The 60,948-nt window shown below is 38.5% G+C and overlaps 1 protein-coding gene across 1 annotated transcript; it reads right to left on the reverse strand.

Annotated features, from left to right (window-relative positions):
- Positions 1-39,244: 39,244 nt before the first annotated feature.
- CRLF2 (cytokine receptor like factor 2) lies at positions 39,245-57,334 on the reverse strand. The gene is made up of 9 exons (XM_009565969.2): positions 57,277-57,334; positions 51,023-51,121; positions 48,979-49,090; positions 48,064-48,236; positions 46,369-46,508; positions 45,472-45,634; positions 43,404-43,518; positions 42,301-42,385; positions 39,245-41,108 (listed from the first exon to the last, which is right to left on the reverse strand). Exons 1-9 carry the CDS (start codon positions 57,302-57,304, stop codon positions 40,836-40,838), a joined length of 1,188 nt encoding a protein of 395 aa, XP_009564264.2. The 5' UTR covers positions 57,305-57,334; the 3' UTR covers positions 39,245-40,835.
- Positions 57,335-60,948: the final 3,614 nt, after the last annotated feature.

The raw sequence follows: 60,948 nt of genomic DNA on the forward strand, positions 1-60,948 counted from the left end.
CATCTTAATTTAAATCAACTTGGAAACTGTTGTTTACTCTCACATTTTATTCTTTTTAAAAATATATAAATTTAAATTCCTATTCAAGTGTGAAATGTGTTTTCCAGGGTCCTGTAGTTGAAAGAGCTGAGGAATAAATGCTATAGAAATTGGAAATATTTTTATAGAAGATTTCAGAAAATGATAACCCTACCTGCAACTGACATATATCTTTCAAGGTTTTGGTTTCACTAACAGTAATGTTGGCAAAAGCACAGCTGCATGTTCTGATAGAAGAACATCAGCTTTAACCATTACTTGAGCTGCAAATAATTGTACAGCTCTTCCAAAGGTTTATGTTAAAACTTTATTTCCTGAGTTTTTGTAAAGAATTTGATTATTGTTATGTGAGTTTATTGTTATAGCCTTTATTACTGCGCTGTTTCTAATTTTTTTTCTTAAATATACTACAAGCAAAATTGAAACTTAACCTGTCACCAAGGATTTCAGCGTTATATATGGCATTTTAAAGTGGTAGTATTTCTGTAGACAAAGAACTGATGAATAAGAAGACTCCAGATTTACGGTAACCATTTTTAAGGTAGGTAAAGAAGCCACCAGCTTGCAATCATGTGCATGATTCATTCAACTGCAAGCAGTGTTTACTTGCACTTACCTTATTAAACACAGCCTTAAAATTAAGAGTAATCATAAGTGTTGAAGAATCAGGGCCTCCACAGATAAAAGGAAAAGTGAGACATGTAAATTATTTGCATTCAGCTGAAGCATTCAATATGGAGTCTCATGAAAATTGGACTAAAAAATTAATTCAGTTTGGTTTGAATATACATGCTCTTCTGTGGTTTGAAGAGTGTTCAAAGGAGCTTGGTAAACAGTTAAGTAGCAAGTATCAAACTAGGTTAAGGTGTCTAGTGAGGTACCACAGGGATCTCTATTAGGTTTATTTATTTAAGTGTCATTAAGAACTAGAAGAGGGATTCTGTTAGAGAGGCATATAAAATGAATGTTAATGACTACAGTTTAATTAAATTCACAGTTAATGCTAAATTGGAAAGAAGTTGCAAACAATAGAGAAATAATAAGAAAGGAGATAAGCATCTGGACAGCACAAAATAAAGTGAGAAACAGTGTGAGTAAGCTGATATAAGCAGGGAAAAATATTGTAATGCAGAAGCAGATATTCCATAGGAGGAAGAAAGAAATGATGCAGAGAGAGACTTAGGAATGACAGTGAATAATAAAAAGCTCCACACAACTTTTTCTTCTTGGTGTGTCTGTATTCAGGAAGTGTGATGTCATGGAGCTGCTTTCTCTGCTAATTTTGTTCGTCACCCTATGACTTTTTATTCTTATGTGGAAGTTGTTTTTATTGAAAGGATATTGATTGTTTCATTTAGTGGATTACAAGGTAAAACAGCACTGTCACAAAATGCAGGAAGAAATAAGATTTGGAGGTGTGATGCCATAAGCACCTGAACACAGAATGGGTTTTATTTTGGATAGTAAAGAGCACCTTATCTATTGGTAAAAAGAGGGAATTTAAAAAAATATCTTATGTGGGTTCCTTTATGTAGTGGGAATATGTATGCATATCAGACTGGGGAACTATGAGACACTGCCTGGACTTCTTAAAAATGTATCTTTAGAATTTGGAATGATTCTACCTGACAGAGATATTATCATATTAAAAAAAAAAAAAAAAAAGAAAAAGTGAGAAAGCCATACCTCTTCACCTCTTCTGAGGCAACCTCTAAGTTTCTGTGATACAAATTGTTTGTACAAAATGCTAGTGAGGAGCCTGTGGTGTCTGGTTTATGTTCTCCCATACTCTGCTAGGAGACAAGATTTTCTACATTTTATTACTTCGTTAGTTAACCATGTGTTCTACAGCTCTTTTAGCTACATCTCTGGCTAGGAGTACACAAAGCTACACCTTGCAAACTTTGTAAGGTCTGGTAGAGGTGTGCTTTCTGTCCTGATTCTGTAGCTCTGAGGAACAGGGCAGTGCAGATTTCAACATGGGCATTAAAAGGAGAGCTCATTCATTATTTTCTGCATCTTACTGATGTCCATTCCTTCCATACACCCCTCTGATTTATCAACCTAAAGCTACAGAATGGCTGTAGTTGATGTTCTGTCAAAGCTGCAATAGCTAACAGCTGTTCATGGAGTACTGAAAAAAACCCCAACATCCTATGCTTTCACTTGTTCCTTTCTAGTTGCAGTTGGAAATGATACTAACAGATGCAGTTTAGCAATCTGTAATTTGTGACTTTTTGCCTCAAACATAACATATCCAAAAGAGCATTTAAACTTGATGGTTAATACAAGATGTTTAAGCCACAACTTATGAACTGAAATGCCTCTAATGCTATTTAATTAGCTTTGCATTTATTACTAATACATTCTTATTTTCTTTCTCCATTTGCTTCTCAAACTCATGAATATTGTGAGTGTGTGGAGATACCTCGACATGACTTCCTTACCCTTTTTCCAAAAGTTAGGGGACACAACACTCCAGACCACATTCCAAAATGAGGCATTAACCACTTAAAGTGAATTGAAAAATGATTGAAAATACTAATGCAATTTCTCCTAGCTGTGAAGAAATCACATTTTTTTCTTACTGAAGACTTCCAGGAAACCAAACTTCTCTGCATGCCAAGAAGCATATTTTAACTGAATCTTATCTCACAGTGAAGTCTGAGGGGGATTCGTAGAGTGGTCTTCCTCTACTGAAGCAGCCAAGCAAGCCTGTGTTCTAAGAGCATACCAAAAGCACTTGAATGGGAGAAAAACCTCATCAAGGAGCGACCATAGCGGAGACAGCTTGAGTACAAACTTTTTAAAATAAGGTGATAGCAAGAGAGCATTTGGCCAGCACGTGGGATTCCCACATTCAATTTTTGCCTGTCTGACACCTACAGCTTTAGGTTTCCGTTTTGTAACTTGCTTTCTGATGTCTATGATAAGTGATGAAAAAAATGTGTTCTTTTTTTTTTTTTTTCCTCATTATCCTTCTTCTTTCCTTTCCCTGGCTCAAGGACCGCACCCGAGGTACAATCTATACCTCACTGGTATTTGTTCTTTTTTCTATGAACATTGGCCTTCACTTTAAGAGGAGAGGTTTACCCTCAGTAAGACGCAATTAAGTAATCAGGGGCAAGAGCAGTCTGTTCTCAATAGGCTGATTAAGGTCTGTTAAAGTCAGCATCTTATTTTCCCTCCACATATCAAGGCCTTATCTACTGCACAAGTTTGGACTGCTGCAATGAGATGAAGATAAAGTGTCTTTATCCTAGGGTAACAGTCCACTGGGACTTATACTCATAATAGTTTAACTATTTCATTAGAAAACCACATGCCCGCCACCATAGCTGTGCTGATGTGAATGCAGACAGGGCCTGTATAAAAATTCTGTGGGCTTTGACAAATATACAAGAAGGGTAAGTTCAACAACAAAAAAAAAATCCAAATAATTAAAAGGAAATGCTGATGGTCATTTTTTAATTGAAAAGAGTAACATTCTATATAATTGTTACTCATAGGAAAGGTGATAAGGGATTTGCCATAGCTGTGATTCAGTTCTAGCTTTCAGAAAGGCTTCTTATGAAAAATAAAGCTGATGTGCCTGACATTTTTTGTTTTAAGCAACTTTATAAAGAAGGAATTATTTATATTTTTCTTGATTCTACTGCTGTTCCACTGAAAATGCTTTAAAAATTTGTTCTTTTGAGTTTTCAGCTGCCACGTTCACTCGACTCTCTGCCACCAGTTTATGCCAGGCATGGCACACTGAGCAAACAAGTACTGTATTACTTAACTTTAAGCCCATTGCAATAAAAATGAGGCCAGTTCCAACTGCTCACCTGGGTTAGTGAGATTTTCACTGATATCAGGGCATCTTCTTTTTCAACCAAAGGACTAAGAACTTTGGGCTGCAGTAGCTTTTACATTCACCTATGAACTGTTCATCCTCCTGAGACCCTGTATTTAAAAAATATATTGAGACTGTCAGACAAGAAAAAATCAGTGGCTGCCAGTGGCTTTCTTGAGATGGTGTTGCTTGATGTGAGGCTGCAGAGTAATTCCTGTATTCAGATTTTCTTTAACAAGAACACACTCACACCTCCTTCTGGAAAAACACGTGCTATAATGAAACATTTTACCAGGTTTCTCTTGTGGGATTTCCCTTAAATTCTTCTTGCAGGAACGAAAAAAAGTAATGTCAATGGCATTTAACAGAAGTGAGGAGCTGGAGAAGATTGCCTACTAAGTCTACAAGGCACAGCTAGAGACAGATGGTAAGGTGGATTCCCTTTACTTTCTTTTGTTCTTTCTGATTACATAGACAAACAGCATTGCCAGTACCTCGTCAGTCCTTAGTTGTCACACAGTTCTGTCTTAGAAGAGTTTCTCAAAGTAGCGTGAATGTCACAACAAATTCATCACAGCTTCCTTGTCAGTGAGCTTCTGTGGGCTAAAAGAGATGAGTTAAGTTTCCCACATTGACATACTTCCTCCTGGCCATCTGAAAGCACAGAGATTCATATCTAGAAAGTCTCCAGGGGAATGACAGCACACAGAAGTGGTGGATGGCCCTCTCATAGACCTACTTGTCTTTGAATTGAATGTGTCTGTAAAAATAATCAGTTAATATAAACTTCCTGGGAAGCAACAAATACACAAACAGGAATAAGTATAAAATTAAATCAGTCTTTTAGATCTCATTTGAACATTCCATATTAAAAAAGGTGGGAAAAGAGGGGAGAGCAATGGAACATTTCAAACTTCAATTTAAACCATTGTTTTTCAAAGGAAATATAACTTGAAATAACCATGTATTTCTTACTAAGTGGAAGCAAATGTTATGCAAATAGAGAGTCATGTGTGAAAGTGATTCTTATCTTGCTGCCTGGACTAGTTGGAGAATGAAATAAAATAAATCCAAGTCACATTCAAAGAGAAAATGGAACTCAAACCTCTGGAGCATATGAAGCAGGGACTGAAAATGCTCTAAATTGGGGAAAGTCAATTGGCAGGAGTAGGAAACATGCTCTCTTTGTACACACCTGTAGGTCAGGACTAGCAAATGCACTGTTAAAAGCAATATCCCTACTTAATTTTTAAGGACTGTTTACAGATCAAAGTGCACTCATTATGAATATAGACGTCACGTTTAAGTAGTCCCTGCTTTACTGCTATATAATATACTCTTAAAATATTTCCTTTTTACTGGGTTGTAAAACATTCTTGGCACCACCAGTCCTCCTCTGCTCTAAACATTGCTTCTACCAGCAAATGATAGCTATACAAACTAGCATATTTAACAGTTTTGCATTGTAGATCACATCATCTAAATTGGACGTCATAAACATTTCAATCTACGTCTTCTATAGGATTCAGGAGAAGTTCTGTTTGTTTAGGTTACTTCTGAACCTGCTCCAATAAGGGGATGACACCGTACTCTGTAGATGGTCCCATGGATTTAGCAAGAGTTTATACGAGGAAAGCTACTGAACACTATGAGTATGAAAACTAGTTCTCAGTAGCTTGCGGTTGCATCTTCTCTGTGCTTGAGGCTGTTATCCCCATTTTACTGAAACCAGGTTGTGCACCTACCATATCCTTCTGCTCTCAAGCCCTTTACTAAGTCCTCGGCCATCCTTTTTCCTAAATGCCTGTTTGTTCCTTCCTCCACAGGCTGTGCACCTTTCTTTTCATCTAAGTGCAAAGATGTTACCTGCAAAGCAGAACTTGATTCATAGATCAAGAGACTGGGAATGTGTTTCACAAAAGTATTATTATTAATTTTGTCCTTTTTTTTTTTTTTTTTTGTGCTCTCTTAGATGATATCAGTCTGAATGGACCTTTGATCTGACATTCTTAGTTTCTTGTAATTTTCCTCATGTTTCCAGCCTTCCCTGCACTGGTGTACAGCCTACTTTTACAAGGCCAACTGAGTTTTGCATCATGCTGTGTCACCAGTGATTCACTTCTAAACAGCCTGGTCCTGAAATACAAACAACAGCAACTGAAAAGAAATAGCAGAGTTCTTCCTGCCATGTTCTTCCAGACGGCTTCTCTTCTCTAAAAATGTATTTCAGAAAAAATGGGCTTTACATTGCGTTTTGAAAGTGAGTGCATTCCAATCAGGATGACCAAAGGTAGGAAACAGATTCCTCAGTAGGACCCTGTGGTGAAATCAGTCATCGTCTGTCAGTTAACAGCACAGTGTGGGGTTGGAGCTCAAGCATCATAGCTTGGAAGAGGTCATCAAGACTTTATAGCACTTTTACAGTTTCCAGGTAGATAACTTTTGAACTTCTGATGGGCCATGAGCATTTTAAAAAAAGGATTACATTAATTCATCCTATTCAGAGAGGATATTTGATAAGAATACTTTCCTAATATTTAAAGGCTCAGAACTTGTATTCTTCAGTGTCTAGGTCTAACAGCTCTACCTTTAGTCTACAATGCTTCAGATAGATAGCGTTGATAATATTCTGTGCATTTTGGAATTTTTGTACTGCTTCTTACTTTCTAAATACACCAGAGACAGTGATCTTCTCTGAGGATGATACACTGGAGAGTTTGATAGTTTTTGTGACTACATTTATTCTCTACAAGTCTAAATCAGGAAAAAATGCGACTGGAGTCAGTGCAGCTATGCATGTGTAAGGACAACATGATGTGAATGGAAAAGACTAACCTACAAGTTGTTTCCACCAGGTGTAAAGTTTAATATAATTTTTTTATTCCTAATTTGAACTTTGTCTTGTACTTTGTGCCTTGTGTTTATATTGGTTACTTTATGGTGCTATGAGTGTAATAATACATCTCTTGCCACTTGTACAAAGCACGGTGGGAATTTCTTTTTTGTGCAACCTGGAATTACAAAAGAAGCCAAGCAGAGTTTAGCCAAACCTAGAAAGCAAATATTTAAGTGTGACTAAGTCTATAAATAATAGTAGCAATCAGCTCAGGTAGTTACTCATTCAGAAATAAGGGGTTTTTTTGGAAAAGCTTTCATGTCATAATTATAATTAAGAGAAATCAACATCCTTCAATTTTATAAAATAGCTTGGAAAAAAGACACTAGGAAAGAAATGGCCTTTATTCTTACCTCAAGTTTAATCTCCAGAGGGGTAAATTATCTTCAATTCACATCAGTTTCAGTTTGAGTTGATAGAGGTGCACTCAATGTCCCACAGAGTCTTCCCTTCACACCTGCTTGAGGTTCCTTTCATCCTATAATGCATGTATGGCCAGCTTTCATATCATAAAAGCTATTTTTGTTCCCAGCCAGGTGCTGTGGGGCCAAACAGATATAGACATATTTCTACAGTGCTGCTCCAATCAACCAAACCAAACCCAGATCTGCACTTTCTCCCTCCTAAGACATTATAAGGGAACAGGACAATTGCTTATTGGCCAATGTTTCCCACACCAGAAAAATGTCCTCACCGAGTCCTGGACCTCAGCCATCTGTTGACTAGTTTGGCACAAAGCTATTTGAAATCTCTTCCCTTTATCCTTCCTACCTCAAGGGTCTGAGTGATTAGATTCCAACCTCCTCTCTCAAACCATCTTTTTTACAATACTGGCACCGTTTCTGCTAGTGACTGCCCCTTCCTAAAAAAGAGATTCTTCCTGTGAGTTATTCTGAAAGATTGTGTAATACTAATCTGGTGTAGCCCCACCAAACAGCATTATGCTTTGAAACCTTTATTAAGAACTGCCTGTCTCATTATTTTCCTGGGTGGGGGTTCTACCAGGGGTTGAGGGGATTTTGTGTTTTCATTTGTTTCAACTGAGATGATGTTTTAAATGGATCTACTAGAAAAAGTCTCTCTGAATTCACTTCTCCTACAAAGGAAGGAAAACATTTTTTATAGTAATTGCTAAAGATATATTTTATTTTTAATTATACTCACAGTAAATTTAAATAATCATCAGAAAAATATAACATTGTAATTAAATGGAATGAAAATACTTGAAAGCTAAATTTAGTGTCTGCTTTCGGTTTTATAAATAGAGAGTCGTGTGGCATAACTTCACTAACAGCACCAGTGGTGAGCTCGACGGTATCCACTGAAAATCAGAGGAGATGAGGGGAGGTGACAGAGGTCCTTAGGATGAGAAACTGGTCAAGGAAAAGACAACTATTATCTCGCTAATGTGCAAGATAATAATTTGTTATGATTTATTTCTTTAATATTGTCCAGTGAAAATTATTGATATCAATAACAAAGTTCTGAATATTGACAAAACGAGGACTCAAGAATTTCCTGATGGTGGATTCATTTCTGCAGAAAGCAATTAGCAGACTCAGAAGAAAACTGTGGCATGCATGATGCACAATAATGGACAACATCTTAATGGATGGGCAAGATTTTCCCTTTCCTATTTCAGATATCTCATGCTTTCTTGATCAAGTCACTGTTAGTATATTACCTATCCTCATGACTCTGCTGCTTTTCCTGTATCAGTTTGGAATATTCAAACTGAAAATACAGTTCAACTTTTAACAGTTCTGGTAACTAATCATTAGGACTACTTCACTACTTCACATGGAGTCCTCAAGTCAAACCTGATTATTTTCCTAACAAATTTATTACAACTTAATCACCCATGTCACTGGGCTTGATGCAGTGAAAGAGTGTGGGTTATGTTGTGCCCCAGGTCAGAGCAGATGCTCTCATTGGTCCCTGAATCCCTGAATCAAACTAGTGCTTTGGTTTATTTCCAAAGAAACTAAGTAAAACAATCAGAGACAGTCTCCGAACAAACAAAAATGACTGCCTTGCATCCGTGGAAGTAAATTAATTTAAAATGTGTTCTGACACCTAAGCAAAAAGAAAGCTTCCCTTTCATTGGTAAGCTCCACCTCACCTGCTTAAAAACATTACCACAGATGAAGTTTCCCTTTTTAACAATAAACTATTTAGTAAATGTTGGGCTCAGCCTTTCACCTTTACAAATCATTAATTATGACCTTTTTTTAGTGCTGTTATTAAGCAGTTCCCCCCCTTCCCCTTCAAATACTTTTCTAACAGTGGACCTTCTGTGTCAGTGGCTCATAGACTGGAACAGTTGTAATGTGTAAGTAGCATCCACAGATCAAAGGGGAGGAAAAAGGTTTCCTGGAATGGGGCAATGCAGCAAAGACAGAATGAGGCAGTGCATGGGCAGGCAAAGCAATGACACCTCTTTTTCATCCATGTTTTTAGCCTATGTTAGGCCAGTGTGGCTCTGCAGGGACAGACACCGTGATTCACAGAATGCAGAATTTTAAGTCATGCACATCTCTGCCTTCTTAGGGAGATGAGAAGACTGTAGGCATCTCTCCAGTAGGTAGGCATCCAAAGCAAGCAAGATGGGCTGCCACAGACACCTGCTCACATCAGGGCTGCCTCCGGCACAGGTGCTGCTATGGCCTGGGCAGTGTCTGGGTAGTCCGGCATAGAGGCAAGTCTTCATCTGAGGAGGACCCACTGTGGCCACTATGGAGGCTTCCCTGATGCAGTTCGCAAGAAGAAAGAGTAACTTAGATTTGGATGAAGAGGCCATCGCTTTACATCTGCACAGGAATTGCTCCCAGAGAGGATAGGAAAGCACGAGGGCATCTGGTCTTGGGAGAGATTGAGAGCTATATTACCCAACACATTGGCTCAACTAGAGATGCACCAAGCTTAAAAAAAGTATTTCATTTGTTCAGCGTGAGTAAAGACTACAATGCTGATGTGTTAGCTGTGAGAGCTGAGGCCACTGTTGTCCTTGCTCATGCATTCATTGAGGCTAACCACCAACTGGCTGCTATCCAGGTTGCTTTCACACAGCACTCTTAGCCTGATGGGGATGCTTTCCATTTTCTGCTGAATCTTCAAGACATTTTCTGCAGGACCTGCTTTTAAATTTGTGGAATGTGATCAGCAGAGGCGAGAGGCAGTCCTCTCATAGCTACTTATGGGATTAGAACTGAGGTACCTGTTTTTCATCAGTAATTTAATTTTAAACTTTTAGTTTATTTTTAAATCCTTTCTTCTTTTTCTTTCTGAGTTGCTGGAGGTTGAGCTCACAAAATAAATGAAGCAGAGGTCTGCTGCCACCTTCTGATCACTTGGAAATCCTTCCCCCTCACCAGCACAGAAACAGCACTGTGTAATGGTAGTGGCTACATTTCACTAAATGGTGAAAATATCCTTCTGTCATCTGTACGTTATATTAATTCTCATGAAAAATAAACTGATAAATTTGGAATGAACACAATATTGAGTGAAATATTTAGGTAAGGGGTTCCACTCTTGTGCATACAATACAGAAAATAATTTTGAACATGCCCAGCTCCTGTGTAAGTACCCAAAGTATTCCAGTGAGCTCAGCCACTGTTAGAGGTCGAAATATCTTTGTGTGTTGTGTTCAAAACTGTAAACAGGCTCAGAATCCAGCTTATTCTGAATAATCACTACAACTTAAGCCTGTCTCTACTTTCATTCATTAAGAATCTCTTAAGTTTGTAGTTTGCAATATTTGGCACAGCAAGAATGGAAAAGGATGTGTGTGAACATCCTGTTCCTGTTGATGGAGTTTTTAAAACAGTCAGAAGGCAATCCCTTGGCTTGTATGTAATGATTTACTTCAGTCCGTGAATTACTGTGGTATGTAAACACTGATAATAGATAAATATAAAATAAAGTGGCCATATACATATGTGTATACCATATTCATCCACCAGGATACTTTCCTGGACCTTCAGCACCAAACCCCTGACCTTTACCACTTGAAATAAAGGCTCTTTTGTCTATGAACAAAGTATCAGGCTGAACTGTAATTTTCATCAGCAGCGGGAAAGACAGTATTAAGCATTCACTTCTCAGAGGCATCAATATTGCTAATGATTTCAAACCCCTGACTCAGGCCTCCTGAAACCATTAGACAGGCCTTACAACCATCAGTGCTTAAGACAACAGTGAATATGTAAGGGTTTTTTTAACTTTTCAGCTGGTTTTTGAATCTTTACAATTCTGTGGTTTAAATATTTGTCAGTCATCCATGCAGACAATTTTTAGGAAAAAATCAATGTCTCCTGTGATTACTTGGCTGCAGAAGCTGGGTTTTTAAGACAGGGAAAACCACGCACACACACACACTCTAAACCTCAGTGAATATGTTAATATTGGATGGTTATGAAATCAGGAAAGTCAGCAGCATGAGTGTAAGCTTTTTGCAGCCCACAAAAATGCTCAGAACATCAGAACCCCATTTTAAGCTGTTATTTAATCATGAGTATTGTCCCGTTATGGAGGTGACAGCAGCCCCGGCTCAGACTGAATGTTCAGGCTCACGGGAGCTCTGCCATTCCAACCCAGCCACCAGACAAAGCAAGGCACTACACGTAAGAGTCCTTTTGCAAAGGAAAAAATCCTGGCATCTGGGATGAATATAGCTTGTACCACCCCTCCCTAATCATTGTAGGTCCTCACATCTTCTGGCCACAGCCATCACTGTGCCTCCAAGGTGAGTTTTACCCCTTGCCCAAAGGCAGAACTGTTGTAGCTGGGTCATATGCTGGGCCTGATTTCATCATGGGAAAAACCTCACCTGAAGAGCCAAATCCTCCTGCATGAGATCAGCAGCCTGGATCACAGAGATAACACTGCATTTATCTGACAGGCAACATCAAAAGTAAAAGTCTTTGGCAAGTTAGAGAGAGGGACCAAGGACCCTCAGTCTTTGTTGCAGAGCTTAATCAAGGCTGTTAATCAGAAAACGCTCAGCATCCACTCTCAGAAAATCAAGAATGGTGATGATCCCTTAAAGTAAAGCTCTGACAACATTAGCCTCTCCTGAAAATCTCAGCAGGAGTTTTTAATCAGCCAGCCTTGTAAGAAGGAGACAAGTAATGATTTCTTATAGTCTGTAAAATTCTGATGAGGGTAAAGTAAACATTGCTATTACAGGTTTACAGAGTCAATTTCCTATCACTTTTCACTAGGACTATTGTAGGGAAACATTTGGGTAACCACATGTTGTGCTAAAACCCCCTAAACACTAGCAACATTTCCTTTTTAGTGAAAGAGACTTGGGATGATTTAAAGCCTGATTCAATAAATTGGGCCCTCTTTTACTCTGTAAAGGAATGGGGGAGAAGGAGGAGGGTGCCAAAATTATATTGCACATTACCAGATTTCCAGGATTCTGCATTTTCTTGCTCATTAAACTTCACATTGAATATGCATCACTTCTCTGCACACAGTTCCAGCCCTAGGGACTGCACAGTCCAAATGTATTTTAATTACATTATTTATTATTTAAATTAATTTAATTACATAAAATAACAGACTCTGCACATGTTCGAAAATGCCATGCTGTACAACTAAATCTTGAGTAATTGTTAAATTTCTTGCAGGCGTCCTGCTAGGAAGTACTGTTTTTCTTTAAAAGTGAGAACACTATTATATCCGTCAGTGGAAAGTTTACACATTGTATTTCTTCTTTCATATGCCATTAAACATGAGGCTCTCTCATTTCCCCCTTTCTTCAGAAGGCAGGAGACCCATCTGGTAATATTCTGCAGCTCAGCATTTCTTAAGGAGAGTTTGATTTAAGTGGTGGTTTTGTTGAAGGCAACGAAAAAGAAACTTATGACCCTGGGTTACAGTACTACGTCTTCTTCTGTTATTAAACTTACTCCATGCTTGTTCCATGCCAAAGATAGAACTGTCTTTAAGCTGTGGAGAAAAGAGGTTTTCTCTTAGTTCTTGTCCCACTGCATTTTGGACTTGCGGCAAAGAAAAAAATGTCCAGGGTATGCATAGATCTTGACTTGCCAGCTAATTTTGTTTCAAGAGGTGAAAATTGGTGTGGATAGAACAAGAGTTCCCTCATAAGTACATATATTGTTAAAGTTTAAGAAAAAAAAAAAAGAAAAGAACCATTTTCAAGACTGGAAACTGCTTTTCTTTTCGCTTCTGCTTTCTGGCTGGCACTGGGCACACGGGTGTTGAGGTACCGCAAGATAGATATTGCCATTTGTATTCCTAGAACTGAATTTAGTGGTTGAGCCTCTTTTCCTTTCTCTCTTTGAGCAGGGAATCCATAGAAAAATGTGTGAAAATTGTGAATAGGGCTTTCATGAATGAGAGAATGAATCTAAGGGATTAGAAAAATTTTCAAAAGTTTGATCTCGGGGAAAAAAACTCTTGGCAAGAAGTCAGATTCATGATACAACCGTAGTCTTTCTTCTCAGATCCTAAATACCCATAGTTACCCCAGAATTCTGTCTGCCATTTAGCAGGACATTCAGTCTATTGAGAAAGTAATCTGCTAAATCCACTAGAGAATTTTTGGCTACTGTTGTTGGTGTTTTGCAAGCATTTTATTCAATAGCGATAAAAGCTTAGAATAGTCATCAGGCAGGGAGAATGCTGTACAGAAAATGCCAAGTCAGATCAGTGTTCTACATAGTTCATATTTTGTTTCTAAGAAAGGCTAGTGGCATATAATTCTGTCCTGGTCATTTAAGTAATTGCATCATCTGCAAGTATTACTGTCTTGGTACTCTGCATCCTATCCAAATGACTAGCAATTATGTTAAACAGTTCTACTCAAACACACTGAGGCAGCAAAATGCTAAGATATGCAGTGGTGAAAACTGCACTTTTAATTTTAGCCTGGATTCAGCCAACCTAGCTTTAGGAAATTAGCTGAGGTCCAAAAATATAGCTGAATTCTAGGCTGTCTTCGTAGTTGTCATAGAAAGAAAAGCACTTGTAGAAAGTGCTAAGACACACCTAAGAGTCTGTCTTGCAATCTGTAAATAGTCTGTCATGGAAGAGTCTAACTGACTCCCTCTCTTTGTTAAAGACAGGCCAGCAGGACTATTCTTTTAGTGACAAAACCAGACAAATTAGGAGTTACTTTTTTTTTAATTCTATGCCATAAGACTTCTTAGTCGATGGATTGACTTCCATCAGTGACATAGGCAGAGGCTTTCTGAGAGTCTTTTCTCTCCCTTTGGTAGTGAAAGTCGAAAGTGGTGGATATGGTTTACCTTGACTTCAGTAAGACTTTCCACATTGTTTCCCATAACATCTTCATAAAGAAGGTGATGAAGTGTAGGCAGGAAGAGCAGTGATGTGGGTTGGAAACTATCTGAATGGCCAAGCCCTGAGTATGGTGATTGGCGACATGAAGTCTAGTTCAAGCCAGTAATTAGAGGTGTACCTCAGGGATCAGTACTGGGTTCAGTCGTGTTTAATGTCTTCATTAATGATCTGGATGACAGAGCAGCATGCCATGCCCTCAGAGAGTTTACTGATGACACAAAACAAGGAGGAGTGTCTCATATGCCAGACAGTCATGGTACCAACGTGAGGGACCAAAACAGAGTGGAGAAACGGGCTAACAGCAACTTCCTGAAATTCAACAAATGGAACAGTGAAGTCCTGCACCTCAGGAAGAACAACCCCATGGACCATCGACATGAGCCGGCAATGTGCGCTCACAGCCCAGAAGGCCAACTGTATCCTGGGCTGCATCAAAAGAAGCGTGGCCAGCAGGGTGAGGGTGGTGTTTCTGCCCCTCTATTCCTCTCCTGTGAGACCTCATCTGGAGTATTATGTCCAGTTCTGGAATCCTCAACATAAGAAGGATATGGAACTGTTGGAACAGGTCCAGAGAATGGCTATAAGGATGGTCTGAGGTCTGGCGTAGCTCTGCTATGAGGACAGGCTGAGACAGTTGGAGTTGTTCAGCCTAGAGAAGAGAAGGCTCAGAGGAGACCTTATAGCGACATTCCAGTACCTGAAGGGGGCATACAGGAGGGCTGGAGAGGGGCTAGTCATAAAGGCTTGTGGGGATAGGGCCAGGGGGAATGGGTATAAACTGGAGAGGGGCAGATTTAGACTGGACATTAGGAAGAATTTCCTCACCATGAGAGTGGTGAGACACCGAAACAGGTTGCCCAAGGAGGTTGTGGCTGCCCCATCCCTGGAAGTGTTCAAGGCCAGGTTGGATGGGGCCTTGGGCAGCCTGATCCAGTGGGATGTCCCTGCCCATGGCAGGGGGGTTGAAACTAGATGATCTTTAAGGTTCCTTCCAGCCCTAACTATACTATGATACTATGACACTATGACCAATGTATGTCAGGGGCTGCCCAGCTGGAAAGAAGCTCTGCAGAAAAGGTCCTGGGGGTCCTGGTGGACACTAAGTGGAGATAAGCCAGCAGCATGCTCTTGCTGCAGAGGCTGATGATCTGACACAATACTCATTGATCAGCACCAGCATGTAGACAAGATGGCACACACATCATCTGAAATGATATGTAGGGCATGCTACAGCCATGTGAAGTATGACTCTCTGAAATCACTTTACCATTGGTGGAGCCAAGGGGTAGCGTGGCTCTTACCCATATTCAAAAAGCATTTACTTGATTAACTGTTGCTGTCAGATGACCTGGACATTAAGTGTCCCTGACAGCCTGTCAGAGCCATAGCATTGTTTATGATCCTGTGTTTGGTATTGGCAATCATATGAGTCACTATGTGGGCGTGTCATTGCTCAGCCTTCTTTCTGCCTCAATAAGTTTGGTATACAACATACTGTGAGACTCCGTTACTGATCAAACCGCCTAGAAACCTAGGCTATATTAGAAGGATTGTTGCCAACAGGTCGAGGGAGGTGGTCCTTCACCTTTACTCAGCACTGGTGAGGCAGAGAGTGACTGGCCAAGAAGCAATAGGCACAAACTGAAACACAGGGGGTTCTATTTGAACATTGGGAAAAACTTATTCACTGTGAGGGTGGCTGAGAAATGGCACAGGCTGACTAGAGCAGTTATGGAGTCTCCATCCTTGAAGATACCCAAAAAGCATCTGGACATGGTCCTGGAAAACTGGTTCTAAATGCCCCGCTTGCACACAGGGGTTGGATCAGATGACCTCCAGAGGTGTCTTCCAACCTCAACTATTCTCTGATTCTTTGGTGTTGTCAGAGAATTTTAGCTTAGAAATTATAGATACGTGTTTTTTTCTTATCGGATAGATTTCCTTCCCACTTAAGCTATTCCAGTGTTATTGGTGTAGGCTGAAAATCAGTTTTGTTTTTACACTGATGACAATGATGACTGATGGGCCAAAGCACACTATTTGCCTTCTGTAATGGACTTGAACTTTCACTTCCCCTACTTCTGTTTCTGTGGTTCTTTTTTGCACAGTCTTTAAAAGCCCATATCAGGATTTCTAATCTCTGATTTTTGTCATTGTCTTTTATTTGCCCTTCAGTATGTGTTATTTGAAAGTAGACTAATAGCATCGAACTGACTTCAGCTTTCATCCAGAATGATATCATGGAGCCATATATACCCCATGCTGCCAGGGCCAAAGCAGAGTTTCCCTGTTTCTGAAAGTTTCTTCTTCACTTTAAAAAGCTGTGTCCTTAGTGACCACAACAGAGCTCAGAATTTATAGGCCCAGAGGTGAACTTGGGACTTCAGTTAAAAGCTTCAAGGCAGGAACCTGAAAAGTTCTCCTCCCCCATGAAAACTCTTAAAAGATTTGTCGTTCAGTGAGACTTTCCGTCCCTTAACACAATTTACATATAAGAAATTAGTCCTTCACTGCTAGATTAAACACTCTCAGACCTTCCCCAAGTCTAGCTTTACTATCTAGGGGAGTCATGAAAGCAGTGATGAAATACTTCAAATTCTGGATGTATATTTTTGGCACTTTTGAACCTAATATAAAATTCCAACTGTGGACCTTCATGCACCTTGCATAGTCCTATTTCCTAGAGACAAGGTACATGCAGATGAGATACCTGACACCTTTGGCTTCTGAGGAGGGTGGCATCAGGCAAGTTACAATGCAGACTAAACCTACAAGAAGGAGCCATGCTTTAGTAAGCTGTTCATTTGGCCTTTCTCAATGAGAGAGAAAATGCTGGAGAAAGGGCAGGGAGAATGAATAGGGAGGAAAAAGTGATGACTCCGCAAAAAATGAGTGGGCTTTGCTGAAAATGAGGTGAGCCTTGGGGCAAAGCAATAATAGAATAGTAACTTAAATTGATAAAATACCTTTCAACAATGGTCTCAAAGCACTGCACTGTTATTAAAACCTAATGCCAAATTTAGCGCTACAATAAAAAGACAAAACAAAAGCAGTTCCACAATATAGAGAAGTATATATAAAATTCCAAAAATAGAGTAACTCTGAACCCTGAACAATCTTACTTACCCCCTAAGCTTGGAAATATGAAGTGATTTTCAGGGCATTGAGTACTGGGCTACATTGATTTACAAAGACAACACTAAAGAAAGTAGACCACACCTGTTTTGGGGTAGAGAACAACTGTGGGCAGCAAGTAAACCTATTGGAAAGGCTGTAGACTCTAGGAAACAGGTTTCTAACATTGTTCATAGTCTTTAAATATAAGATTGTAAATATTAGATCTTGGATAGAGAGGAAGGCTGGCAAGAGAAAGGTGGTCAAGTCATTTGGCTCATTAAAAGTAAATTGTCTAAAATTGTCTAAAATACCAGGTGTGAGTTATGCAAGAAATAAGAAATCAGATTGTGATTTTAATGATCCTTTTTTACTTCAGGGATGCGTGCATCTACCAATAATTAATTTCGTTTATTGTGGATATAGCTGAGAAATGTGGGGGATTCTTCTTGAAGCTTGTGTCTGGTGTGAACATCCTGTTCTTTCCTCACAATTAATATAGAGAAATGGACTTCTTCACGCATCATTCACCTTCTTTACTATAGGTATCCCCATTAGGAAGGAGATGATGAATTTTGCCCTAGAATTTCTGTTTCCCTTCATCAGCTTTACAAAGAGTTTGGTAGGACAGGCAAAGAGGTCTTCATTCAGTCAGATTAATTCTGCCTTGGGCTGGGACCTAAGAGAGAAAGAGAAATATTTTCCACTTGTTCAGAAAAATAGGAGAGGCAGAAAATGCCACGTGGGCTCAAACTTCAAATAGCCAACTTGAAAAATATGGAATGAGACTGTTATAGGTATTTTTCATATGCCACCAACCAATTTTGGAGTAGTTAATGAACGCATCCATTTCCAAGGCATTTGTGTACAACATTTTTCCTTTTTCACTGTAATGAATGCAGTTGGTCAAACCAGAACAGCATTCAGTTATTAAAACATTCATTTATGTGTCTGGCAATCTATAAACCAATCTGTGTTCTCTCTCTTGTGCTTTCTTTCCACCCCTTCTCTCTCTGATTGTTGCTGAGGAGTTAACAAAATTGTGGGGAAAGTAATGAATATGATAAACTGTTTTTAAAAACTTTACTTACTGTGTACCCACAATGAAAAATACTGTCAGAGTTATACAAAACAGAGCTTCTTTGATTTCATATCACTTGAGCAAATATATTGTGACTGAAAGCCGAAGAAAAATGCAAAACCAGCAACAACTTGAAATTAATATCCCAGAGAAAATGCACTATCCCTTCCTCTCTGGCTTCACTTCAGTAATATGATATCTAAATTGGCAGTGTAATAATGATTTGATAAGTTGGAACTCAGTTAGAAGGAACTGGAAATAGGATCAATAATCTACAGATACTGACTAAAAACTACAAAGCTATAATTAGGTACGGATCTTGAAAATACAGTCAAGTGGATTTAGAACATAAAGGAAGAAATAATCTAAAATTAGCTGTTTCCCACGAGGCACAGAGGAGAGAGATTCTATTAACTGCTTTAAGGAATGATCTGCTGTCTTCTGCAACTGGAAACAAAACCAACAGTAAGGACGGTGCTCAGAGGGCATTTCCAAACTTCCTCTTTCCACAGTTGTTTTCAAACAAACCCAAGACTACGACAGTAAGTTTGCTCAAAATAGTGAATTCTCAAAAGGTGTAGAAAGTCAGTCTGGGAGGACATGAAACACAGGTGCCTCGTGACCATAGCCTGCTATGAGGAAAACAAAGGAAAAGAATGAGACTACAGCTCACATTAAAATAAGTGAAAGACAACATTTTCATTTTGATACGGTTCACATTTTAATGTATTTTGCATATCAAGAACTGAAACACATCAAAAATGAGAGAAAAGCCAACCTGGAAAATTATGAGCCAAATTTGTCAGAAGTAGAATTTTTGCCAATCTAAAACAAAGAAGACATCATAGAGTAAGGAAAGAAAAAGTGGTAAATAAAAAGAATGAACCTGTGGTTGGTTGAGTGAATTAAGGTATAGCTGAACAATAATACATAGAATAGTAAAAGCATTGCTATTGGTGACAGAGATATGAAGAAAGTGGATGTTTGAAAGCACAATTCTAAACCCAGGAAGAAAAGAAGGAGAGATGAGTATATATTAACACAGGGAATGAGGAGGAGGATGACCTGAAACATGAAATAATCCCCCTCCCACTTCTGCCCAAACACTGATATCTCATTAAACCGCATGATGCTGCTTCTTCACCCCGTTGGTGGGTAATATCCCGCCAGGTAGGACTTCACCTTGAAAGTGAAGAGAGGATGAGTTTTCGTGTTTAGATGTAAAGTAAAATGGGATTGTGGAAGACTTATTTGGGGATCCACATGGGTGGACATCTAAACTGAGGAAAAGCAAGGGCAGAGGAATAATGTGATGAGATGTATTTATCTGTTTGTGACTGGTTAAGAAAGTTAATTTTAGAGGTAGGTTGTATAAAATGGTGAAAGAAGATAAAAGAGTAACCCACATATATGAGAAATAGCCAGGACATTTATTATCTCTTCACTGTGAAAAAAGAAAGCCAGCTTTACGCTACATACTTGGTATTGCACCTTAACAGTGAATTGAAAGGTCTTAGCCTGGCAGGGTTGGAATAAAATTGTAGAAACAAAAAGTAACATAATGCAGGCTGATAAACTGTGCATTTGTAAGTCAATAAAAATCATATTTATAAATGGTAAAAGTTCAAATGGCCTTGTCAAGAAAAAGAGATTTACAAGCAATGCAGGTAGATATATCGGGTAATATACTGTTAGAGAAACCCACATGCAAACTAGAGATAAAAAATAACTAGGAACAACATAGAACATAGAACATAGAACATAGAACATGGAACACAGAACATAGAACAACACAGCACATTGTTCTCTACAAGAACTGAGAAATTGAAAGTCACTTATCAGCTAAAAGTCACTTATTAGCTAAAAGTCACTTTTGTTTCCAGAGAGAGTCTGAAGAATGAAGAGGAAGATTAAAGGTCATCTAAAGAGGAATGAAAACTAATAGTTTTCCTACAAGCCACAGGCAGAATCAATTCTTTTTTTTTAATTGTGTTTATGGTATCTAAATATATTCAGGGAGCAAGAGATTGCTGAAATGCAATAAACTTCCTCTTGTAGGTTGAGGGAGTTGAGTACTGGACAAAGGAAATGACACAAAGAGATAACAACGTGTTAGAAACACTAGGCCTGAATGGTGTTTGGAAAACGAGGAACTTTGAAACTAGAACTTACATACTATTCACTGCCACAAGACAGAATAGACGGATATCCTCCTTCCCAAGTTGTCCTCAAAGATCTACTAGTATCATCATTTAAACTTGGAATTAATATGCTGGTAATTAAAAAGCAAACAGTACAGACAGAGGCTGAGAAGAATTACATACGGTGACCTGACAGAAGTACAAAAAATATACAGGTGCCTTAGAAAATGCTAAAGATGAAATATTAAAAAATGTTGTGGGCTGCTGGCCACATTAATGAGAAAAATCTTTCTTACTGAGAGAAAATCTTTATTACTGAAGTTTCCCATTTAAAAAAAAAAAAAGAGAACAAGAACTAAGAAAAGAAAGTATCTTTTAGAATACTGGAAGTTTAGAGAGTCCAGCAATTTTAAGAAATTACAAGGAAATGAGAAGAAATTTGACTTCCTGCAAATTAGTAAAATGGAGAAACTTTAAGATGCAGTTAAAACAAAGAATGTGACAAAGAAAAGGATAGGCAGATCTATAACAAGAGGGCTTCAGAGAAAATTCCTGTTTTGACAATAATTTTGGTTAGAGGTAGTAAGTTACTAGTACATAGTTCAAAGGAAACTCTTATTATTTGAACATTTCTGTTATTCACAAATTTCAAAGGTGGATGCTGGGGCAAGAGGTTGTCCTCATGTTCTATACCTGCTTCTGTTACTAACGGAAAATAGAGCCTTTCGGCAGAACTGTGTTACACAGGGTATTCTTATAAGGAACCTGAAGAAAAATGTGCGAGCAAAATTTTGCAGTCTTCTGAGGAAGATGGTTTAAGGAACAAATTATTTCCCTTCCAAGCAAGAAAAGTGTCTGTCAAAGTCCAGAGCTGCAAAAGAAATGGACATGTTTGGGAAAAAAATAAAAGTGCATCTTTCAGGGATATCCTGTTCATGAATAAAAATAATTTGAAGTAGAGGAATGAATATTTTTTAAAATATTTTGGGGAAAAAATGAGGAGTTGTATTTTCCTGCTTTTTCTAGAAGTCCTGGTGTTTTTATAGTAGAGAATGGAAATCTTCTCAGCTTTAATAAGAATAATGCAAATTTTCACCATTGTTGTTTGTGCTTCCCATCAAATCCATATCTTTCCATTTAGAGAGAAGGATGTTATGGGGGACTGTGTCAAAAGCTTTACAGAAGTCCAGATAGATCACATCTGTTGTTTTTCCCTTCTCCACTGCTGTGGTCACCCCATCGTAGAAAGTCATTACGTTAGTTAGGTAGGATTTGCCCCTGGTGAAGCCATGCTGGCTGCCATTAATCACCTCTCCGTTCTCCATGTGCTTTAGCATAGCTTCTAGGAGGATCTGTTCCGTGATCTTCCCAGGCACAGAGGTGAGGCTGACAGGTCCGTAGTTCCCAGGGTCATCTTTTCTACCCTTTTAAAAATGGGCACAATGTTACCCTTCTTCCAGTCACCAGGGACTTCCCTGACTGCCATGACTTTTCAAATATCATGGAGAGTGGCTTGGCAACCACATCTGCCAATTCCCTCAGGACTCTGGGATGCATCTCGTTAGGTCCCATAGACTTATGTATGTTCAGGTTCCTCAGGTAGTCACGAACCTCATCCTCCCCTACATTGGGAAGGGCTTTAACTCCTTGGTCGCATCTTGTTGTCCATTGACCCAGGAGGGGTGGGGAGAAGGGTTGTCAGTGAAGACTGAGGCAAAAAAGTTGTCGAGTAACTCAGTCTTCTCCCCATCTGCTAAGGCAAGTTCACCATTTTCGTTCATCAGCTGGGGTACGCTTTCTTTGACCTTCCTTTTCTGATTGACATACCTGTAGAACACCTTCATGTCAGTCTTCACTTCCCTTACCAAGATCAGATTCAGCTGCACCTTGGCTTTCCTGATCCCATCCCTACACAACTGGGCAGTGTTCCTATACTCTTCCCAGGTTCCCTGTCCCTGCTTGCACTGTCTGTGCAGTTCTCTCTTGCTTTTCAATTTGACTAGCTGTTCTCAACTCGGACATGCTGGTCTCTTCCTTTCTCTGCCCAGTTTCCTACATCTGGGGTCTGCATGCTCTTGCACTTAATGGCAAGCATCCTTAAATGTTTGCCAGGTCATATCCTTGTGAAATACATGCATGTTCATAGAAACATAGGATCGTAGAATATCTCAAGTGGGAATGGACGCATAAGGATATGTGTCCAACTCCCTGTTCCTCACAGGACTAACTAAAACTAAACCATATGACTAAAAGAATTGCCCAGACACTCTTTGAACTGACAGGCTTGGTCTCTTGACCACTTCCCTGCGGAGCCTGCCTCAGTGACTGATCACCGTCTCAGTGAAGAACTTTTTCCTAATGTTGCTAAATATCTCCAAGCCATCACAACAGGCAATTTCCCAAATCTGGAAGAGAAACCTGGAAGAGCAAATGATATGGAGGAGAAAAAAGGGTGAGTGTTGGACTAGTATTAACTTCAAGAAAACAGATATTTTCTGAATTTATATATATTCTCTTTCAGTTTAAGAACCAATGCCTATAATACAACCTATGTTAATTGGATATATTTGAGAAAAATTCATCCATTATTAGCTTTCCAATATTAGAATACAACTACTGAAATGTTAGAGCCCTATCAGGGGATTATTTACCTCTCTTCCCTCTTTGAGAATATATAAAAGGCATTGAAACCACCTCTGTGGTATTTATTTAAGCATAAATTCTAAACTAGATGACTATCAGTTTTTACAGTTGCAACAAAATCTCTAGACAGTTTTTTAGGAAACAAAAAAAGTATCTCCAAGACAGCACTATCTCTAAAGCGCTGACAAATCCACTCTAGAACAAAGCTGTCCAAGCTTCAGATTTTGTGAGATTTAATAGAAAATAATAATACTGAAATTCAGAAGGGCCTGTTTGAACAGTTAGAGAGACTGATATGGAAATGTTAAACTAATGTTGACTATTGGAACTTAAATGCCCCATTTCTCCTCTGCAGCCAGGATCACTGTATCTCTCCCATATGTCACACTTCACCTCCAGTTTCTTTTCTGGATGCTGGTCTAAAACACTAAGAGCTTGCTGTCTGATCAAGGGCAGGAGAGGCTACAAGGCCACATATGCTTCACACATGCGTCATGGGTCTCATTTGGTCACTCATCATTTTCTCATCCCCAGCCATGCCCCTACTGATGCAATATGTGCCAAGGGAGCCTTAGGAGACATTCTAGAGCTTCGAGTGGTTCTTCATGGGCAGCAATGGAAAGCTACCACTCGCTTTTATCTCTTGGAGGCAGTGTAACTTATCATGTTTGTAAGTACAGCAGGGTCTCAAGCATCTTTTCAATCTTCCCCCATCAAATTGGGGTTCTCATGCTGACAACTATATCGACTAGGATAGCTAACTCAACTTCCCTCATCCTAAAGTAATAGACCCTAATTTTGTCCTCTTTCCCTCCTGTATCCTCCCTCCCTCCAGTGTTTTTTACTAAGATTGGAGATGCCAATCTGAACCTAATAAACATGAGTAGCACTGGAGCCTATTTTTTCCTGAACAGACCCCTTACTTAGTTAGAATCTTTTGTCACACAACCCCTCACAACCATTTGGTTCAACCTGTTTCTGTGATTTAGTTACATTTAATGCAACAGTTCAGCTAATTATGTGGCCTTGTACACAGAGCAAAAGTTTTGTCTTATTTGCCATTTGCTGAATTAGCATTTTATAACTAAGCACTGACGACAACCACTGTACAGCCTCCTGACAAAAAGGAAAGTAATTACTTACACCTTGTCACATCAGAAATGGAGATCATTCAAGAGAAATATTCCAGTCAGCTGAGAATTGTTAAACGGGCTTGTTTATGGGGTGAAACCTCATGTAGAGCAGAAGTCCCTATTTCACTAGATACAAAGCAATAAAAAAAAAAAAAATTAAACCAAAACAAAATCCTCCTGGATTTTGCCATACTACCTGGTAATTTGCTTTGGTACTAACTTGTCTAATCAGGAAGCTCAGTAAAAAATGTTCGTTTTATGTTGGAATATCAGCATGTGTGTCATTCCATGTTGCGACATTTCCACAGTGCAGCCAACGCTGGCCTTTGCCAGGCTTATATAGCCTTGAATTTATTTTGATGAAGCCTGATGCTGTCCAAACTACCAGAGGTGCTTAACTTGGCTACTAATACCAAAAGCAATAAAGGCTGTTTTTCAGCATGGACTGTATGATCTTTATTAAGCTTGATGACTGAGCAGTAAATTACTAAATGGAATTGAGATTTTTATATACAAAGTGTATACGCACATGCATTCAAACATACATTCATATACATATTCATTTGTAGTCAAAAATATATTAATTTCCTCCCAACAAAAGCAGAATTCAAGCCAAATAATTTTTCTAGAAGGACTGTATTAGGTTAGCAGACAAATCTGTTGCATTTTCAGCACTGTGAGAAATTCAGGTATAAACATCTTCATAAAAGCATACATATGAGGAACATTTTAACAACTGCATTTCCTAGTTGGTTCAGGCACCTAAAGGTGTAAGTAGACCTCAAGAAGGACTTTCAGAAGTGTTTAACTAACTTCACTCTCTAAAGGGCTTTTGTTACACCCAGGAGGCAACTATGTTGTGTTTAGATACTTACTCATATCTCATACTAGCAAATTTGTCCACATTGCATTTTGGAGAGGCTATTATGCAGATTGGCAGTGGGCAGCACATGAAAAAGACAAAAAAAATGACAGACCACTTCTCCACAGCTTTTAGGGCTGAAAACACACTGTTACCTCACTTGCAGACTTCCCTTCTTGTACTCTCTATTCTACTTGAAAATTTTATTTATCTGAGAAATATTTTGGTTTGTCTGGCAACTTAATCTAGTACTTATTCAGAAGAAGGTAAAATGACCTTCTGAACTTAGTCTCGTCTCTTCCAACCACCATGAAATTAAATAGCCAGACACCACCTAGACATTTCCAATTTATGCAATATTGGGTTCTACAGCCCCTGTGGTTGAGCAGGTTAGTTCCAGCTGATACTGTCTGCAATGAAGCAATCTTAACTTATTTTTACTGACTATAGTGAGCTTTGCACAAACTTGTTTGGCAAATTTAAGGCAGATTTTGAAACAGAGTTAACAGCAGAGAGATGTAATCGTAAGCTAGCGTGGTAAAGCAATCAACTACTGATTGCTGGAAGAATAGCCACATTTGCTGGGAAGACCTCAGATCTGCCTGATGTTCATTATGTATTTCAAAGCTTACATGATATTTCTCAACAATCGTATCACAGGTGGCACTGACAGTAACACAGTTATAAACTTCTACTACCTTTCCCTACAAGTCATGCTTTCAGACACTTTGTACTTTACTAATCTTTTTCTCACGGCATGCTGCCAGGGCTTTTGCACTCCTTCCAACAGGAATTTGAGGAAGTCTGACGGAGACACTTCAGCATGTGAATTGCTCTAAAAAAATTTTTCAATTATTTGGAAAGAAAATAAAACTATCTTTCCCACTGTCTGTGAAAATGGCTTGAAATTTGAAAGAAAATATTACTATACCTATAAAATAATTATTAATTTCCTTGGGGAAAGAAGAAAATTAACTCATATATACTCAAACTATAAAAATCTGGAAATCACCTCTTCAGAACTTCTTAAGAGGTTGGATCCTCCAATCTCTGAGTAACCACATGCACGTGCTTATGACAACAAGACTCATATGAATTGCAGCCTGAAAAAGCTCTTTACCTTTGTTTTTCATAAATTATGCTCAATGCCAGCAGAAGAGATTTCTGCATGCTAGCACTGCTCACCTTGCTCACCTCTGAGGACCATAAAGATTTCTTGCACTCCACAGTTACATTCAGGCCAACCTGCACCATATTTCACTCACAAAGTAAACAATAGTGATGCAAGGAATGGATTAATACTGACACAAGGTCATAGCATATTGGGTAGTGTCCAAAGTGGTAATCCTTCTGGTTCTCCCACGGATTTATCAGGTTTTGCTGGATAAAGAAATTAGGGAAACTGCCACTTTTGAAGTGGGCACATTATGCAATTATAATGTTTGTCACTCCACAATACACTTACTTAGTAAAGAGATGTTATGATTACAAAGTCGCAATGGAAAGAGAGAAATTGGAGAATTACAGTGGCTGGTGTGCATGCATTAGGATACTGTCTCTAGTTACACAGCTATGCCCACTCACAGGACCCTTGATTCATTCAGCACTCAAAGCAGGCTGTGCTGACAAAATGAGCAGCCATGCAGTATTTCTTTTTCTTCTCATCACTTAATATGTGTCCCCATGCCTAATTTTCTGTGCGCTATCTAAACCTTACAATGAATATATAATTATTCATTTCCTAATGGGCTTTTCCCTGGCGCTTTTTTCCATAGTATCTTACTTATTAACAGAAATTAATGAATTTATCTTCATAATGTCCCTGTGGTATCATTCTCCCTATTTTGCAGATAGGGAATTGTCAAAAGTGCTGGCTAATTTGGGGTGGTAATTTTTGATGCCTGGGGTCTGATTTCCCAGAGTACATAGCAGTATGTATGCTCAGAGAAGTGCTCCAATATATCTTAGTGACTCCTGCAAGATACCTGGCAATTCTTCAAAAAAAGATTGCATGATTGTGTGTCCAAAATGTGTGGATAAAGAATTCATGTGGTTTTGATAAAAAATATCTGACAAAGGCAGGATGGAATCTGGTTTCCCAGGAACAGTCAGTGACTTTTATCACAATTCCATTTTGTTCGTCTACCTCATGCAGTGCCCACTTCTAAAGCATCAAAAGCTCTTCAGTCATAACACAAAACTGATTCATGCCTAAGCACTGCTCATCCTATGTTTCTAATGAAGTGGGTGTCTTATTATTTTTAATTTCAATCCTCAGGCATAACACATATTCATAGAGTGATGAATTAAATTTAACTTTATTTGGACATTTTCTAATTTTGGTCTACTGGGCAATTTTGCAGTTTAAAAATTCTTTCAATGTCGAATTAATTAATTTGAACATAGAGGATGGGCAAGGGGGGGAGGGAAATTTAAACAGTGCCCATATATGCATGTGTCTCCACAAAAGCAAATACACTGAAGCAGAATGATGGGTGTGCAGAGCAGTGCTTTATTCCTCAAAGTGTGGTGGAAACGGGAAAAGGATGGAAAATCTTGCTGTGTAGACCTCCCACTAGAGGGAGGTGGAGGAACACAATTGACCAGTAACTTTGGAGCTGAAACAAAGTGGAAATATTGCTATTCAATAGCTGTTATTTTACACAACTGTTAAGGGGTATGGATGTATTGGAAGAGCACTAGGAAAGTTGTGGCAGTCTTATTCTCCCCTTTTCTTATACACATGTACTATATGATCTTGATCACAGGACAGCTAGGTAGTAGCTTCATTATTCCTTCATATGATATTAGCTATATCCAGCTCTCCTCTACCCATGCCCTATGGTAAGTATGCCCTAATGGATACAATATATTCTGTGCTACTCCTCTTCCCTAGCTCCAGGTCGTCCTTTCTTCATATTTTTTCCTTCAGTGTCTTGGCCTCACCACTTCATTCACCCACTCACTCTCAGTATCTGCTTTTAATGCTCCTCCTTAATGATTTTCTCAGGGATGGATTTTTCCATCTCTTAGCTCAGTTCAGCTCCTGAGACATTATTTTTCACCATATCTCTTTCAAACCTCTGCCCCTCAGTCCTCTATTCCTCCTTCCCACTCCTCTCCTCATTTCCTGCTCAACTTCCAAGTGTATCTGTTCTGCGGCATGATGCAGAGATGGAAGAACATGGTATGGTCTCGGAGTGGGCGCATGTGGCATCCATGACCAACTCCGGCAGAGGAAGCTTTGCTGTGCTTGGGGTGAAAGTGCCGAAATTGTGGCAGTCACACAACAAAGCAGCGAGTCTGGCAAGATTTCATAAAGTGCATATCAGGTTTCAGAGAGGTGGGAGACGTATGATTTTTCACAAGTTTATAATGTGAGAAAATTTACACAGCACAGTCCTTATATAAATATTACATTTATACCAAATTTTGGAGGAGCCAGAACATTTCCAAGGCACAATTTTCTATTTTTGTCTCTCATTTTTAATTTGATCTAAAGAATATTTTCTGTAGCATCATTCTCCAAAGTAGCTACACCATTTATGCTGAGCAGAAAATTAATGTCTGTTATTCAAAAACTTTAAAAATCATAATAGAAACAAAACTTTCCTTCAGCAGTCCTATGGCATGGGGCTCTTCAACTCTACAGTTGAAGTTTGTGAAGATATAAACAGCTAAGAGGTTTTAAACTGCGTAGTGATGTGAATTAACATCCTATCTGTTGTATACCTCCTGCACTATAAACCCACTCTAAACATTACCAGAGCTCCTTTAGAAACTAAAGAGGAATTTTCAACTATATTTTGTATAGTTACCACAAACCATGAAATAACACCAGTGACAGATGCTTGCTTGAATGAATACTCAGTGAATACCTGTCCGTTGATGGCATGTTCTCAATTCTTATGTTTAAAACCAGGTTTGACCAGATACTCCATACCCTCATCATAGTAAGTGATTTTGGTTCCTCTGTCACAGCAACAGGATAAAGTAAGTGAAGTCATATAATCAACATATTAATATGTCGCTTATAACTTGTATATGCTCCCGTAAAAGTGAGATCTGTCACACAAGTTACACTAAAAGTTTTATAGACTTATTGATCTTATTTTTGGCCATCAACTGTTTTAATAAGCTTGAAAGATATTGCAGCTCTGATGTCAAGGACCTGTTTTAGAATGGCCAAATATGGAGATGGACTCATAAAAGTACATATTGAACTTTCAAAGTTTTCTGAATGGCTATAAAAGCTTTGAAAGAATGCATTATTCAGATAATTTTTTTTCTAATAACCCAGACCAGAAAAGTCCTGCCTTAAAAGAATACAAGTAAAAATAATGTTGAATGTCTCTACTCACATTAAAATTATTCATATTTTGTATGTTTTCATTTACTATTATTTATTTACATCTTTCAGAGGATTGTATTAAATTATAATGATAACTCTTGACATCAAAAGAATCTGCATTTAATATTTCATAGGGACAATTGTCCATGTGGTCTCATATTATCCTGTTGGAACATCAAAACTTGTTTGAGATTTCTGCTAGCACCCCCGTGGGCAGATCCCATGTTCACATGGAAGTCATTGGTTGAAATTCAGGACCAACTTTTGTGTGGGGGAAGGAGAAAGACTATCTCATACCCATAAATGGACTACCAGGAGATGCTTTGAAGATGGGATGGAAACAAAACATGCAATATGTATAAAAGATTACTTAGGAACTTCTTTCATGTGACTGCTGGAAAGAAGTTTTGTTTCTAATGGAAAGACCTCTGACAGACCAGGAGAAAATTGATATTTCCGCGTGTTTTCTCTCCCTTTTTTGCTTATGAGTGTAGCAAGTTTTGAAAGGCTGCTAAATGAGTATCTGTTGTACATAGGAATACCTTTTTTGAAAGATTATACAAGGGCTATTGATATTCATTGTATGTCTTAAAAGCCCCTGGTAACCTCTTAGTTTATATGAGACAGTTTCCAATATTTATTAAATGTGATCGTGTAAGGTTCTAGTCCCTCCTGTATAAAAAGGAAAACACAAACCCCACAGCAACAGCTGCACTCTTCAACATTTGGGCAGGACTTCTCTCTTTGACACTCAACCATGTAAAAGTCAATGGACAATTGAAAGGAACAGATATTCCCAGAAGTTATTCACACTGTCTTAGATATCTCAGACAGGGTGAACTTCTCTCTAGAGATACTTGTTGTTTTCCATAGGGAAACACTAGAAGATTTGTTTGAATGGACGTGAGACAGCTAACCTTGGTCAGTTCAGCAAGCTAAATGCCATGCTTTCCTACGGGTTTGCTTTTGGAGAAACTGCTAAGGATGACAGAGTAATTGTCTAGGCCATTGTTCCTAAATATCAAGGGGCAAAGTACCACTCAAAGAGCCATCTTACTAGCATTTATCATTAAACTTCAGGGAAACTCTGTGAAGTTTGGTGTGACGGTGGTAGATTCCTATGTGTGGACAATGAAATCCAGTCACAGAATCATGGAATCACAGATTACCTTGGGTTGGAAGGGAGCTTAAAAATTATCTAGTTCCTGCATTCAGATACCTGTGTTTAGATATTTGCAGCTCTGGGGTCACTCTGACCTGCGCTCCTCATCTGGCATTAAGAAACTTCCTTTGTACATCATTTTATTTTTGATTCTGGAAGTGTACATACCTTTTGAAACACCCAGTGGTCACTGGGAAAGGATATTACATAAAAAGAGACCTCAGGTAGCACTCATCCCAACTCAGCTTTAATGGTTACAGCATGCATTCTTTCATCTGACTTAATTGTCCTGAGCCTAAGTTAACATCAACAGAGAGCAGGAGAACTCTGGCAAGGCTGTTCTTTTCTTCAGCTGTCTAGCCTTCCTTGTTGTGATGTGCATGCTCATGTTATCTAATCTATAAGACCCATTAAGGTATCTTGCACTTAAATAGTTAATATACTGAAGCAATAAACTGAATTTCTATGCAAAATAATGTGATAGTGATAATTTTCCAAAATACCTGGAGGTAACTGATTGTATTGTCTGAGTACTGCAAGGACAGAAATACATCTGATACTAAGATGCATTCCATGTTGTTGTGTGGTCCAATAGTTTATCTGTGTCTTAAAGGACATATTTTTATTAGATTTGCTAAATCATTTTGCCCTTCAGGCTGCCTTTGTTTTGCGTGGTTTCTTCCTTGACTTCAAAGACTGAGTTGCAAACACCTATGTAAATGCTGACACATTGTGTGAATGGCGTCAGACCATTTGTATTCCATTTTCAACTATTGCTCCTTTTGGAGCCCTGAGAGTAAAATCCTATCAAGACTTTGTTTTCTACTGTTTGAGAGCTAAGTTTACTACAGTATGGGCGCTATGCTTTCCTCACCCACCTACATTTCTGCTTCTTTTTTAGTTCAGTTTTTTGCGCTCTGTAGATGCTACCTATAATTCTGTGCAGTTCACATGGTTTCTATTACAATTGTACCACACAGTTTTCTGCTTAATGATGCCTTACTAAACATGATAAACAATAATTTATTATGCAATTCTTATAGCAATGAGTGTCATCAACTGTCCCCTCCGACAATGCCGTATTTCTTACACCGATGCTTGTTAAAAAAAGTAGATGAATTATGCATTTTGCATTTACACTGAAGTCTCACCTGTCTAAAACAGTTTGCTTATCTTTAGGCAGTGATCTTAAAAGAATGGAGAAACAGGTGACAGGAACTTCATGAAGATCAGAAAAGAAGTGCAAAATCTTGCACCTGGGCTGGAACAACTCTGGACACGAGCACAGGCTTGGGGCTGACCAGCTGGAAAGGAGCTTGACAGAGAAGGCAAAGCTGATAAACTACAAGATGACCATGAGCCAGCAGTGCACCTTTGCAGCAGAGAAAGCCAATGGCATTCTGGGCTGCATTAGGCAGAGCTTTGTCTGAATGTAGAGGCAGCTGATCCTTTCCCTCTGCTCTGCAGTGGTGAGGCACATCTGGAGTGCTGAGTCCCATGCTGAGATCTTCAGTACAAGACAGGCACAGCCATGCTGGAGCAAGTCTGGTGCAGATCCACAGAGATCATGGAAAGGCTGGAGAATCTTTCATTCAAGGGAAGACTGAGAGAGCTGGGACAGTTCTGCCTGGACAGAAGGCTTAGGGGAAATCTTATCCATGTGCATAAATATACAAATGAAGGCAGTAAAGAGACAGATTCATTATCTCCTCAATGGTGACCTGTCACAAGAAAAGAGACAATGGACACAAACCAAAAAAGATAAAATTCAATCTGAGTATAAGAAAGCACTTTTACTGTGAGAGTAGTCAAATACAAGTACAGGTTTTCCAGAGGGGTTGTGGAGTCTCCATCCCTGGAGACACCCAAAATTGAACTGGGCGTGGTTCTGGATCACTGGCTGGGGTCGACCCAGCTCTGAGCAGGTGGCTGAACTGGGTGACCTCCAGACACGCTTTCCAGTCTCAGCCCTTCTGTGACTCTGTGTGGATTCATTATTTCTTTTTTAGCTAAGCAAGAAAATAAATTAGTCTTTGCCCTTTTGCAGAGGGAGAAGGAAAGGAAGAGCAACATAGCCTGTAACCTTCCTCTTGTTTTCAGGTTTTATTGTTCTCTAGGAATGACTAAGTACTTTCCTATACAGTACTTGGACGTCTGGATAAAAATCTTAAATGTTAACAGCTAATGGAGTATGTCTATATTGCACTGATTATAAATGGTCTGACTCAGCAGTACAGTTAATGTATTTGCAGTACAAAATCATATAGATGCCAATATAAGTGAAACTTCTAGTCATCACTTTCAAAAGTGTCTTTCCAGTCAGATTGCCCTTCCTTTTTTCAAAAAAGACATTTCTTTTTTTTCTATGAATTTCCCTGTTGCTGCATGAACAGCACTGGACAAAATGTTACATATGTTCACTGTCTTTCAGCTCTAGTCTCAAAAAGCCACATCAAAATATCTTGCAACAGAACAAACACAAGCTGAATTTTCTTTCAGCATTCAACAGATATCACATTCTGTTGACTGCCAGACAGAATATGGGGAAATACTGCCAAGCTCCACTTTGACATACAAAACAGCCTATTAATACTGAAGTAGCTTTATGGGGATGTTGCAAATTTTTTTCTTGGCTTCTTTAAAGACACTGTGATATCAAACCAAATAGTACTGTAAAAGGCTGATCTATAATATCTGAAGTAAAATTATTCTGTTGAAACATATTCGGTTCTCTGAGCTTTGTCTCTTAAAGCTGTGATGCTTAGATGCTCCCATTTCCTCCCCTTTCCACTGAATCCACTGCTGAGGGCAATCCTCCTGCTGAGTTCTATGGTAGCAGAAGCAGCACCTCAGCCAAGATGTAAAGTTTGAAAACAATTCTGATTTGACTAATTTCAACCCAAGATGTAGAATAACTTCATGATTGTGGGTTCAATCAAACTTAAGAGGAAATACAGACTCTTCTTCTCTTACCTCTTGGTTTTTAATCTATACCATTTTAGCTGTTCTATCTGTTTTAGTCCAGCGAGGTGGTAAGCAGCTGAGATTTTTCTGATGTGAAGATATTCTCCAGTACCTGGGTGTTCAAATCCTTTGTGTTGTTGATTGTGATCTAACATCTTCTGCAAAATAGCATGCAAGACACATGAGACATTTGCACGCATTGAGATACCACGAGTGATAACTCCACTTTCAAACATCTGTTGAACTTTTTGTTTACTGTTCCTCTTTGTACTGAAGTTCAAATATTTTGGAATGAATGGGGGGGAAATTGCACAAGAAGCCCCCCAACTCAGCTTTAGTATTTTTATGAACAACATCTGCAGAATATGGTAGAAACCAAAAACATCTGTTTCTGTTGGCTTTGCTGTATTGTGCCGTTCTAGTGATTAATGGGAAAACCTGAAGCCAAGTTGTTAGGGGCGTCATCTCCTTTGTTTTTTATTATGTAAAAAGCCCTGGGCAAACTCAATAGAGAAAGACAAGATACTTACAGGTGGAGCAGGTATTAGTAGGCCCAGAGTAAATCTCATAACTTCATCCTCACATCTTCTAAATGAAGAATATTTTGGATGGAAATAGAGATTGGGGTCTTGGCTAAATCAGGAGAGGAAAATCCAAAACCACATCAATTTTCTAATGGCAATACCATTGCTCAGGGCAAGATTTACTGTAAAATAGAGGCAGACTGTGTCTATTACTTTCAACTGGTCATGATAATTTAATGCACTGGAAATGTTGTTTTCCTAGCAGATCGGTGTGCTTGGATCTGCTGGACTGTGTTTCACTTGGATAGCCATGAGATGCTCTGCACTGCCTGTGTGACCTGGTAAGTGGCTGTGGTGTCCCACTGCATTTATGAATGCATTTAAGTGGTGTTAGAATTAATGCTTGAAAATACACTCTAAGAATTCAAGGAAAAAAATATTTACTGTTATAATTGGCCAAATATAGCTTTGAGGTTTAGACCTCATTGTGCATGCAAAATTGAAATGTTCTCTCCATTTTACTAGGGAGAAGGAGTCATCCTCCCCTTGCCCTCTCCCTGTTTAACTTTATAGCTCAGCAGTTAGAGGACCCACAGGAGAGTAGAAGTCAGTGTCTTCCCGCTGTTCTTTATAGTAAGAAGGACCTCAAAACCATGGTGCTTTTGTGTATGTTGTTCTCACCCAACTTTGAAGCTCATCTCTTTCACAAAAATAAAACCCTTTCAGCCCGGGTGGCTTAGAGGGGTAAAAAGATAAATGTCTCTGCAGTCCAGAGATTCAGATGCCTACCAAATAAGGGGCTGATCCTTTTTCCATGCACCTCGTCACATTAAAGTCATTGGACAATGCAGAGCTGTTTGTGCTGAGATACAACAATGTAAGTAATGCATAGAATGATAGAATCATCAAGGTCGGAAAAGACTTCAATGATCATCTAGCCCCACTATCAGTCCAACACTACTATGCCTACTAAACCATGCCTTGTCTACACGTTTTTTTAACACCTCCAGGAATGGTAACTCAACCACTTCCCTCAGAAGCCTGTTCCAATGCTTGACAACTGTTTCTGTGAAATAATAGTTCCTGATATCCAATCTAAACTTCTCCTGATGCAATTGAGGGCATTTTCTCTCTTCCTATTGCTAGTTAATTGGGAAAGAAACCAACACCCATCTCACTACAACCTCCTTTCAGATAGTTGTAGAGCACAATACGGTCTCCCCTCAGCCTCCTTTTCTCCAGATTAAACAACCTCAGTTTCCTCAGCTGCCCCTCACAAGACTTGTGCTCCAGACCCTTCACCAGCCCTTCTCTGGACACGCTCCAGCACCTCAATGTCCCTGTAGTGAGGGGCCTAAAACTGAACACAGTATTCAAGATGCAGCCTCACCAATGCTGAGCACAGAGGAATGATCACTTCTATTGTCCTGCTGGCCACACTATTTCTGATGGAAGAGAGGATGCTGTTGGCTTTCTTTGTCACCTGGACACACTGCTGGTTCGTGTTCAGCTGGGTATTGACCAACACCCTTAGGTCTTTTTTTGCTAGGCAGCTTTCCAGCCACTCTTCCCCAAACCTGTAGCATTGCATAGGGTTGTCCTGACAGAATTACAAGACCATGCACTTGGTCTTGTTAGACCTCATACAGTAGACCTCGGCCCATCAATCCAGCCTATCCAGATTCCTCTGCAGATCCTCTCTAACCTTGAGTAGATCGAAACTCCTGCCCACTTTGGTGTCATCTGCAAGCTTACTGAGGGAACACTCAACCCCCTCATCCAGATCATTGATAAAAACAAGACTGGCCTCAAAAACTGACCCCTGGGGAACAGCACTTGTGATCAGCTGCCACATGTCCCTCTCCTTCTTTCTATTGGTGGCTTTAAGCTCTTCCCCAGTTAAGAGGTAGACTAAGGACACTTTCTTAAGGATTCATATGCCTTGTATGGATCTCCATGCTTCTGTGCAAATGACAGGTATTAGAGGTATCTCATACTTTAAGGTAATTGTGCTGAAATGTTTCGTCTTATTTATATAATTACCCAGCAGCCAATGTTGGATAAAGCTCAGTCTCTTGAACTTACTAGACCTATTGCCTACAATTTATCAACCCATCTTATTTCTTTATTAAAAAGCTGAAATTGATTATATTCTTTCCTTTAATAACCTTCAAAAAAACAGCAATAGAAACTACTTTTTAATAGAAGTCTTTTGCAGAGCAACATGGAGCAGGAAAACATTTAGAAAAAACATTTAGAAAAAAATAATCTTTGGGCATTTTGATACAAGGAAAAACAGAGAAGAAGAAGGAAAAATAGAAGAGTATTTGTTCTCTCCTATTCTTTATAATTACAATGTTATATTATTCAGAAATGTAAAATTATTCTTTTGATCCCTCCTCTGATAATGTTTTCAGCCTGCATAGTTATTTACAGGAAGAATCTTCTTTTCATATGGTCCATTTCTTTGCTCTCTCACACTTATCCTCTAAGACTGGGAAACCACAAAATCCAGCCACAAACCAGGTAGATATGAATCTTATCACTAATCCTAGAGAATTCAGTTTAGGAAAGAAATGGTGTAATTTCATTAGGAAAGAGACACAGGCTCCTTCATCTGCAGCCTGTGATAGAGCAATCTCTTTGGGGCTGCAGAGCATGGAGGGAGACCAGGGTCTGCCTGCCCCTGTTCTCCTCAGCTTACTGTACCCAGATGAGGAGAAGAGAAGAAGCTCAAGTAGCTGCAGCTTCTCCTGTTGCAAGTTTAGGTCTTCGTTCCAGTCTTGCCAGATGGCAACCGTAGATGCATGCAGGGACCAGGTTTACTCATCCTGAGCGTAAACCTGTTATTTCCCATCCACAAAGTCTTGTGCCAGAAGTTGCCAACAAGAAACTAAGCATGAGCAAGCCCTGCAGATGACACTAATTCATCTCATGTATCATAAGTGTTGCAACAAATCTCTAGGATAGGATGAATTATTATTACATTTCTTCTCTTATTGCATAATATCACTCTTTCAATCACTGGATTAGTTAGTAAAAGATGTCTACTTAGATACTCAGTGTCAAAAAGTCAATTAGGGCCAGGTTTTCTTTTCTCTTTGAAAAGCTGACTGTTGCCAGTGGTATTTTGACAGATTTAGATTTGCATAGCTTTTTTTTAAGAAAGTGATTGTATCTAGTTCAGTTTTGCAAGCATTCAGTGATTGTGACCCTCCATTTTCATCTTTGCAGTTCATATTGTTTTCAGGAGAAGGGTAAAACTAAACCAATGTTTTGCATGACTGACTTCAGTGACTATAAAAATGTAATTTCTAGGTTCATTGCAAAAGAAGCAACAATTTTCTGCCTAAAATTATGCATTTGATAACTGTGAAAAACATATTTCCAAATAAATTGGAAAACATTTATGTAAATTTAAAAGTAAACAACAAAAATAAGGGATAGTAGAAGTTGTAAGACTGACTTCAATAGGTCCTGTTACTTATTTTTGAAAAGCCACGTGGTTTCCTCCTATTCTTCTCCTCACTAAAAATCAGACATCAAAAGCAAAGAAAACAGTATAGACGTTCAATCTCTCAATGTAAATTGGCTCAGCAATGGTATAGCTAGCACATAAATTGCATGAGGAATAAATATACAGCCTGTTTGTTCTTCTGTTGAGAAAATACGGTTCAATTAGCCTGGACTATCATACGATACACATTTTCTCCCTTTTTTGTGGGATATAATTAGGAACAAGATGCAGCATCTGACTCATGCCTTTGAAGAACATGACAATTTTTGAATAAATAAGAAGGAAGATATGAAAGTTGCTATGTACCCTTCTTCTCACTGTGGGGAGTTGAACAGGTCTTTTCCTGTCTGGCCATTTAATTTTCTCATTTGTACCTAGACTTGCATGAATCACTGTAAGGCTGCTTTGAGATTCTGGCTGCGTGGCTGTGTGTCCGACTCTCTGGGAAACGTGAAGGGAGGAGAGGAGGAGCAGAGGGGAAAGCAAACAGAAGAAAAAGTGGTGACAAGATGATGGGGAATGGCATATGAGCAATTAGAGGAGCTTCCCATTACTTCCCTTCCAACTACTCACTATGTGATGGTAGTTGAAATCAGAAAGCCAACCTGTTATTCTGTTCAATAAACCAAGTGGAACAACGGATCTTGAATTTTGCTACAGAGCTGCCCAGCACCCTCCTGCAAAAGCATTAAGCCAGGAAGTAGAAGCATGAGAAAGCTTCGTTTTTATAATGTAAAGAAAGCGCCTCTTATTTGAACTGCAAGGTAAAATGCATCACTTTCTCACTGTCCTAGAAAGTAAAGAGCTTTGTTGGAGGCAGCTGCCTCTCCTGAAAGGCTTAGGACTAAAATGATGTCTTTGCAAGTTTATAACCTGTGTAAGCTACAGGTATTATTTCAGACAATATGTCATAAAGTTGAAAACAATCCTGATAAGCGGATTGATTGGTTAAACAGCATAACTAAAAGCAATATATGTTCTCAAACTTTTCTAGCTTGCTAATATTCTTCTCTGTTGTGCCACATCCTTCCAAACCTTCTTAGATATGGTGTAAAAAGCATACAATCATATTTCCATAAGACATTTCGTTCTCCCCTTCAGACACTTTTTATTTAGATCCAGATTTTCATACTCTGACTTATCGCTTGATCTTTCACTAAACAGTGGTTCGGTCTGAAGTTACTGTGTGCCCAGAAGTGCTGGCTCCCAGCATTTCATGCTAGGAGCCGGAGCAGAGTGTGACATGGGCATCAGGCATCCTTCCTGCAGAAGTATTTCCTGGCCTGGCTGAGGGCTACCAAGGTCTACATCTCAGCAGAGATGGGCTGTGGCAGGCACTGGGAGAGCAGGGCCCAGAGACATAATTGGGTTCTCCCAGTGCTCCCAACACCCACAAGCAGTGAATGTTGTTAATCTGAATGTCTAATGTTGTGCCATGCTTGACAGAATCACCAACAGTATTTTCTGTTGCTTAGATCTTGTTCTTCTTCATTCTGTAAATATTTTTCTATCTTTCCCCAAAATGGAATTTTTTCTTGAGAAAAAATACTTTATTTTGAATATCAATAATTCCCTGTGTTTTATCTTCATAAAGTGGTGTTACTAAAATTAATATTTCAGATATATGGGTATTTCATTTGTTTTATTTCTAGTCCATTACATACAATGTGAATATGGTTGTATACATGCACAAAAAGAATATTATATCTATAAAATACAGTATAAGATATCATTTGCAAGAAAGACTTAAATGACTATAGTATTTCAATTCAGGAACAATGCTTCAACAGCACATTCCAACATGAATTTCTGGTTTGTTTTCTTTCCACAGTAAAATTTCAGGAAAATAAACGAAAATATTTTGAATTCCGAGATAAAAGTATTTGCTCAAAAGAAAGCAATTCAATTAGGGTATCTAGCTAGCTCCATTATCAGCTGTACAGATGTTTGGTTCAGATGTGAAGTAACTAAACTATACATTCTGGGCCTTACTTCTCAATTTACTGTCTGAATCATTACTGGAATAGGCTCTTATCTGTTGCAAATCACTGTGACTTCTTTGGTTCTCATGCAATTATGCCAGTTTGTATCAGATGAGAAGAGCTGAGCTTAGCTACATTCTACTCATCAAATTATATGCAGCTTGCATTAGTTTAAAAAACATTGCATATTTACAATGCAATTGAAATTATGCGTAGTTAATTTATAAAAAAAATCCAGAAACGTGGGATATACAAAAGGCAAAAAAAACTTGCACACACTTGTTTTAAATAGGAAAAGGCAGAAGTGTTTGGAGGATTATGGGGAATCATTTTTTAGCATGTTGATCTTATTATAACAGTTTGAGAACAAGAGGCTGGTATATGCAACATAAATAAGAAGTCCTAATTGGGGTCTACAGCTGCTGATTGCACTGAGAATAGTTTGAAGTAAATGCAACTTACTTAAATACTAGTACTGCTTAAAATGAACCTCAGCTTTCTAGAAGTTGCTTAGTCACACAATGACTATAAAATACTGAGGACCTGACCCTAGAGGAGGGCATGAAACCCCACTGTTCTGGAGAAAGCTGTCTACACAGGACTATTTACAGGATAAATTGTGACCAAATACTGTGCATGCTCCCTCTCTCTTCTTAGGCATGAGGCTTATACTTTCTCTTTATAAGACTGTTTAAGCACATCATGCAGCACAAAGTTTTAAACTGGGAGAAGCAGCTTGCAAAAGCAAGAGCTTCTAGTCTAAGGGAAACTTGCAAAGCATATCCTACACCTGTGAAAATTAGCAGTATATGGTCTAGTCTTTGTGAGACAAAGACCATTAGCAGAAAAATATTTTTATTTTCTCTTTTCATTTGGGAAGATAAGGGTGTGGTTTGCACTGCCCTACACACACCATAAGTGCAAAGACTGAGCCTTGCCTCTGTGAACGTGTACTGCGCAGGAGCTTTTGTTCTCTCCTCTCAATGGAAGGAAGATGGGGCTTAGTTTAGTCTTAGGTAAACCCCAATTAGAACAACAAATCCTAACTGTATAAATTACCAGGAGCTTGTTTTAGACACTGTTCAACTGTCCAGAAGTGTTGGGAAATTACAGATCCAAAACCAGCCAACATAACCTAGTGTCTTTCTTAATGTGAATCTACTCATGATAGCTTTTTCCATTCAGCCACTCCCCTAAACTCATTAGGATCTTTTATGAAATTTCCTAACACATTCTGCATTATGCAGATTTTATAACATCACATACATGTCATCATTCATTAAAATCTTGAAGCCAGCAAAAGAAGCTATGGTGTTGGATGCTGGCGTCATGCAGGCAATCTGCGCTACTTTGAAGTCATTATTTTCATCTGCCTCTGAAAAACAGAAGGGATTTTCCTGAGGCCCCTGTTTGTCACTGTTCTTGTCATCTTCTTGCTGGTTTTCTGCTTCAATAATGCACTCTGGCTCTTCATATTCTAGCTCAGTTTGCACCACTGCAGGATCAGTTTTGTCTATCCATTCCTAGGAAAATGAAAATGTTGATGTTGGCAGAGACTGAGATGTCAGTCAAAAGAAACTTGGCTGTTCAGACACTGATTTTCCTTTAGTAACGGCATCTTTCCAGGATAAGACACAACAGAGAAGATGAAAAGGAAGCAAAACAGACAAGTGAGACATAAGATAGCAGGACAGAAGAAAGGCAAAGTGTCAGGAAAGCAGACAGGATTCCACAAATACATACAAACTCCTAGTTATTATTGAAACTTTATTAAATATATCTTCATACTTCATCAAGGCCTTTAGAAAACCTTGGTGTGTAAGATAGCTGATGGTCCCTCCTTGATAGACTCATGCATTCTTTAACTCAAATCTTGATGTAATTCGAATAAAGACTAAGTTTAATGGAGATTTGGGCAAGAAGGCAGTTCTGTATTAAAGCTTCAGTAATAATTTACATCTATATATTTCTTCTTCAGTTTCAGTGTAAAACTATTTTATGAATAGAAAGTTTTCAATTTGTAATAACTTTATTACTGCTCTTAGATGTAGTCATTGTGTTTGAAAATATAAATATTTGACTTGTCTCTACTCAGAGGAAAATTAGTAGTAATTAACATCAAGACAGCTCAATTAGTACAGAAAAATAAATCTCATATGCGATGTTTTGTACTCAAGAAGCAGTAAGAAAACAAAAGTGAAAATTGTGGTCTTTTCATTTGACAGACATTATGTGTCTAAAGGTTTAGGAACCATACAGCTCTGTGGCCAAGAGAGGATGCTTTCTGCTGTGACTGATTCTTCCAAAGGCATGAATGCCATCACTGACTCAGCACTAAGTCTCACAGCATGTCACAAGCATAAAGGACAAGATCAAGTTGAAGAAAGTTACCTGAGCTGTCATGTGCAGGAATGATGTAAACAGTACCATGGCATCTGACTGGATATTGTGCCTCTGGACACCCTTCTCCAGCAGTTTCCCTTTCTCTTTCTATAGCAAGTGTCTTTTGACAGCGCCAAAGAAGCCCTGTGGTGATTGTACAAGTTCTGGTATTTGCTCTGTGGATCCTCTTGGTGATGCTGCATGAGGGTAAGTGCTTCTCCCTTGTGTCAGAGTGTGCTTGCAGTAATGTTTATGCAGAGCAAGTATTAACAGCTACTTTCAAAGTATTCTTGACTCTAGAGTTTACAGCCTTGATAGGAAGGGCAAGTTTACCTGGAAGTTTCCATTATGATCATTGAAGAGATCAGCAAATACATATTTTGGATCTGGTATAGCAGGCATGACTGACTTCTGAAGCCTGCAAAGAGGAATCGAAAATGCAAATCAATGTTTTGTTATGGTGTAGTCATTCTGAGAAAAATCTACACAGTACTGTAACCAGAAATATATTTTACATGACAATACTCTAGGCTTGATTTCTTTTAAATGTGTTCTAGAGATGAAAAGTAGTTATAACAATCTGATAATGCCATCAGACTAAGAGTGATTTTCCTGCTGGATATTCAGCCAAGATATATGGACTCTATACAAACCTCCAGCTAGTCACCAAGTGCCATTCTGCTCCATGCAGTAGTAGGAGCTTTACATTCCCTAGTTGCATTTCCTTATACAGGGAAGCTGTTGCAGGAACCACCTGCATTGGCTGACTTAGTGATCCTAAATGTAACTTGAAACCTATAAGTATAGGAGAAAAAACTCAACTTATGATCTAAAAAGAATACCAGATTTCTATACACTTACAGCTCTGAAAATACTGCTTTTCATCTACTTTTTTATCCACCAAAAGAAAACCCTGAACTTGGGAACTTTGCAGGTTTGGCTTGTTTTTTTGGTGGTTTGATTTTTTAAAAAAATGTAAATTCTAAACATCAATACGGTCATTCAGCTGCAAATCCAAATAATGATATAGTCTTATTAAAGTTAAATACACTCAAGCTTACTTCACCCTACTGCAAACAGACATTGAGCCTGACAAAAGCTGCAGAAAGGAATGTCAGTTCAGAAGAAATAACCAAAATAATTGGCTTCTTGGGTTTTAAGTATATTTCTAAAAAAAAAGAGAAGAAATTAAGAGGAGAGATAGAATTTTAATCTGAAATATAGTCTTGTAGTAGAACTGTTCTGGTTTTGAAAACTAAAGACCTTGAAGGTCAGGATGCATTATCCTTCAAAGACTTATTCAGCTACTGACTTCTGCATCTTTATGACGGCTTCATTTATCAGATAAGAATTTTGAGTGTTCAGACTTGAACCTGAATGATAGTTGTATTTTCATGACACGGTTATTTAGTAGTAACTGATAATATTATATTTACCTTTGCCATTTACATAGAAGAATCGAGAAGATAAGCATCAATAAAAGTACTGCCAGCAGACAAATTAAAACAATTACTGTGTTTGACTGAGATTTTATACCATCATCACATGAATCTAGGAATAATCACAAAAATATGTGAAGAAATTACTTCTTGCTTTAACAGTAAATATTGCTAATCATGCTAGAACATTGACTTTAAAAAAAAAACAATACAAAAAACCAGAAAATTTTTTAAGAACAAATAAGGCAAGTCCAACTGTTCAATTGAAACAGAAAAGAAAAGCCATCCTTCCTCAAAATTTGCAACAAGAAAAAGTTGTGCTTCTATTTATCAAAATTTACCTGGTACAGGGCAAAGAATCCAGCTTACAGGCAAAGAGTAGAGGCTTTATAGATGAATTGATTATTTCTTCTCATCTTCATCACGTTGCATTGACAGTGATACAGCAACTTTGTGCTAAGACTTATGTACTCAGAATCACCAAAACTGCAAGTGCAATTTTATGTGGAGCCTAAATGTCTTACTTCCCAAGATAAAACAAACAAACAACACCTCCTTATTTCAGCCAACAAAAAGCAAGTAAACCACAAATGCTGAAAGTGACTAGTGGTAGGATATCGTCTAGTACGTAGATATATATAACACTAATGCACTTGTGCATTTTTCAGCACTCTCAGTGTTTTTCCTGCAGATTTTGTAATGGCACCTAAATACTACTTCAGCTTGGACACCCATCATGGTCTACAGCTTCCTCACAAGGGGAGGAGGAGGAGAAGGTGTTTATCTCTTCTCTCTGGCAACCTATGATAGGACTCAAGGGGAATGGCAGGAGGATGTGCCAGAAGAGGTTTAGGTTGGATGTTAGGAAAAGATTCTTCACTCAGAGGGTGGTGGAACAGGCTCCCCAGGGAAGTAGTAGTGGCACCAAGCCTGACAATATTCATGAAGCACTTGGACAATGCCCTCGGACACATAGTGTGAAAGAGTCTATTATATTCTTGACCATAACTTTGTTTGTGTCTTCCCATGACATTAATCAATAATAACTAAAGTCCTGAAGTGAAGTGCTTGTCCCAGCGAAGGTTCTGTGCCATTGTTACTTCTGATCCAGGGCCACTTGAAGTGACTGAACCATTAATCTGTCTCTTCTGGACTTCCCTTCCTTGTAGTTACCTGCTGACAGTCTCTGGTTGAATAGTCCAGGTAGGGCTGTTATGTGTTCATCTTTCAGGAGTGCACAGGCAGACATTGCTCTCTGTTTTCCTAAGAGCATTTGCCAGGTGCACCTGAGAAGGCACTTGCAGGCTCATTATTTGTGTCATGGAAGAGATTTCTCTTGAGGTCAGTACTGTTGCTTCCACCGGCGTGCAGGCTACATATATCTATGCTCTAGGATTTTATCCCAGCTTTGTGTATACAGGTATTTTTCAGGCAAGCTAACAGCCAGGTACGTTCTATAGAACTCAGATCTGGGCACACTGGACATCTGTGTATCTCTTAGTTCTAATAAAGCCTACTGGGTAGCATTTTGTACTTAGCTAATACAATACTCATGTGTTGGGATGGTGTACAGTCTTAACTACACCAAATCTGGTATTTTTGCCTTTGATAACCAGTAGAAATACTGTTTCCACTAGAGAACTAGAAGAATTCGATCACACTCAGTTAAATGCGCCTTCAAAAATGGGTCATTGAGCATTTTTAGGGTTCAGGCTTGATGTCTAAATATCATATGTGGGAACACACATGTGCACACACATACACCCCCCTCACACATCACATTGGTGATGGGTCATTGGTGGACCCTAGGCACTATTGTAACACAGACAATAAGGACATTCCTGACTTTATTGATTAGAGCATAAATTGATAGTGTCATGAGCCACCAGGGATAAAAAGGACACAAGTTAAACCTGGGCAATTAGACATCCACACAAACTTTCTTTGGTAACAGACGATGGAGCACAACCATACAACATTAATTTGCTGCATGTTCCCAGCCTCTATTGCAGTTACCCCTTCCCCATTTGTACTTGGCGAATAATGAATGCTACGCAGCTCTTACCTAATAACGTGCCATTCATCCAAAAGGTTTCTGCTTCCCAGACACTGCTGTAATGAACTACATTGCAGTAGGGTACCAGCCTCTTCAGTCTGACCCGGAAATAATAACATTTCCCTGGATCAAAGCCTTGCTCTCTAACACTGCAACACTTAGCAGTTCTGGACTGAAAAGGAAGGTGTATCATCATTAATTTTGCTTTTCAAGATAGTGCTTCAGAATTCCACACTTATTCGTGATCACAGCTAGGAAAAGTGATAGGCCAACACAAAACATCAGAACTGCTTTTTAATGTCTCTGAGTTTCAAAGAATTCTACTTCTTGTTTGACTCTATACTGTTCATAGTCATTCTTCATTGTCTGGTGCTGAGTCAAAGGTCATAACAATCATTACATGGTGCACTATGTTACTCTTGCATATTTACGATAGGTACTTTGATCTACAAAATACTTGCAAGCTATATTTGAGACTGGAAAGGTTTAACTCAATGAAATAATATTTAGAAATACTTAACAGTTCACATTAAGATAAAGTAAAATCATGTGTCATCACCTTTTTTTCATTCCATTTATGTATTTTCTCCCGTTTTCCTCTCTTGCTTTTTAATCTATATTTTGCTTTATGCCATTATCTTCCAAAACTCTTCCATTCTGAATGTATGACCTTTCCCTTAGATTTTCCTCAGCTCTTTGGGTAGTGACTAGGTGTAAGTCAAAAAGCAAATGATTTTGGATGTGGCAGGGATCCAATATCCTAAAAACATAACTGTTTTCTGCAACCAGCTATATTTGAAAATATTGGATAGGAGAAACTTTTGAAAACAATTTTATTTTGCGTTCTACAGAAATGTTACTTCCAGTTCCTTCCAAAGCTGATTAAAAATGTCATGTCCAACTCACTTGCCAGTCTTTGTCAAACTTGCTTTTGTATTGAAGTTCAAGTGTTAAGCACCTCACAGCTCTGTTTGGTTTATTACAGCTGACAGTAACGGTGTCCTCTTTCCACAAGAAGGTCACATTTTCTGGTGGACTGGGCTTTACTAATAAGAAGAGAAACAAATTATGTTGTAGCTGCTTTAAAAGAAGTATTTTGCAGATAAAATTATTGCTATTCTTTCCTTGTCTTGATGTTTCTCCAAGTAGTAAGTGAAGAATGTTGCCTTTCTTCTTGGAGGAAGCACTTTTGTAACTAACCTCCCTACTAGCATCAAAATCGAAATTGACACCGTGACACTGTTTACCATTTGAGGTGCCACATTCAAAGGCAGATACTATCTCATGTCAGGAACCTATTGCCAGTACTTAAGAAAGGACTACAGTCTCCTCACATTCCCCATAATCATGAGAAAGAGAGAGACTCCTTTACTGGAAAGGGACTGACAAATTCAGAATCATGAGCCCTACAAGGCACAATTGTGCACTGCTGAAGGCTATGTGGGATATGGTGGGGATCTGCAAAAAGCACTGAGTGCCTACCTGTACACAACTGAATTTACCCCTCACTGTTTTCAGATGGTCCAAAGAGTATGCAGCGGTTTAATCTATGTACCTACTTAGTCTTCAGTACTGGGAAATAAGGGTGCGAGGAGTGTTACCTCCTTCCTCAATCCTTCTAGTTGCCTTTTTGTATTAAGAAAACTATGCCTTCTTAACTTAATGGCTTAAATTTCATCCTTGGTATTTGTGTTTTTTTACCTAACCCTTTTGAAATTCATTTTACTATCAGTGAGTGTTTAATAGACACAATTTGAGGATCAAGCAGCATCTTTCAATAAATTACCAGATATTGATAAAATTATGATATATAAATGCATTCTCAAAGTTAGATGCCTGACAAGTTTTTGTTTAACTCCTATCATTAAAATATTATTAATAAATGCCAATAATGTATTTGGAATATTTATATTTTTTCAGATAATTCTGTGTTGTATATTTTCTGCATGATTTTTATGAGAAAAAAAAACCTTCACTTTAAATGCTGTAGCTATGTGAAATTCCACAAGATTTTAATAAACTAATCCCACACTAGATGTAAAATACTTATTTGGAGGCAACAGGGTTTTAGTAAAATCAGGAACATCATCTCTCTGCTAGTAGGAGGATGTTTCTTAAGTTGTTAAACTGTACCACAGCTACTCAACTAATTTCTGTTGCTATCTGATGATGGTTTTATGGCAGCCTCTTTGAAAAGAAGTAGTTTGCTGCCTTGCATCCCATAGAAGATGAAAAAAGGAACAGAAAGTTGAAAATATGAGAAAGATCACACCAACAGCACTAAGACAAGAAATTATTGACTTTTATTCATTTTTTCTGAAATGGACACCGAGCACACTTGCATTAGACTAAGCACACCCATACAATTTAGTATTTTCATTCTAAAATTAAATTGTGTTTTGGGAAAAATATGACTGTCCTATGTAATCCCACTGACAGCAAGGGACGAAAATCAGCATAAAATAACTGTAGTTTGGTTTTGGCACATGCATTAATAACATTTTATACACCCATGTAACTGATTTCTTCTCAAACTAAAGACAACACGAAATCAGTGAAGACACTAGGACTACCAAAGCAGTTGTCACTTTACATACTTACTATAAAAATCAGATTTTAATCTTTTAGAATAAAGCTCTTTGCTTCCATTGTTGTTTCTGATAGAGATGGCAAGGGTGGGTCCTTCTGTCTCAAAAAGACATCCGTAATTATAATCTTGATCCAATAAATAGGTGGGACATGGCTTCCAGATTATGTGATCACCTTCATCAAATCTGTAAGTAATATAATACTGGTGAATAGTACACTCCTACCAGCCACCACGAGATAGTTCCTTTCTCTTACTCTTCCTTCTTCTTTATTTATTTCCTTCTTATAATTATTTTTTCCCATGTTCCTACCAAGAAAATCTTTGGGATTTGTTGAAGCAGCGAATTTCATAGTGATGTGAGGGAAATGATTATTCAAACCTCTTTGATTTTCCACCACTGAGTTTTGATGTAGTCAGAAAATATCAAGTTTCATCCATGCTATTGTTGTCATTGTTTTTCAATAAGAGAATTACTTGCTCAAACGGATGTTTTTACAAACCAATTTCCAAGACTGTACTGCTAAAATTTCTTTCACATATATCACCCAGGGAAGATCAAGCCCTATGACTGTCTTTAACCAAAAAAGTTAAATTTCTATTAGTTGCTAATGACATCAGTTAATAAGGAAAATATATACACGTATGTGGAAAAAAAACTTTTGATAGTACAATTAGCATTAGCATTTAGTACCACAACAAAGAAGGGACAAATCTTTCACATAAGGTCTGTTGTGACCTACTATTCAGCAGACTTATAGATTTGTACACTTCTGTAGCAGGTTATGAATATAAAGAGGTTTTATGCTGGATGGTTAACAAACATTGAAAGAATTTTTGGGTACAGTTCACAAAAGACTCAAATAGACTTGGGTATTTCAGCCTCCCAAAGTAAATCCTTTAAGAAGGGAAGAACTGTCAATACTCACGTGTAAGAAAATGACACATTTTCATGGGGAAATAGTTTTCTTGCTGCCCATGTGATCTGCATCTTCTCGTGATTGAAATTTATTATTGTGGTGAGGATGGCATCTTTTGAACCTGCCCAGGACATTGACAGAGAATGTGAATTCAGGATTGAGTATGAGAAGTATTCCTTAGCAATGGTAGCCATCAGTATTCCAAAAACAATAGCCTCAGATGCTCGTAAAATAAGAAGACATAAGAATATCCAAAATGCAAGGAAACAGAATAAGATAACCTTGAGAGGTTGAAATTAGAATTTCAGAATAGGAAAATGAAAGCATGCACAGCCATATTAGCCCATGTTCTCTGGGCTCCACACAGGACACTAACCTCACAGGCACTGCCAGACACATAGTTCTTCTCAAGAGACAGAAGTGTGGAAAATCCCACTATGTTGTGCAGAAAAAAGTACTTTTACAGGGGGAAAAAAAAGAAATTTCCTTGAGCAATAAATTACACAAACACCACCATAAGCAAGATTATGAGCAAATACATTCCACCTCCAAGCCACTTTTCAAAGTTTGTTATTGGGAAAAATACTATTAAAGAGTAACATTGTAAAAGGGCTGAATGTCATGGAACAGATTAAAAAAGAAAAAAAAGAAGAGGCAGAATGTCAATCTGCAAAGATAACAGAATGGAACATTCATGTACTGGAACAGTTGCAACCTCATTGAAACATGACAAAGAAGAAAAACCACTTTTGATTTCCTTACACTCATGAAACCTGATAAGTAACCACATGTTGAACTTCCACGTATTGCAGCACACTGTATAGAAACTACTGCAGAGCAAGACACAGATATGAGCCTACAGTCTTTAGTTGGCCTTACTGCTACTCTTCTATAAGAACAATTCCATTTCATTAATAGGAACACTTGGATGAAAGAGCCACTCCTTGAGCACGAGATTGCTGAATTTAATGCTCAACACAGAGACTGAATAGAAAACCTTTTTTCAAGAAAGTGAGAGTGTTTTACAGACATTTTGAGGCAAGGCATAATTCTGATAGTGTAATTATTATAACCCGTCAAACCGAGTGCTTTTTTGCAGAAGATAGACAGCCATTGCTAGGCACCACCACATTGTGCATCAAATAAGTGCTACAACCAATTTTCATCTTTTGTTCTACAAAGTCATCCCATCGGTATGGCGTTGCTATAGGTGGTTGCCATCTCAGGACGGAAAGTCATGCACCTCATGTGAGACCCCTTGACTCAGAGGAACAATTACCATTGGAGCATCAGCTCGTATTGCATTACCAAAAGTGTTACGATATATACAGAAGAAAAGAGAGGTGATATAAAGGTTGGTGAGATGAGTGTATAACTTTCATGTATTTCTTTCTCCTTGTAAAATGAACAACAAGGAACTTGTGGTAAACTAGCAAGAGTGAAGATTAGATTAGAGGTCTATGTCTTGGGCTTTATGTTTGTTTTCTGTTAGAATCCATTTATCTTTGGCAAGCTGTAAGTAATGGCACTGCAGACAAACACATGAAATAAAGCTGTTCTTTTATTTAGTTAGCCAAATAATAAGTCTCTCATGTCTTTATTCATTTTTTTCTTTAATAACCCTTTTACCTGTATGCTTTCTCAAGCGCAAGATATTGCTGTGTATTTTCCTATAATATTAAGCACTGAAGTTTTGCCTGGAATCTGTCTTACCTGTCTTTGTTCAGTGTGAAGACTATGCCTTAGACAGTGAGTAGTCCTGCTTAAAGGATTGAATATATATCCCTTTAACAGAAGACACAATCTTAGCAAATTCTGCCTTGATTTTTAGTCAAAAAACTTTCATAGAAATCTGTTATTATCATTATTATTGTGCTTTGGTATTTTTTAAGAATCCACTTTCATCTCTGCTGGATATCAATTTCTGCATGGTTAATTCTTTTCACACAAAAGAAAATACTGAATATGGTAACACATGAGGTAAAGTACACACAGAAATATTACAAATTAATATATTGATTTCTTAAATAAATACCTGTGGATTTGAACTTACCAGGAGGTTGTGACTGAGAAGCCACCAGGTTGCCCAATGTAAAGATCACTGAACATGCTTCAAAGATGAGTCGCATGGTGGTTGGAATGACATAACAGGCTGTGAAGAGATGAGAAATCGTAATCTCTGGACTTTACTCTTTGATCGCTTTATACCAGAACTGGAGGGAACTGGAGGAAATGACTACAGGAAATAAAAAAATAACATATCTCTAGCGATAAACAAATCAGAAGTACAGGACGTTGGAATGCACACCTTCTTCATAATTTCTTTAAAACAAATAATCAGTTTTTCAGAATATAAATCTCCTCTTTGTCAGCACTTGGCTGTGTCTTTTCAGTCTTGTGAGAGGTGACCATAGCCCTGATCCAAACAAAGACCAGGTAGCTGTGCACAGCTGTGACTACATCATGTCACAGTGGAAGACGCTGATCTCAAAGTGCCCAGTGACTCAAGGGTAAGAAAGAGAGGTACAAACAGTCTGCCTCCCCACTTACAAACCAGGAGTTGTTCCTGCCAGCAGATGTTTATACTGCCATTCCACACACCTGGTGCCCCTCAGCTGGCTTGAACATCTTCTGTCCCCAAATTAGAGGCAGAAGTTGTGGCCCCTTTTGTGACAGAAAAGCTGAGCTGCCAGGGGTAGGGAGGCTATTACATGAGAGGCAGCACTAGAATGAATTTCCTCCTGTGTTACCTGGACATCTATGCTGCTACAGCTTCCGAATATATCCATATATATAACACTAAATATATCTATAATATGTCTATGTCTTATATATCAATGCACCTAAAATTATACATGGAAAGTGGGAAATAGAATAGCATTTTGATTAAGATTAAACATATTTTAGAAACACCACAATGTAAAATGTGATAATTATCACAATTATCATGTTTAAAGAGACCTGTTAGCTGTAGATCTGCACTAAACTGGGTTTCAGCTATGTCCACATAGTAGTATAGCAAACAGGAGAGGTGAAGCAGTGAGGTGAAGCAGTTGGCACTGTGGACCCAAGAGCCACACAATGTGCATGGTGCCAGGGAAGTGGGGGAAAAGGGAGAAGTTTCCCCTAGACTAGCATCAGTCCAGCCCTATTGGCTGAATGCCTGTTAGCAGTCAAAACCTGCCACATGCTCTCCTGGAGATAATTTTCTGGACTAGGTTCACCCAAGAGGAACACAGTGCTCTGTTGTGTGAACAAAAACATGAGGATGATTGTGAGATTCATTTCACAAGCACAGTCCTAAGCTGAACTGAAAAGGCAGTGTAGCCCCAGCTTGCCACTCTTCTCCAGAAAGAATGCAGGAACACAGACTTGAGTGATGGAGCACTTTCTTCGCTAGGCTTGCTGGCTGCTCCTTTCATATTCTGGTAAAAGTTTACTGATTACATTTCCAGGGACATGTGAAACAGGTGAGTACATCAACTTACTTCAGATCTAGTCTCTCCCCTCATTATGCATCACGTAACAGAAGTTACTCCATGAAACAAACAGGTAATATAAACGGCAGACCTCAATTCCTATCTTTGTTTCCTAGGTGTTCTGAAGTTATCTCTCTGCTTGCATCAGAAAAAGTAGAGGAACCTTCCTTTCACGCAGGGGCATACTTGAGCAGATGAATGATTCAGTCATGCTGCATGCAAAGTAGCCTGGGCACATAGAGACTCCACCCCTGGAAAACTTGTTGCTTCAGATTTCTCAAGTAGCTAGAATGGAGGTTTCTGCTTAATGTTGTACTAAATAGGGGGCTGGATTGTGGCTAGGAATACACTCAGAAGTTCTTCCATGATTTAGGCTTTATTTCATCCCTTTCAGAGCCTTCCCTAACATGTTCACTATTCTTTTCAACCAAACAGTATTGTTTTTCAGATGAGACCCTTGCCAGCTTCGTTATGCCACCACAGTCTCCAGCCAGGTGATGTGGTATCACTTTTGACCTGGCTATTCACTTTTCTTCGGTTGACTGTCTTACCCATGGTATGTCCTAGGAAGACCTATTCAAATCCCAATGACTCTTGGAAACCCCAGCATGACTGCTGACACATAAGCAGTACCCTGTTAACTCTCTAGTCCCTACTTTGATCAGGTTCCTCCAGGGATGCATTAATTCCTGGAACTAAAATAGCAAGCAGCACAGAACAGAAATACTAAACTAGGTCATAGGTGATAGTTAATGGAAAGCTGAAATCTCCCATGGTTTCCACAGTCAGGATTGAAGAAGCCAGTGTGATGTAGAAATGAAGGCAGAGAGGCAAAATACTTTTGTTCCCCAGGGCAGGAAAACTCCCATGTGTCTCCATTTGAGTTAAAGCACATTTTCCTGCCAGAACACAAGTCTTGTCTTCTCTGGAGTGTGAAGCAGACCTATTTGTCCCTATCTGCTTTTTATATAAGTAGAAAACCATAGGCTTCCTAAGATAGGTCATTCTTTAGGGGAAATGGATGTGGAATACAATATGCAAAGGAAAGGTGTGTGAAATACCTTCTAGCAAAGAATTATGCTGATTCTGAGACACCACATCTACAATAAGGTCTAATTCTCAAGCCATGACAATGCCTTTTCACTGACTGTTTCCTTCTACCAAGTATTTTGGTGCCTCAAGTAACTGTCCCTCCCACCAGCTTCTACTTCCTTTCAAGATACTGCCGGCCTCTTGAATTACACTTTTTAGTGCTTCTGAAACTGAAACCTAGGGCTGAGGTCCTCAGGAATAAAAAACAACAGGAGTTGGGTCAAATAAACTGCTTGCTTAAAGCTGATGCACTGTCAAACTATTTTTGCTGCTGCTGAGAGAAACACCAGGTTTGGCACTAGAGGGATGTAGAGCCTGGGAGTCTCCCTCCTACCCACCTTGCAGGCAGGCATTGGCCCAACAAGGGGGCCAGTCTTGTCTTAGGTTCTGCTTTCTGGAAGCCAGCTCTGATTACTTGGTTTGATTTTTTTCATATGTAGATGATTCCAGACCCTGAACTGAAATGCTTCCTGTGAGCCACAGGATCTGTTCTCCCCTAGGTCTTTTTCTGCCTGCCTGCAGGAGTGTAACTGATTAACTTGCTTGGATTTCCTGGGTCATTGCTCCCATGTGGACAAGGACAGAGGATTTTCACCATGTATCCCCTCTTCAGGACTCACGTGCAGTGTAGTGTTGGTTTGTTTGGCCTAAAAAAACAAGATCCATCCTAGTATTGCAACTTCACACGGGAGCAGGGAAAGCAGAGAGAGAGTGAATTGAAAACTAGCAGCCAGGGTTTGTGATTTCGACTGCCAATAGAGGCAACTCTTATCAGAATATCCGGAGAACAACGACAATGCAAGTGAAGTAGGTAAATCAAAAGAAGCCCTTTTGAGTTCATTTTGCACTTTGGATCAAACCACACAAACAGCACTTGGCTCTCTGACAACTCCTCCACCCATGACAGCAGCTCTCAGAGGTGGCTTCTCTTGCCAGCTGCAACCTTCAGCACCTTTACTGACTTCCTTCAGCTTCCTTCCTCTCTTTTTATTCCCCTTCCTATTATTACGTTAACGCAAAAATAGTACTTTTATATTGTCATCGAATGTGATGCTTATTTTAGATTAAACTTTTAACTGCATTCTAGTAGTATATGATTTTGCAGCACAATATTCACTTTATGTATTTATGCTAATGATTTCATTTTCACTGTTTCTTCTTTTTTATATTATGCTGTCAAACTAAAGATGGGGGGAAAAAGCAAATTTGAGCAGTTTTGTTGTACAAGTTAAAAAGGAGACATAAAGCAGCAGAAACTTAGCAATATGCACCTAACATTCGGCCAGGGTACCATCAATGAACATACATCACAACATTGATCCCAAAAATTTCATAAGGGAAACAAGAGCTTTGAAAACGAGCACTTCTGCAATAGACAAGTAGTTGAGGATCATTACTGAAAGGAGAACCATAAAAAACAGCTCAAGAGGTTGCTGAAGAACTAAATGCTGACCATTAAAGAGTTGTTCAACATTTGTGCTAGATTGGAAAATTAAAAAAACCTTGACAATTGGATGCTACCTGAGCTGAACAAAAATAAAAATCACCATTACGAAATCTGCTCTGCACTTACTTTGCACATCAAAAATGACCCATTTATTGATCACATTGTGGCATGTGATGAAAAATTGATTCTATGTAACAATTGACAGTGTTCCAAACAGTTGTTGGATAAAGGTGAATCATCAAAATTCTCCCCCAAACCAAAGCTGCATCAAAAGATGATTATGCTCACTTTCGGTGCTTGGCAAGCTTCCATGACAGATTCTTGAATCCTGGCAAAACCCAGGTGTACACTGTCTTGGGCAACTGGTTCTGTTTGATCCTGTTTGAGGATGGGGATTGTACTAAATGATTTTCAGAGGTACCTTCCAACTTCAAACATTCTCTGAGTGATAACACAGGAAATAGCGCACCACTTTGCATTTACACATCTGAAGCACTAGAATCCTGATACCTCCCTATCCCTCATTTCCCAAGGATGTGTAGAGTTAGAAAAGACAGAGAAGAGCTGCAAGGGCAACCAGAGACAGAGACAAAATACAGAAGAGGTAAAAATAGAATGGTATTTTGCAACTTGTGGAAAAAAAAAATGAGTAAGTGGATAATTAATAAATATCTAGAGGTGCATGAATAATGAGATGGTAACTAAGGATTGACTATTTGCCTTTTCTTACAACATGGGCTTTTATGACTTCATAAATTAAGTCAGGAGGCAACAAGATTACAACCAACCTCAAATAACACTGTTTCTGAGAATATCTAGTGCAATGTGCTCAATAGTGAGCAAGTTTCAGCTTGGGAACTGATATTATATTTTTGGTAGGTCTAGGAGTGCAGATATGGCCAACACCAGTAAGCAAGAAATAAGAGACAGCAGACAGTAGGTGAAAGAGGAAAGAGAAAAATATTACATCTCTATTCACAAGGAATAGAACTTGACATGATCAAAGAAATCATGCTCTAGCACCTGAAATTTTAATTAGTACGGGTAAGAAAGAGGAAAAACTTGTAGAAAGTGGGACCTAGTAATGGATTTTAATATCAGATTATGACCAAGAGACCTGGCTTCTTAGGTATAACAAACCATTCCATAAATCCTGCACAGGCAATGTGGGCATATTCTGAGTCTAAAATTCAACAAACATTCACATTTCTCTTCCTCTGGATGGATCCTCAGCAACCACATCCCAGCAGTGTGTATAGAGAGTCAAAATAAAATGTGGCTGCCTTAAATAGGCAGGCTGATCTCTCTGTTGTGGGAATTTACCCCGAAGTAGGAAAAAAGAGGTTATTCTAGATGAAACAATGATGAATTTGTGTGTGTGTGTGTAAGAACATTGCCTTTCTAGCTTTAAAATGCAAGTAAGCTTAATTACAGATCCCATGCTTGATTGCACATCTAGTTTTATCTCTAAAGAGGACTGAAAGTTCCTGCTGCTTTGTACTTGTTTGCATGATATGATTAAAATCTGCCCAACAATACTTATTTTCTGAACTTACTGGAAACTTTGAGCTTTCATTCATTCTCAGACATTTAAGGTTAGTCCAAATGATAAGGTCAAGCCAGATGATGGTCAAACCATAAGAATTTAATAATATGCATTAATAGTAATAAGTAATAAGACTATGCAATTATGTAATTACAGCATTACAATTATAAGCTAAAAATAATTTATATGAATTTCAGCTGCATTTCCTAAAAGAAGTCAAACTTTAGCACATTTCTTTCAAAAGTACCCAGCACAGCTTCCCTTGCTCTGTCCTGGTTAAAGGCAGAGTTCCTGTCATCCTGGAAAAAATTTGCATTGCATGCAAGAGTCTTTGTTGCTGTTTCCTAAAAGGGTAAAGAAACTGAGAGGAATGCAACTTGAATTGGCACTCAGTACATATATGGGACAAAGGTTTGACTTAGTAAAAGATACATAAGCAATAATAGGTAGGAAATTAAGACAGATTGCACAGGAGAGGAAACCTAAATAATTATTTGTAACTTGGAAGAAAAAAAATGTTTTGCTAGAGTTTTAATATAGTCTTCTCTGCGTGTACTTTTCCTACATTAAAAAAAAAAAAAAAGGAAAACAGAGGAGGAAATAAGTGTCTTTGAGCTAGACATCATTGTCTGCTGAGAAAAAGAAGGAGCAAGTAGTAGAGACAATAACAAATCAGTAATCTTTCCTTCTCCTGCTGAAGAGCTGTTTCATCCTACCTATCTCATTTCTCCCTTAGTCCTCACCTGATGTATGCAGTGAGCAGGAGATCATGCCAGGAACACATCAGGATATTATTTCAACTTTCAGAGTCTGAACTGTTTGAGAATACGTCAAACAAAATTTGCAAGGCAAAGTGGTGAAACGCCCCTTAGCAATCATAGTATCAATGAAAAGGACCTGGGAGTCGAACAATTCTTTCAGGACTGTTTCGTAGTTACTCACTGGCTGAGGCTGAACTTCTGAAATCCTGGACTGCCTTTCAAATCATAAGAAGAAATATCGTTTCTGAAAATGAACTTTTATGTTGTACACACGGACACTGTGTTTTGACCTATCTATTGAAGAAATTCATAATTATCACTGTAGCCATTTCAGCTTCTGGAGCCCGTAATGGTATTTTGTTCTCATTTAGCCAGCTCACGTGAAAATTAACTTTAATGGAAGTTAAGCTCTTAGCAAGGATAAGAGAGGGAAAGAATAAGATTTGGTCTCGAGTTTCTTCTGTGTTTGTACAGAATAATCACCCCTAAGAGTGCTCTTTGAGGGATGAACCTGCTCGGAAAGCAGGCAAGTGGGTTGACTGCTGAGAAGATTTTGCCTCCGGTGTGCAGATGGTCACTAGGGCACAAAGAAGACAGGCATGAGACAGGCATCAGGCAGGCCCTGATTTCATGCTGGTGTTCTTGTAAGGTGCTGCAGACCCCCATGCAAACTGATGAGTCCCAAATGGCTGGGAAACTCCATGAAACGCACCCTGGAATTTCCAGCCAGCTTCCCCCCCCTCCTCCCTCCACTGCTGAAGACATTGATGGGGAGGTGATAAGGACATAGTTTAAGAGCTTTTCCGGAGAAGCATCTGCACATAGGAGATACTGAAACTAAGATAAGAACATTGAGAATTATTTTTTCCATACTACTTCTAACTTCTTATGAATGCGGTAGTTTTCATGTGTAATGACAAAATGCAATTGTTGGATTTTTCTGCTATTGAGTGCCAAATTTGATGTTCTGAATCAAATTAGAATAATGAAATAGGTCTGTTTTGCTGTTTCCCATCATTTTTCCTTAGAACTGGCCAAGTGACAGATGGTTTCTGCTGCATCTTCTGTGGCTGCTATGGTGCAAGCTACAGCAATAGCAAAACCAGTGCTTAAAACCTTCCAGACAGCAGTTCATTTCAAGAAATTTGGCTCAAGTTACAACATGCACTCACTTACCTGGAAAAAAAAGAAACCCCATCAGATTTCACTTGTTGATATGTAATGCTGTTGGTGTCTCAGCAGCTCACCAGTGGACAGTGTGTTGAAACAGACTAAATGCTTTCCACACTTGCAGTTTGTGCTCAACTCTTAACAGCAAACCTTTGTCCTGTACGGAGTCAAATTAATTACAAAAAAAAATCAGCTGATCTATGTGAAATAATGCTAGACTGAGCAGTCAGTAATCTCAGGATATACAAAGATGACTGCAGATTCTTATCTTTGAAAGCATTTTAATCCTTCTCTCAAGTATTTGTTTTGAAAGATGCAGGTACCACACTCATTTCATTCATAAGGCAGTTTATTGCATTAATTTTTATCTTTTTTTTAAGATAAGATTAACTCTTCACAAAAATAAGCTATCCAAAAATTACACCATCCTAACAATTTCATTCTTCTGAAACTACTGAGCAAGAAGAAAAAACATAGGATTTCCAGAAACATAGGATTTTATTTTCAGAAGTGGTACTGATCTCTGCTCATACTTTCTTTTTGAGAATTTGTATTTGCTTTCTCAAATCACTTTTTTTTTTTTCCATGTGGAGTTTGACTGAGAATTAACATTTTTCACCATTAATGTGTAAATTCAATCACAGAAAGGTCTTCAAAGCTGGTGCTTGGAATCGAGCCCTGTGAACTAGGGATGCACTGAACAGTTCATTCTAGTTTTCATAATAGATTAAATCTCTCATGAACCAAGTGAACTTGCTACTCCCAAAAACTCCTGCATTCCACCACTGTTGTTGACATTGACCTAAAAATATTCCAGATTGCAGTTAATGTTTGAACATATTTTAGTGCTCTCAAGTTCAAATCTTGCACAAAATCTGGTATCAAAATGTTTTGAACAGTTTTCCCTTAACCCTGAAGTCAGGTGTTCAGTCAATTTAAATTAAGGTCAACAAGAATTTAGGTCAATTACAGAGCAGTACAGAAATCAAAATACTAGAGCAGAGTGTAAACATGTAGGGAACAGAATCTCCATATATTGATGTTACTACTCAGATATTGTTGATGTTGCTTGCATCTCAATTACAGTGGTGGATCAGTATCCTTCACTGAGTCAAGGAAATAAGAACAGATCTTTTTGTGCAAATAGCACCTGCACTGCACTAGTAGCATTTGCTACATATAGCAACAGTCCTTAATTGCCTAAGACTTTGAACACTGGTCACTTTTGCTAGAGTATAAACTTTTGGAAAAGGAATTGAATCGCACTTATACGTTGGAACACCCTGACAAAAGCTACACATAAACTGTAAAAGTTAATGTGTTTTATCAGGAAAGAGTTCACTCTGAAGATTGTTATCTGCAACAAGCAGGAAGCAACAAGATGAGATCCTTGATCTCAAAGGCCAGGAAGGTACCTACAGCATGTCACCTGAAAAAATACAGAAATAAGAACAAATAAGATTTGTACTTGCTCTAGGTAGATTGTATTGTTTGCTTTCATAGAATATTAGAATCATAGAATCATTTAGGTCTGAAAAGACCTTTGAGATCACCAAGACCACAAAGAAAAGACCTTTAAGATCATCAAAACCCACAAACCTGACACTGTCAAGCTCACTAGTAAACCATGCCCTTAAGCAAAACATATATGTCTTTTAAATACCTCCAGGGATGGTGACTCTACCATTTCTGTGGGTGAGGATTCAATTTCTTCACTATTTCTCCTAATTCTTTAATAAGCATCAGCTATTTTGAATACATACTCCAGAACAGACATATTTTCACTTTAATTTAACATGTATTTAATAAACAGTGATTTCGATCTGACTAACAGCAAGTTCTAATATTTGGACTTGATGATCTTCGAGGTCTTTTCCAACCTTAATGGTTCTTTGATTCTGTGATACTTTTCACGCAAGCCTGCTGTGAGTCTTAAAATGAGCAGACAAGGCACTCTAGCAAGTGCCCGGCTCTCTGAAGTATTGCTTGAGGCTGTCCAGAGAGCGGTGAAAGCTATTGCAAGAATCAAGAGAAGTCATGTCTTACAGTGATGAGCAATAACCAGGCAAGCCTCCAGCATTTAGCAAGCTAAATGGAAGAAGTTTCGGCTCTGATGAGTCTCAAAGGGCTTTTAATAAATGAGAACTCCCAAAAATATGGTTCACAAGCCAGTCAGGTTTGATCTAAACTAACTAAAATATCAAGAGTAAGATTTGCTGATTTTCATAAACATGTAAAATGACCACTTTTTAGAAGTTATCCTAAGAAATTATGTTCCCTATCTATTAAAAATGTGCTGATTTGAAGCATCCCAAGCTACACATGAATCTCTCCACATTATGTCAGGGACAAGGTAGTTTTTTGAATTGCAAACACAAGGAATAACCTTATTTGTGCTAAGGACAAGTGAATGGTGAAACTGCACCATTTTTAATACTAGAGTAATATATTCTGGACTCTGACTCAGATTGTACTGTCAAAGTA

Source organism: Cuculus canorus, chromosome 1 (genome assembly GCF_017976375.1).
Source record: "Cuculus canorus isolate bCucCan1 chromosome 1, bCucCan1.pri, whole genome shotgun sequence".
Lineage (NCBI taxonomy): Eukaryota > Metazoa > Chordata > Aves > Cuculiformes > Cuculidae > Cuculus > Cuculus canorus.

What these genes read in the sequence shown, in the direction of transcription:
- CRLF2 (XM_009565969.2), bottom strand. Translation starts at nt 57,304, where the DNA reads ATGATCTCCTGCTCACTGCATACATCAG. An exon ending in GATGAATGGCACGTTATTAG is followed by an intron (nt 43,519 to 45,471) that starts GTAAGAGCTGCG and finishes GATTATTCCTAG; the next exon opens with ATTCATGTGATGATGGTATA. An exon ending in CTTCTATGTAAATGGCAAAG is followed by an intron (nt 42,386 to 43,403) that starts GTAAATATAATA and finishes TCCTCTTTGCAG; the next exon opens with GCTTCAGAAGTCAGTCATGC.